A 72,089-nucleotide genomic window follows, 5' to 3' on the forward strand; every position below is an offset into this window, starting at 1 on the left:
GAAAAATTGTAGTATAGTAATTTTTTAAATGGTTTGCATTTCACAGGAGGTTCTTAATAATTAGAGTCAAAAGGACATTTGAGATAATATCAACGAGTAACATTTCCAGCTACCCTGGAGATTGCTTAGTAGAATCATGGACAAATTGATCATGGCAATAAAAAGGTTCAGGCTAAAACGGCTTAGATACATTGATATCCCATAGCAAAGTCTCACCTCTCCAATGATCCTACTGACTGATGTTCTTTGCAGGAACAATGCAACAACTAAGGCCTGATATCATGTGCTTCAAAAAGACCAATCACCCAGTGGCTCTTGAACTTTGTGGCATACGGTGGAGGAAATAATTTGCCCTTCATAGAAGAGTCATAGTCTGGATTTTGTTTTCCTTATTGGATGTGACTGGGAAATTGCATGTTTTGAAAACAATAATGACATCCCACATAACATCACAGTAGATCTAAAAGCACTCCATTCCACTAAAAAGAAATGCAAACAAACACATAAACAAATAAACAAATAAATAAATAAGGGCAATGTATTGATGCATGTTGGTGTGGGAAAAATCTTTCCTATAACAAGATTCAGAAACACCTGAATATTTTGAACAACAGAGTGGCTTTTTCTGTATTTGTTATGGTGTGGTTGTTCTATATCACCTCATGCTCTGAACCATAACTGATTCATGGTTCTGTTTTCTCTATGGTCAGAGTCACAGAAATAGGAACTCAGGGAAAGAAGTAGGAGTGACCCTTTTCCTACTATATACAATGATCTACTAGTGACATGTTTTTTATTCATACTCTGGAGTTGTACAGTTCAGAAGTTTTATTACCTGAAAGCAAAAACTATTACCTAGTGGATAATACAGGGCCCAATTCAGTTAATATGAAGCTAAATTACCACTTGCCACCTGGGGGTATTAGAGCCAATAGATTAATAGAACAAAGATTTTAAACCTGTTCTTGATGTACTTGATTCTGAATATCTAGGTGAGATAACATTGCTGCTCTATAATGCAGACAGAAAAGAATATAGATGTAACCTAAGGTTTATTCTATAATGTTTCAGAACAATCTTGTTAAGTGCTAAGAGTTAATAAAATTATATATCTTTATACATGTAAGGGCAACTAAAGATCTAATTCTTAATACAAAGGTTTGGATCACCTCGCCCTAATACACAGTGAACTGAGATTCCTGGTGAAAACAAATGAAATTTAAAAGTACTTGTTACTTTTAAGTACTTGAAGTGATAAGTCATAAATTTTAAATATGTGCTTAGAAGTACATCTGGACTACAGGTTCTAATCCGTAGTTTTATGAGGTGAGATATGTCTGTGTGTGTTGTATCATTTGATTCAAACTCAGTTCAATCACATAATCATTTTACTAGTTTATCTCATGAATCTACAACATTTCTTTACCTAGGAGTTTATACTGCATTCGAAACAACGCTGGAGTTTTACAGAAAATTGTGATATTACCGAATAGCTATCAGTGGGGCAAGCATCTAAGTTGTTATGTCAGTTGTCTCAAAACACTTGCATTTAGTTCTTAGCATTTATACACCTTATTCTTTTGTGACTGATAGCCTAAACATTAGAGTTGGGTAGATAGTCATAAGAATACACTCAGCAAAAGACCAGTACTTTAGAGAAACGAATGCAAGTTAGTGGTTTCAGAAGGAATATTCAATTCAAGGGAAATAAGTAATCACAGATAAGTATAGTAGTAGCAGCTTCTTATACTTGTGTATTGTTTTCTAGCTTATAAAGCTCTGATATGTGGATTACTTTGCCGTTTCTCTCAAGTAGTGGGCACATATGCACATGACTACATTTTTTCTGTAGATAAAGAAATAAGGCCAGAAAGGTTGCACTCCATCTCATAAAGATTGTAAATGGAGAAGGTTGAACAGAAACATAGTACAGAAAAAGCCACATGAATTTCCATGAACTACAGAACAGATGGAGTTACAGACATGTAGAAAACAAATGCAATTGATCCTTATAAATAAACTAACGCTTGACCACATAAAAGTAGGTCAAACTTCTTCTGGAGATTAGGCATTACAATATTTGTAATTTAAGAAATAATAATGATTGATCATAATCGAGAGTAATTTTCATACCTTGCTTTGTTCTCCTGGAAGAGATGACTATGAAGATCCAGAAAGGGCAAAGGTAAAGGCAGTCCTTTAGCTTCCTTTAGCTTCATTCCTTCATAATAGCACTACAAATTATTGATGGTTTCTCATTTAAAATAATGTTTAGGGCAATGTGTATATATCTAAATGACCTAGCAACTTATGTTGAAAGTGTTTGAAGGTGTCACTTATTGTCCCAGAATGGACTGACACTTCCTCCAAATAAATTTGAATGTTTACTAGGCACTTGTTTTAGTTCACATTCTGGGATCCAACTACCTCTTGCTGAACTTCCATTCGATTTTTTTTGTTTTGTTTTTGTAAGAATAATCAGAGAACAAAGAAACTCAAATTCCAAAGTATATATTTTATTAAACTGTATGATAAATGATAGACAGATGAATAATTTAAAAATTGTGAAATCAAGGGAAATTTATTATTTGTTCTCTAACATTATATAATTCTGAAAAATGAACAAGCTAAGAGCATACTAATAACACAAAGAAGAAACAAAATAAAAATTCATAAGTAGCAATGTTTTTTATTTCTTCGTAGGCACAGTTTTATTTCTATTTCAATTGACACAAATATAAAATGCTTTTCTTTAACTGAGTGTCCATATTGATTTTTCTTTATGATCCATGCATTCTCTCTGTGATTTCATCCCCCTCACTAAGACCACAAATAAGTCAAAAATCTATCTGTTCTTTCTAGTAGTTTCCATTTTCATGATGGATCCACACAATTTGAGCAGAATGCCAACACTAATTCTCTTCTTTGTCTTTTTTGACAAGTAATTGCATTAGCTCTATAAAAACAATTCTCATTAATCCACATTGTTCTTTTCAAAACTTGAGGCTTAAGATTTTGTTAGATGTTGACTGACCATGCATCTCAAATAACTTTTATTTTACTGAAAAGATTCAGAGGATGCTAACCATAAATGAACTCCATAACTCGTAAAACAACGTAGTTTAAAAAAGAATGGCATAGAATCCTGCATGAGACCTGAATTAACTAGGCATCTTGAGAGTGCTGAACGTTTACATTTTTAGCACATCTAATTAACCTTGTAGGTATTACATTTCAGTCGATGCAAGGAAACTCATAGACATGCAAGAAAAAAAACATTGCCAATGAAATGGTATTTCACACTTATACCCTTACAGTGTCCTTTTTCCAGGAATTAAAATATGCATCAAGCTCTATATCAGAGTCCACTTGAGACATTTCACAAAAGTAATGCATTTTTCATGTCTTTTCACATTTAACTCCTAGTGAGAATAGAACATGAATTTGGTGGAGCCATGAAAGAAAATCCCTACCATGGTGTCAACCACAGACACAAGGAAAACATTGCATTCAGGTTTCATGGGACTTGTTTTCATCAAAGTCACTCCTTTACAAATCCATTCCTCCATTTCCCCTCTAGAAAACAATGTCCAATTTTCACTTTCACAAGAAAAATTTTCACGGCAAAAGCTTTCTTCAGTACTTATCTTCCTATTAAGAGTACAGATGTGGGCCTGGGATTTAGCTCTGTTATGGCGCCACCTGCCTCGAATAGGCAAGGTCCTGAATTCAATCCCCGGTACCCCTCCCCCTCAAGAAAAAAACAAATAGAGTACAGATGAGGTCTTCAAAAGCCTACAGACATCCTTGTTTATAAACTGACACTTCTCAAATTAATGTCTCAAAAGTTAAATAATTATTTGAAAAATTCCTTTCATGGAGACTATGTACTTTTAAACTTATTATTACTTGTATCACTAATTTCAGGCCACTAAAATATTTCTTTTCTAAAATTATGTATAAAATTACTGAGTTCAACATTAAAACAATTCGAAATAAATCCTTTTCCAGCTTTTAAGATTCTTAATTTCTTTCAGTAAAAATAATGAATCAAAAGTCATACTTAATTATTTGGACATTGTTAAATGGACAAATAAGAATGTTTGCTTGACTTATTCTTTTAGTTATGTAAAATTTGCCTTTCAAATGGTCATGAAATTTAAATATAAAATACATCATTTCTGAGGAAAAAGTTACTATTTACACAGAATAAATGGAATAGGCAACAATGTTTTTCCTACAGAAAAGCCAAAATTCTGCACACAGTTATATCCTATCAGAGGAGAATACTCATCAGTACTGATTATTTTTTAATATTCGGGATTTTTATTGGTAAGGCTATTTGATTTTGCTTTTATTCTGGTAGAACTGTTTCATTTTACTCTCACGAGGAACTATTAACCTCTATGATTACCTACGTAATCCCAAAGATAACATTACCATATTTCACTTTTTTTCTTCAATATACACTTAAACATATCTAGGATTAAATATATGAGGAATACATTTCTCAAAAACAGTGAATCCTATAAATGCTTTCTAGCAGAAACAAGACACAGAAAAAAAGTAACAGCATCATGCAGCTCTGAAAGACTGAAAGGGAGAAAGAATTTCCTCCCAATTTTCCTCCAATATGGAAAAATTCTTTATCTCTTCAAATTTTAGACAAGGAGAAATTTTTTCTAAAAAGGAAAGTGCGTCTTCTTAATCTCTTTGGCAACTGTTTGCCTTTTCTCCTTCCTTAACTGTTTTGCCAAGATAGATCCAGTGTGCATATCACAGAAGTAAACAGTGCATTCTGGAAATACCATATTACACACAGCAATTTGTATGATAATGTTTTCTTGATTGAAATTTACTCTTTAAAAATGCAAATAGTATAATTACTGCCAAACAGTGTTCTCCCAGTGTAACAACTAAAAATGATGCTCAAAACTATCTTAAATTTTGCAGAATAATGGACTACAGATTTTAGAAAGGAGTCTATTCTATTAGATGAGTCCATTATGGAAGACAAATACACTAGTCCCCAAATTCTTGAACTAGAAATCTATAGATTGTTGCTGATTAGTTCTTTCAGTTCCATCCCAAATTCTTCCAAACCTGTCAAAGCAGATAGAATTCTACTTTCTTTTCTTCTTAAAAGTTACCCAAGTTATATCAATTAGGACAAAATTATTCAGAAAGACACAGTTACACTTTCAAATCTGCAACCAACAGAGCAGAGTAGTGAAAATTTTAGTAAAGTCCTGTCTGTGATCACAACCAGCTCTACAGATCATTGAAAATGTGGACTTCAGCAAGTACATAAATGTTCCACTAGACACAACCTCTTTACATTTTGAACAATTTTTATAAATTAAAAAATGTATAACAATTAATTTCCCTCATGCAGTGTGCTGTTATAGTACTTAAGTTAATGTAAGAGTTAAACTTGCCTGAATAATTGCAATGTGTCAAGATCTGTGCTCAAAGAGTTACAAAGCCTTATATTATTACAGTTCTCAAGTGGAAGGTATGAATAACATGCAGATTACAAATAAAACTTGTAACACAAAACAGGCGATGAAGAGATGTATCACAAAGCCAAGACTTAACCCTAATGTCTCTCATCCAGCAGGCTGCACATGCACTGCTATACCCACTCTCTCCCCTAGGGGTCTGCCATCTCTAGTTACCAGATGGCATGATTGGGCAGGGCACATAAACAACTGAATTAATTGGTGTTTGCCTCAGTCACTGTCATCTGACAAATGGAAAAGCTAATTCACTTGCTTACCTACTCACAGAAATGCTATGAAGCATTGTATCAATGAGCCTTGAAAATTGATGTTGTATGTAAATAAAAACAATAGAAAACTTATAGATAATAGGTTTTCTCATTTGCTTTATTTTTAACACATGAAGTTTAAAGATTAACTAGCATGTACAATGAAAAACACTGTCTTGGAGATCAAACGCAAAGCTAAAATAACAAAATTCTGAATCTATTATTTAATAGCTATAAGCACCACAGGAAGTGTCCTTAAAACTAGTGAAGTTTTTCTTCTCTTATAAAATGAGTAATACTCACTTTACAGGATTATTAGAAAAACAAAAGTAATACATGAAAAAATTTTGACATGTAGCAAACCCAAAGATTATTTACATTATTATTCTATGAGTCAAGTACATACATGAGCATTAAATCAGTAGATGAAATCTTGGATCCATTACTCTTTTCATGCAGCTCCTATACAGGAAATTATCTGCAAACTGGATTAAAAAGAAGTCTAAGTTTTATTAAGCAAGAAAGTGTATAAATGTAATCTTCTTTATCTCTCCTATTATCAAATATAATACCTGACTTAACCATATTAGAGAAAGCCATTCTGGCTATGGCAGATTTGTAACATACCATACTGAATTTATATTATCTATCTATTTATTAGTTAAAATGTGATTTACTTGATGTCAGCTTTATGTGAAGGGTCAAGCTAATCAGAGACACAATATGGTAAGTGTCGCTAAACCACTTGTGCTGGACTTACCAGGAAGTTGAAAAAAATAAAGAGTTCTTTGATGATTGATGACCGTCTCTTTAACCTTAAGGCTTACTCTCTCAAGCCAATTACATGTGATTAGAGAGTTCCAGAAAAGAGAAAAAGATTTTCAAAACATTTCTTTGGAGAGAGATCTACTGTAGCTACTACCTTTCTTTAGTACCAGAGTGGTGGGCAATATCATTCCCATCTCAAGTCTAAAAAGAACAGCTTTAAAGAAATGATGCAAATATCTTGGTAAATACTGTTTGGTGTTATGAGTACAACTGACTGATGTTTCCCATACACACGATTAAAATAAAGCCAACTGCTTTACTTTATGATATACACACCTATCATCAAAGGGTGCACTGTGCTTTTTATGGATCAGATGTAGGACATGTGTGGCAGAACCATCCAGGGTATGTCTTAGATTCTCTTTAAAAAGTCACTTTTTCAGCAAAGAAAAACTCACATGACAACGTAGCTATGTTCTAGCTGGTCTAGAGATGAAGCCAAAAAACAGACAGCTAGAGCCAAGAGAATGACCAAGGAGTGGAGCTCAGAAAGTGATAAACTGCTTCCAAAGCCTGCCTAAACTCTGATATATCATAAACATAAAACAATATTTTTTTTTTATTATTTAAGCATGGCTTGGTCTGGAATTTTGCTTCTTGTAGCCCAGAGCATCATAATAACAACATTATCTCACCTATAGTGTTGGAGGGATAATTAATGGAGATGTATAAAGTGCCATTAGAAAAATATCACCAAACGTAACTGTCAGACACTGGATAAATAGATATTAAAGTTATTGATAGAAAAGAGTGAGAGAAGAAATGAGCTGTGAATACATCAAAATATAGTAAGAAAGATAACAATATATGTAAATTTTAGAATAAACATTATAATATGTTAAATAGTATACAAAAGAATGAGTTTTCAGGGGAAGAGATTATTTCTGGCTTATGATGCATTTGAAGACATTATCTGAGAGATAAATTGCTCTCTGACTTCTCCCTAGTAAGTTTGCTTAAATGTCAATCAAAGCTCAGTCAATCAAGGTTCACTTCAACAAGCAGAACCCCACAGTTAACACAGAATAAGGAAATTGCTTTGGAGATTTGATCTTCCACAGTCGTGGGAGCTGGAGGAGAGTTCTATGCAGGGCTGTTGTCCCTATAACTGGTATTGAGCCTGGTGTTGCTCTGTATCAGCCAGGTGGGAATTTAGACAGGACAGGGAGACCTGAAGTGAGTAAGACAAAGAAAATCTGGCACCCTTGTTGTTGTTTAATTGTTGTCAATTAAAATAATTATCTGTCTTCCTCTCTCCCAACCTTGCTGACCCAGTTAACCTTCGGGGTTGCCAGTGTCTTTTAGCACAGACTAACATGTACTGGGCCATTCCACCGGGAGACTGCAGAAGAGCCAGGATGAGGCAGAGGAGCAAGAAGTCAGGTCACTGCGCCACACCAACAGTGCAAGCTTGCAAACCGAGTTAGCAAGCCAGACCAGCTGCAGGACTGGCTTTCACAGAGCAAAAATGGCTCCTCATTTCTAACTGAAATTCCACCAAAAATGTTCTCTCATCTTCATTCTTAACTCAGAGCCACATTGCATTTGGATGATTGCATTTGAAAGCATTTTGGATGATACAATTTGAATTTGGCTCAATTGACATGATACAAAATCACTGGATCCAAAATTTTTTAAATGAAATTACTTGATAGATTTTCAATATTAGTTAAGTTCATAGAGAAAATGACCAAATATTAAGGCTTTCCATAAAAGGAAACGATCGGCTCTGCTGTCATTTGCACATGGCAGCTGGTGACTGGCACTGCAGCCCCTTAAATGTGCCATTTTTCCATTTACCTCCATCCCCATCATTTGATAAGGACCATCACCCAAATCATGTCAAGAATACTTTAACATTGCTATGGATTAAACGTCTAAGTCCCTCCAAATGCCAGACCATGAAGTTTCAATCCCCAATGTCATGGCTTTTGGAAGTGTGGCTTGGGGAGGTAATCAGGTTAAGATGAGCTCAGGGGTGTAGAGCTCCCACTGAAGAACAACGGGAGAAATAAAGATAAGTAGAAAGGAGACAAGGAAACTCATTTTTTGTCTCCCTTGTTACCTTAAGAGTCTTGGTCAGATTCTGGCTCAGGTCAGCACATAGAAATGTTAATTATTTAACAAAATTCGGCAAAACAAGTTTTATTAGCTCCAAGTTTACTTAGTGTCTCTCAATGCTCTACAAGAGTGAGATCGCCAAGAGCAGTCTTCAGGATTTACAAGGACATATAATTACCAGTTCCAGACCCTCCCTGGAGCAATGCCTAGAAGTCTCCAAACCTGTAATCACCTCAGCTCCCAGGAAAAGCAGAGCCTCCCAGAACATCCCAAGATGATTCACCTTCTCAGACAGAAAACATCGTCTCGTAGGAAGAGAAGTGTCCTGCAATCCATCAGGATTCATCCAAAGCTATAAAAGCCCGGGGAAAATGCTCAAATGAACCCTGGCCACCTCAGCAAATCAAAAGCTGGCCCTGTGCTTTTCTGAGCAGCCCAGTGCGGATCTCTGCAGCAGAGTGTGCCCGTCCAGGTACTTTAGCTGTTGTTGTTTCTCTTCCCCTCTTGCTTTTTAACTTTCTCTAATAAACTATCTATACCTCACACTGAGGCTCCTGAAATTCTCTTTCCATGATATGAGTGAAAATGTGCTTAGAGGACCACGTAGAAGTACCTGAATCTTATTGGGGGGACCTCACTGCTCCCCATCTGGTGACACCATGATGAGATTGGGGCCCTTCCAAGGGTACAAAAATACCAGATCATCATCTCTCTCTATTTCTGTGTCTCTCATCCTCTCTCCCCCTACACATAAGTAACCTTTCTCTTTGTGCCATGTGAGGACAGAGCGAGAAGGCGGTCATCTATAAACCAGTAAGAAGGTTTTCACTGCACCCAAACCATGCCAGCATCTTTATTTCTCACAATTCTAGAGAATAAATTTATGTTCTTTAATCACCATTTGCAGCATTTGTAATTGCAGCCAAACCTGATAAGGGCAGTCATCAAGGCATTCTTTTGTCTTTCACTCATTAAGCCTGGATTTTGAAGTGTTTTGTGTTTGAGACTCCACCTTCCAAAGAAGACTTTAGATATAGTGCCTAAGGTGGATTTGTTATTGACAGGTAAAATAATAAGTATTTGAGGGAGATTATTAAGGCAGATATCTTTAAACTCATGACCAGTTTTAGGCTTGGTGAAGTTTAACAGAAAGAAGAATTTGGCCACATGTGGTAGTTTCAAAGTAGTTTGGGCCAACCGGATGTGGTGGTGCACACCTGTAATTACAGCACTCAGGAGGCTGAGGCAGGAGGATCACTGCAAGTTTGAGGCCAGCCTGGACTATACAGTGAGTTCAAGGCCAGCCTGAACTACATAGATAGATCCCGTCTGAAAAAAACAAAACAATAGCAACAACAAAAATTAGTTTGAGCTAGATTCCAAAGGGTCTCAAATGCTGGATTTATTGAAGCATTTCACAGAAGTGAGGGAAATGATGGGAGTCATGTATAGGGAAACCTGTCTAGAAGTTTTGCAATAGAAAATTGCAAGGAGCAGGTATACAACAATACCTGGTGTGATGCAGTAGTTTTTTTTTTACTTTCTTACCAGTGTATTCATGAATATCAATCTATTTTTGTGGTGGTTCAACTATTGTCCTTTTCTCACTTAAGCATATCACAAAATTTGAAGATTGATATGTATTTATCATTGCAGTCGATGGTTGGAACTCCAGGTTTCCCTTTAAGGGGCACATATTCAATCTGGTATTCATGTTGTATCCAAACTCCACAGATGCTTTGGATGCCAAGACTGTTCTGAAAATCATGCATCCAGTACTTTGTAGAGTTTTAGTACTGATGCTTCTTGCCTAGAAACCATGGAGGTAACATTATGTTCATTGTACTGAGGAAGAGGGTCTTAAAACATGGTACTTGAAAGCAGGCATACTATGGGCATAGTATCTAATTCTTATACACAGCAAGGTACCAGATGGACAAATAATGAACTGTAAGTTCCAGGACATCAAGGAAATGATATTACTATCACCAAAGAACTCTGTGGTCTCCGCTACATTCTCTGACTGATTAGAAAGAAAATGCATTTAAAATATTGTGATTAGCGCATTACCTTAGTGAGCAAATCTGTGTTTACTCTAAATAATGGGGTTGCTTTTTTTTTTATAAGAAATCCCCAAATTACAATGAGCTAAAGGGATATTACTGCATTGGTTATATTTCAAGTAGTAGAATGACAATGAGAAAACTAGATTGCAGAAATGAAACCATGGTGAATATCATTAAAATGTCAAATGAGTTTAGAATATGCAACCTCTCAAAATAGAGATTACAAGTAAATGAACAGTAACAAAACAATTGATTTATGTAAACTATTGCTGCTATCTTATGGTCTATTGTTTGGGAAATCTTGAGTGATGATTGAGCAAAATGGCGTATTTCTCATCTCCCCATTAGGATCATGATGTCATCCTTCTGCACCCAGATCTGATTTGATTCCATTTAGAAAGGTTTAGTGTTCTGTGAAAGACCTACAACTAAATGGTCAACTGTTAATGATTGCATCTAGAATACTTTGGGGCTGAATAAAGTTGACTGTGTTAGAATACACTGTCTGTCCAGAAATCTTCTGTATGCGGTCTCTATTGACTTGTTTGGCACATCCAAAACCCTGTCACATGTAAGGAAATAGTACTGCTAGAATTCGTCTCACCTTCCTAGCCAAAGGATGTGATTTCAAGACAAGACAAAGTCATTATCCTGTAGCCAATCACCAGTTTCTTTGTTTTCACATTTTTGTGAGCCAAGTTACCCAAATTGTAACATTCTAATCTGAAACTTCCTTATCTTAAATTATCTGGTTTTTTTCTATTTCCCTATCTTGTTTGAACTATAAATTCTGGCCAGGATTATAATTACAGTATATTGGTCAGTCTGGGTCACCACAACAAAATACCACAGTATGCATGGCTTTAGAAAAACAGAATTTATTTTCTCAAAGTTATGGATGCTTGAAAAATCCAAGATCAAGGTGTCACTGTTTCAGTTTATGATAAAGGTTCATTTTCAGGCTTATAGACAGCTGAATTTATGTTGTATCTTCACATGAGGTAGAAAAGAGAGTAAGCTCTGTTTTTTTTTCCTTTTGTTTTAGGTTTCTTTTGTATTGCTATATGTTTTAACACAGAATAATTACAAGATAAATGTAATTATTATGCATTGCAAACAACTAATCTCATTGGATTAAGGTCCCACACTTAAGACTCATTTAATCTTAATTACCTCCTTAATACCCTACCCCCCAATTCAGTTATATTGTGGGTTAGAGTTTCAACACTTAAATTTGGGAGAGACACATAATTCAGTCCATATTCTGTAAGAAAATACTTTAATTCTAATCCTTAGTATCTTAATTTTGAGAATCAGAATAATATCTTCCTCAAATAGTTTTTTTTCCAGAACAAATGAAATAACAAAAATATAATAGGTGTACAACAAAAGACTGAAAAGATGGAGAAATATTTAATTCTGACACTTGATCATCTTATCTGGCCCTCTTGCTTTCTATTTTTATCCTTTTTCCTCCTGCTTTTACCAGACCACTAGATTAACAGTTCTCTCCTGCAAGATAAACAAAAACGGTATTTATTAATTGTTGTGAAGATGCTTTGGAGCAATTTTTAAAATAATGCTTTATTTGTGAAGAAAAGAAGCGTAGCATAAAAGCATAAAACTATTTTATATTTCCAATAATTGCTCTACACTGTTCACTGTTGTTTCTTTCACCTTTCCTAATGAGACTCTTGTAATGCCTAATAGGGCAATTGCTTTCTGGTTTCTAAGCCATGCATGGTCTCACATAATCTTCACAATGATGCCCAACAGACACTGAAGTTTTCTCAAGGTCACCGAGCTAGAAAGAGGTAGAGCCAGAGTTTGAACTCTAGCCATCTGTTGTTAAAGGACACACTCAGCCATTGTGTAATATCACCATAAGTCATAGGGTAGTGGAACCACACAATCAGCATTCATCGGCTTCATCTCTGGGATGGCATGTCCCTGGTCACACGTTATATCAAGCCTGAAGAATGGTCACGCAACTATTTTATACTCCTGTTGGAAAGAACATTGCATCCACTAGAAAAGGATGATGAGAGCCTGGTCAGACTTCACTCAATGTATTAAATGTAACCCAAAGCAGCAGATTACAAAATCTCCCCAAATCTCATGTCTCCATGTTACTTTAAGATAAACTTTTTTTGAGGAAAAAAATCCTTTCAAGAAGCCTGCAAGTGAAAATTTTAAGCAAAGACTGAATGTCTGTGTTTGAACTTTAAATTTGCATGGTCTAAAATAAATGCATAATTAGCTTATTAGTTTTGCATTCACACAGGAAAACAAGATCCTGTCTTTTCACTTAGATTGTGGACAGGTTGGACATTAGAAAGATTTCAACCTCACCAGATATTGGGCTGTTCCGCTTGGGATTTGATCTCTGGCATGCTTAGAATGAAGGAAATATTCCTTTGTATAACTGTAGGAAGATCGGGGAAAAGAGAAAATGAGAGACAAGATGCAAACAGCATCTTGATTCAGCTTTCTCAAGGTCTGTCTTATTCACACACTATTCCTTGGAGATTTACTATTTGCCTTCTTCTGAAGCAATGCATGCAGCTGTAAGAAGAACAAACTGTCTTTAAATGTTACATAGGGAAAAAATACAGCACAGAGATCTGAAAGCAGCTGTTTAAGCATTTAGGTAACATTTTAAGCCGTTAGTCAAATATAAACAATCACCGCTATATAAATAGTAAAGAAAGCCAGTATAATATGAGAGTTTCTGGGTACTGGAATCTTAGAGGATTAGCAATCCTAAGTACCTCAAGTTAAGTTTTCTTATTTTTGAAGCAGGGATTCATTTCACAGGGTTCTTATGGGGAAAAAATGAAATATTCCTTGCAGTGCTCAAAGAGAGGAGTCACAGTGTAGGTGGAGAGGAGAAACTGGAGAGATGGACTATGCCCAAATCTCATCTCTTTCTTTAAGCTGGGAGACTTCAGGAAAGTTACTTTAGCACTCTGGCCTGATAGACTGAATCAATAGGAATAGTGCCGACCACATGAGCTTGGTGTGAAGATTTAATGAGTAACTAATGTAAAGTGCCTGGAACAGTGCCTACATCAGAGGACGGACTATGTACATTTTTGAAAAATACATAGTATACGTGCTAATAACAGTCTAGCATTCATTTTCTTAGTCTGAAAACAGCACCACATATTCACTTTCAAAAACATTACTTCTTGTCTTTGAATGCAAATTTAGTGATGTGGTCTCTTCAGATACAGCAGCTAATCCTGACAGAATGATGGGGATGTGACCAAAACTGGGCCAATCGCTCCCCCTCTGAAATTTAGCTCATAAACAGGTACACACAGACTGCACTGTAAGGTATTCATCCTGACGACTGCATTCTTTATTAATTTCTCATTCCAACATTTCCATGACTGCCTTGGTATCTGTCCATGTTGGGACACGTTTCTTATCTCATCCATCAATTCTACGAGTGCATGTATGTTCTTTACCTGAACTAGTCCCTATTTTCTTGTTTTCTTTGGTCTGTTTCTGTTACTTTCAATCAAATATTCACAAATTTATAATAGACACATAAATTTTTATCATTAGAATCTGAATATTCACTTTAAATTGTTCTTTTTAAATGAGATTTATTCATTCATTAGAATCATAAAAATTTACTAATATTGGAGTGATTCCCCAAATCAAGACGTGTTTTGCTCATTTAAGCTTGATGAAGTTATTTGATTCTATACCACCTCTATTCTGTGTTGTGTAAGAGGGGGGAGGGCATTTAAAATAATCTGGCAGGGCCGGGGATTTAGCTCAGTGGTTTCATTGCCTGCTGCACAAGCGCAAGGACCCGAGTTCAATCCCAGATACCAAAAAAAAAAAAACAAAAAAAAACAGTGGAATAATCTGGAAAGTTTTGGAAGTGCATATGAATGGGAAGGAATGTTTCACTGATAACTAATCCTAGTTTGGGATGAAAGAGGAAATCTAGCCAATCAAAGACCAGGTATGGCATTTCATTCGTGGGAAGTCTCAGATATATAGAATCTAATAATTCAGAGGTGGAAATAAAATGATGTCATACTTGATATGTTCCTGATTTGCTACTATGCCCCTTCTTTTACTGCTAAATGATGGAAGGAAATTCAGCAGAGAATAAAGAACAACATATTAAATAATTTGAGAATGACTAACTGGACTTTGAAAAATACATACAAATACAAATACGTACAAATACACACAAAATTCTAATAACTAACATTCCTGAACCTCATACAAGATACAGAACTTCATATTGAAAAGATAGAGATTAGGTGGTGAGCAATTTAGAGAGAAAAAGGGAGTCCTTCAGGACTCATTAAATTATGTAGCAACAATTATAAGCACATCTATAGAGACACAAAGTACATTAGTGATTGCCTAAGGCTGGGCGACAGTGGTGTGAGAAGTGATTTCTAATGGATACAAGATTGCTGTGGGGAGTGATGAAAACATTCTAAAAATTACAATGATGGTTTACCCAACTCTTTAAATATCCTGACAATCATTGAATTTAAATTTACAGCTGATGAAACTTGTAGTATGTAAATCATACAACCATAAGTTGTTTCGAAAATGATTGCCTAAAATTATTATATTTTGAGTGACCAAAAGTTATGAAAGAAGAGAGGCAAGCTTATATATAGGTGTCCAAATTAAGGTGAAAAATATGATGATTGATTAAATATATGCAAACAAAAATCCACATTTACATCCCTGAAATTAGAATAGATAATGGAAATCAGGACCTTGATTGCAAATGAGAAATAGAGCTGAGTTAGGAAGAAGTTAGACAGTTGCTCAATGCAACTTGTCCCTCTTAATGACTGAAGGTGATTGTTCAGGGAGCAATTCCCAAATAAAATATAAATTGTGCAAGTACTCTATCCACCTGTCCAGTATAAAGTCAAAGAGCTCTATGCCAAGGATTTTAAAGAAAGTCCTTCATATTTTCCTTCTTTCTCAATCCTAGTAGGTGTCGTCAGGTTGTCAGCATTTGTTGCATACCTGACTGTGACCACATGGATCACACACTTGGTTGCCTTATGGCTCTACAGTGCATCTGGTTATTTAGCTGCCCAATGGATGATTGATGACAATTGCTTCTCTCCTTTACATCACAGCTAACCACTCTCATTGTGAAGAACAAAGCTAATCATTTTCAAATTAGGTATTAGTCATATAGCGAAAAGAATTAATGATAAAATTAGAAAATTTAAAAATGGTATGCAAGTTGAAATTATATTATTCACTTTTCTTGCATGGTTTTATACACTGTGGTTCTGCTCATTAGATGTTTTTATCAGAGTTTAAGGAGGATTCAAACACCACTCACTCTAAAAGTTCTCAACTGGTTATTCCTATACTATACTTGTGCTGAACAGCATTTGACATAGACCAAGTCTATTATATGGTACTGTGGAGATAAGATACAGGGATAGCAATCCCTACCTCTTCTCCTTGGAGGAAAAATGTTGAATGCTGGAGAATGAGAGTAGTATTGAAAAAATACTCCAAACAAACATTTCAAAGTAGAACTCATTACCAACAATTATATCAGTTCAAATTAAATCAAAATGTCTCTCAGAACTGATTGCTACACATACACAGGGCACTAGAGCTCCTCAGAGGACCTCTAAAATGGTTCTGATCTGTGATGGCGAATCTTCATTGTCAAACTGATTAGCCTAAGAAACTGCTAGAGGATTTGTAAAGCACACTTCTGGTTAAGTCCTGGAGGTGTAAACTTTGGATCATATCTAGTTCCTGGTTCCTTCCTCTAGGTCTCTCTGCCTCTTTCTTTGCTTCCTGACTCCCATGAGGTGAACACATTTCTTTTACTGACCTTTTCTTGCATGCTGTTTCTGCTTTACAGCCTGATGACTAATAAAATGAACCAAAATAAACTTCTCCTTTAAGCTGCCCATGTTAGTTTTGTCCCAGCAAAGGAAAAGCTGACCATTACAACATTGTAGACTTAGAGAGCAGAGAAAGAAGATGCAGCTATGATTTAGCTTAAGCATTAACCAATCTAATTTAAAGCTGATTATTTCCAAGATGAAGGACTTTGTCTATTGCTTGTATCACACCCTTTTAGATCAGTACTTCTCCAAATGAATGTCCACATGAGATATTAATCAACCTCCCATTCTTGTCAAAATCCAGAATCCCACTTTGAGTTAAATGGTTCTACTTATATTTGAGAGCACCAGTATAATTTACAAAGCACTTTACATGGGGTAACATTTCATTGTTTTCACAACACCCATGAAAATGACACATATTAGAAGCATAGTTTGATATATGGGAGTGTTAGCAATATGCCTAATATTATACACCACATGATAAATCAGGAGTCAAACTAGGAAGCCATGACTCTCTGTCTTGTCCTTTTCCCTCACTTTTTTCTGGTAGAAACATACGGCCTATGAATGTTTTCTTCTGAAATCTAGGAGAAGGCTATAGTCATTACTTTACCAAATGTCCTCTTGTTTTCATTTTTTAAAATTTTCTGTCTCTGAGATGTTTTTTATTTCTAAATATGGCCCTATTATAATTTTTACTATTAATGTCTACCATAGTAAAGTAGTAGTTTCTTCTCTAAGTTATTTACATACAGCCACCCCACCCCACAATGTGGTTTCCAATCTTCTCTATAGTTGGTCATTTAAATACAACACATTAAACATTTTAAATTCCATTGTTTATTTTATAGATTAATTTACTGTTTGATCATATTCACTATCTCTCTAGACAATGTTGGAGCTTCTTAACCTCATCTGTGTATCAGAATAACTAAAAATAACACAAATTATAGGAATTCTAATCTTCACGTGTCTGAATCTAAATAGCAAAATATCTTGGGGTTTTTTTCAAATTTTTCTAAATGATGTCCAATTTGTTCCACAATATTTTTGTTATTTTAAATATGAGACAAATAAATAGTAATATAGGAAAGAAGAGAGGAAACCTATATGGAAGTATGATACACTGACATTAAAACTTGTGAAATCAATTACACATTATTTTAATAAATCTAATACCACATATTTATTAGCTCAGAATTTGATAAAACATTAAAAAAAATTACAATTAAGTTTTCCAAGTGCAGATATTAAAAATTCATAGTATCCCTATTAGTTAAGAGTTGATTTTACAATTATTTCTAATAAAATATTTAGCCATTCTATTAATGATAAAACCTGACTATCATGATGCACTCTCTCTCTTTTTGTTTTTTTTTTTTTTTTTGATCCCAGGGATCAAACTCAGGTCCTTGCACTTGTGCAGCAGGCTGCGAAACCACTGAGCTAAATCCCTGGCCCATCTCTAATATAACAGTGACAGCCACTGAGCAGAATTATAATTATTGAAGAAAACCCAGGTATTATAATACAATATTTAGATTTGAAAACCATGATTTTTTTCTGCTTAAGTTTTCTTAAATAATATGAAATGAAATCTACACCATCCATTGTAATCATGCCTGGCTAACAACTTAAAAACTCTGTCTTTTATTTCTCCTTTTATAGAAGAAGGAAGGACACATGAAGAAAGACAGGTGTCCAAGAGTGACTGTGCTTTCTGCATTTTCAACATTTTGCAACACAAAAGTACACCCTTTCAAGAAAGAAAGATTGAGGTCCTAGGTCTGATTCTCAGGCTAAGTTGCATATTAGGATGGATTAAGAGATTTGTCTTGTTTGTTTGTTTCTTTGTTTTAAATAACTTTATTATCAAACACACACACATGCAAAGATTAAAACCATTCAAAGAAGAGCAATGCAAGGGAAAAATTACAATAATATTCAAATACAGTAGAACTCAACCAAAACAGAACTGAAAAGCACTTAAACATTTTTGCATATAACTTAAAAAAGCATCTCAAGCACCAAGACATCAGAGGATCTGATTTGTTTCAGAAAGATCCCCAAAACCAACACTGAACAAATAGTGGTCTGGAAAAAACCTCCAGTTGGACTTCACATAAGCCAAACTTCTCCTTAATTTAAATTTCGATACAGTCATATGACACGCGATGGAAACACAATCTGAGAAATATGTTATTAGGCCATTTCATCCGTGTGTATCCTTAATTACACTCTCAGTTTCTAACACTAGAGAAACTATTCGGTATTTACACGTGTGTCCTATTTATTTCACTTAAGAGTATGGCCTCGATATGCATCCATTTAGCTATAAATGACTCTAGTTTTTCATTCTTTATGGCTGAGTAGTACTTCATTTTATTAAAAAAAAACCCCACACCTTCTTTATCCAATTTCCAGTTGATGGGCACTTGGCCTGTTTCCAACCTTTCGCTATGCCGAACTGTACCACTGTAAACATGGGTGCACATATATCGCTGTGGTATATCGTTGTTGGTTTTGTTTTTGAGACACTCTCACTATGTAATTCAGGCTGGCCTTCAACTCACTGAAACCCTCCTGCCTCAGCTTCCCAAGTGCTGGGATTACAGTGAGAGGAAGAAATTTTTAAAAGCTACAAATGTCCTGTTTCTATTTGTGACCTGTTACCTTAGATCGTCTAGGGATGGAGTCTTAATGCTGCAAATCTTCTCCACTGATTTCAACCTGTACCAATTTGGGAAGCCACTTTGGAAATAAACTAGGTATATAATTTAAAAATAAATTCAAGATATATTGGCCACAGAATTAGAATGATACATTTTTCAGCAAGCACTATTTTTGTTTCATTAAGAATTTTTCCAAGTAAATGTAAAAGACATTACAAATTAAATGACCATTTAGCAAATTACAACTGAAAAGGAAATGGATATATATTTCAGTAAAGAAGGGTAACAGAAATCAAATTTAAAATTCCAAGGGGAGGAAATCACCAGGACCAGTGAAAGTTTGTAGCTTGGGGAGATTATGTCACATATTTACATTATTATTTAACTGTATGTTAAACAGGATTTGTAAAATAGACTACAAATCCAAACACCCTCGTGGAGGCAGAGTGCTAACATTCTTCATCTTAGGTGGAGACGATTTGAGATTTGAAAGCCCACTTTTCCTCCTACCACGTCAAATTATGAACAGAAAAATAGAATGTCGATTTGAGTCTCTAATGAAAGGTAACTCCGCAGTGATTGGAAACACACTTCCACTGCATAATCAGATCTGGTTACAGCCCAGAGCCAGGTCTGCCTCTTCCTGCCTATAGGTTTGGAGGGTGAGAACCCTGTTCGCTTTCATCTGGTTCTCATTTGACAAATCCCATCTGTGCTGAGCCTGAACGAACTGTAAAAATACGAAAGTTACAAGCATTTAGGAAAGGTGAACAGAATTGCCTGGGTTTACTTTGCTTAAGTGATGTTTAAGGAAGATTTGGTGATGTAGGCTGTAAGACTGTTATAATATACCTGCTATAACTAATTGTGTGTCTGAGAAGAGACACAAAACAGAGATTCAATCCCAGAGAGGAGGGGAAAAAATACCCTGGCAGCATTTAGACTGAGTATGGACATTTTCAAAAGTGAATGTATTGCACTTAAACTAATTATGCAAATCTTGGGATAATAACATATTTATCTGCCATTTTATATTGTAATCCAAACACTAATTGCTATACACATATAAAATGGATATGGTGGAGTGAAAGAATGTTTCCATATTTCAAATGATCTAAAGTAAATACAATAAAAATAAACCAGAAAATTTTCCTTTCATATATACTCACAAAGGATCTGGTTAGCTATGAGAATACAATGTGTAGCTTAGTCTGACACCACCAAAGAATGTGTGTCTCTGAAGAAAGAGAAGATGAGGAAGAAACGGAAATGTCAGTGTGTTTGCTGTACATGTTTATAAGCTATCACTAGAGTGAATATTATAGAAGTAGAACTGAGAACTGGGTCAACATGACTTTTTGGCAAGTAGTACACAGTGATGTCCACCCTACACCTACCTCAGACATGCCATTCATAGTAATGGAATTAATTCAGATAACATATTTGGAAGGATTGTCTAGATATCTCTAAGGTGCTCATTCTAGTGTTCAAAGAAGGCAACAGGCATCAATGAATCTTTTGTCCAGTGGTTGGCTAGTCATTCGTAAGTGTTTTGATGAAGTTCAAATCAGCCCAAGGGACAGTCCATGTTTCGTAATTCTAACCCACCCATTTCAAATCCCCTATAAACTCTTTACATATGCATTGTGGCTTCCATATGCCTTTGCAAAAATACAAGCACAATTGAAAGCTCTAATAGAGACCAAACTCAAACTCTCACATTTGCCCAGTGGGCAGTGTAGAATCCACAGATATCACTCGCTTCCTTTCTCATTTCTTACTCGGTCATTGTTTCAGTGAGGAAGTATTCTATAAAGTTTAAAAAGTACAACCAGAACAATACCAAAAACCACTAAATTTGTAGAAATGCACAATGCAGAGTTATATCAGGGACTTCTGCTACCTAGGTCGCTCTCTCCTATTAAGATGTGTAAGGTGCACTTAACTTTTCAGAGATGAGCTGTTCACTGAAAGTAAATTCTGAGGCTCAATGTTCACAACCCAACAGCCTCCAGGTAAACTTCCCTGACCTCAGAATTCTGAGAGGTTTTTATATGCAGATTTTTCACATTAAGCTTTCATAGTGGCATGAGCATTTGAAATAAAACTTTTACTCCTTTATGATTACTTAATGGTGTGTTTTTCCCCTTGAACCCTGAGATCCTTGAGATCAGAGACAATATCTTATTTAATTGACCAAAAGCATGCATCAATAAATATTTTTTCTGAATATATAAGACTGTGAATAAATATTTAAATTGTGTTGAGTATGCATACGTGCCATTGAATATACTTCATTGCAAACTTTTGTGATCCTCAAATATATAATCAAATATTCAGAAGTTTTTTTCTTTCTATATTATCTTATATAAGTTATTTTTCATGGGAACTTAACCACACTATTTTTAGGAAATTTAGTTTCATATGAAAATGGAGTTGGAAAGTGCAGGGAATTTCCATATACCCTCTGCCTTACATGATTCCCTTACTATCAATCTACCCCCATCCAAGCGGAATGTTTGTTATAATCTGTGACATATCACAGTGACATATCATTGTTGCTCAAAGTCCACAGTTTACATTGGGATTCATTCTTCTTGTAGATGCTATGGCTCGGATCTTGGATGTCCCCTAAAGGCCCATATGTTAAAAGTTTGGTCCCCATCCTTGTGCTCTTGGGGAGTGGTGGAATTTTTAAGAGGTGAATTCTACTAGGAAGACTAGGTCATTGAGGATGTACCCTTAAAGGCTCTTGTAGGACTCTGGTATCTTCCTCTTCTTTCTTTTCCTCCTTGGCTTGTAAATGTCAGTGGTATGTGCTCTGCCGTGCTCCCACCATAATATGGGGCCTTACCATAGTCCTAAATGGGTGGGACTCACTGATCATGAACTGTAATCTCCAAAAGAGTGCACCACAACAAGCTTTCTGCCTTTGTAATTTGATTATTTCAGAATTTTTAGTGACAAAAATCTCACAAACACAGTACCTCTTATGAGTTTTGGAAAAGTATGCTGACATACATCCATTATTACAAAGCATGCAAAAGATTTTCTCTGCCCTAGCCATCCACTGGGTTCTGTGTATTCATCCTTCCTTTCCCCTAACTTCGGGTAACTGCTGATATTTTTTTTACTCTATCCATAGTTTTATTTTTTCCCAAATGCCCTACATATGAGTTCATACATTTATACATTTTCTAGCCTCCTCAGATTGCCTTCTTTCATTTAGTGACATGCATTTAACATTTTTCATATATTTTTCTTGGTTTGGTAGTTCTTTTCTTTTGAAAGCTAATTAATATTCCACTGTATGGATGCATTGCATTTTATTCATCCATTTCCCTACTATGGGATATTATGGTTGCTTCCTAGTTTTTACCACTATAAAATAAAGCTGATATAACATTTACTTAAGGTTTCAATTCTTTTAGATAAATATTGAGTATGCTTATTTTTGTAAGGATTCACTAAACTGCCTTTAGTTGCTAAGCAGTTATTTTGACTGTATCATTTTGTATTCCTACCAACAATGAATGAGAATTCCCATTGCTCCACATCCTCATCAGCATTTGGTGTTCTCAGAGATTTGGATGGTGGCCAGTGTAATAGATTTGCAATGCTTTCTCATTGATTATCTGTTTTTATTTGCAATTTTCTAATCATAAACTCTTAAACTTCCTAATGCTTATGTTTGTCATGTATTTATCTTCTTTGATGATATGTGTTAAGAGCTTTTGCCCATTTTTAAATCAGATTTTTCATTTTCTTATTGCCATGTTAATTTTTTTCTTATGAAAGATTTAACTTGAAACTATTTTTCAAATATCTACCAAATTTTTAATCGATAAACTGTTCCAACACAGTTCTCAGAGATACTGATCAATGGTTATGAAGTTTAATTCTCTCTTTAAAGGTTAATAATCTGTGCCTACTCTCTCATCTAAGCTCACATTTTGTGAGCAAGTATTGTTTAAAGAGCAGTCAACTTAAACAGGAACTCCAATTATGGTTATCCTTCCATCTGATGTTGTGGAGGAAGAAAAGATTTCAGAAAAACAAATAACAGCACAATGAAAAAAGTACTATAGATTATCCAATTTGATTTTCTAAAAGTTAAATGAATGGTCCTATGGATTCCACTGCAAAAGACAGCTTCCTCCCCAAAATATTCAATGAAATCAAGTGACATGGAAGCTTCATGTCCTAGCTTTATGTCCAGTATTATAATCTCCCAAGAACTATCCAGGAGGGAAAAAATATTTAGAAATATTCTGGGGGCTGGGGATTTAGCTCAGTGGTTTTGCCGCCTACTGTAACTCTATTTTATGACAATCTAAGACTTAGTTTTGGAAATTTATTTTTTAAAAAAACTCAATAAACATTGCTCACAAGTCTGTTTTAGTTCCTTAGATCAGTACCTTTTAGTTTCCCCAATACTATTCCTATAGGGTTAGGGAGGTATTCATACCATGACTCACTTTCTGGTATAATAGCTTGTTAAAAAATGAAAACGGAATTCTCAACTAGAAAAATATACATAATGTGCAAGTTATGTCCAGCTCTACAAATTGAAGGGATAGAAAATAGCAAATGCATTCCATTTACATAAAACAAACAGATTTTCCTCCATAGGAGGCATCTATTAAAGCACGACTCTGCCCAACCAATTTGAGCTTCATGCAAATTCAAATAAGCCAAATGTCAGAGATTTCTGGAAGCCAGTCTTAGTTTCTACAATATAGAATTTAATATTTTAAAGGAAGGAGGAAGAAAGCAAATTGTACCGTTAATATTGCTTGTTTATGCTACCTGAAGTCTAAGAAATTCTTTAATATTAAAACAAGTTTTATTAATTAGTATTGAGGATATTGACTGCTTATTTTTGGTCTTTCTTTTTGTGACACACTGTGATATTAATACTAGTTGTCCATCATGAGAAGGGGAAATGATTCTATCCTTTGGGCAAAACTGAACAGCTCTTGTCTTCAAATCTGACACTGCTCAGGCAAGATCTATGCTTTATGGACTCCCCAGTTGATTTGCTTTGTAATCGTTTTGGAAGCAGATGTCGACTTTGACTTCCAGTCAATGCTTATTTTTTTCAGTATTTAGTACAACTGGTGAAGTATGTGGTGCTTTTCCTCATGCAGCTCATAATATGTGATTGAACATCTTGATTAATTTATCAACTATCTCAATTAAGAACTCTGTTAGTTTGTGTGCCTATCCCTACTCCCAGCAGCTCTCCATCTCTTCAATATTCTTATGTGTTGGATGCTTTTATACTCATTTCACAAAGGAGAAAATAAGAGCTCAAGCCCACATACTTCTAAAGTTAAAAATGCTGGAATTTAAAACTAGAATTATTGGCTCCCAAAGCAGTATGAATAATTTCTCACTTTCTACTGATATTGGTTTTCTTTAAACTGCATCAAGATGCTTCCTTTTGTTGTCAACAACTTTTCTTTTATTGTCACTAAATAGAGCTTTCTTTGCATTTAAAGTTTTTACATTAAAAACAAAACATGATCGTATAGTTTTAGACCATAAAAACTTTAGGAGAAACCAGGAAAAATTGTGAAGGAATTATCAAATATTTTTAAATGCTCGATACATTGACAAAGTATTTTTGTTTGGTGAACATGTTGGGAACCTTCCAGTTTTATGAAGGAAATACACTCTAGAGTTAATAAATGCCCACATCAGCACCAAAAGCAGTAACAGAAGTCATTTACAGCCTCGTTCCTCTACAATATTTCCAATGAAGAACTAAATGTATTACCATCACTTTGTGCTTGGAGCATTAAAAATAACTGATTTATGGCATCATCAATATTATATTTTGGTTGAGTAGATTTAATCAAATCACAGGATTTATGAGGGAGAAGCTAAGTAAAACTGTGATATAGAAAGAAAGATACTAAGCAAGCATTTTATGTGGCAGAGATCACTGTTTGAACTTGGAAGATAGCCACCAGCCAGACACAACTCAGAAGGACTGTACACCTAATGTGCGTTCAGTGAATTGTTCTGTGCCAAAAAAGTCCTGGGAAAAGTGTATTGACTCAGTATTTTTCAACTTGATTTCCCTCCTCCTTAAGAGTTTACATTTTTATTTCCATTAAGATTATTGGTACATTTTAGATATACAATACAGTTACATTCACCATTGGGATCCAGTACCTGTACATGATGTATCTTGGTTCTTATTTTTTCCCCCTTCCCCTGCCCTCCCTTTACCCCCTCCACACTTCCCTATTTATTCCCATTTTTTTCCTTTTCTCATATTTTTTCTTTTCCCTTCTTTTCTTTCCCCTACCCATCCCACTTCCCCTACTCCTTTAGACCTTTTCTTCCTAAAATAATTAAAAGAATCATATGACAGTGATATATGCTCACCCATGTTTCTAGCGGCACAGTTTGTAATAGCTAAAACATGGAAACAGCCCAAATGCCCATCAACTGGAGATTGGATAAAGAAGATGTGGTTTTCTATAAAATGGAGTGCTACTCAGCCATAAAGAATGAGAAACTAGAGACATTTATAGCTAAATGGATGTATATTGAGTCCACACTCTTAAGTGAAATAAATAGGATGCAAGTGTAAATACCAAATAGCTTCTCTGGTGTGAAAAACTAAAAGTGTAAATAAGGATCAAAATGTATAATTGATATTAAGACTTTACTTTTAAAGTAAATAGCTACCTATTTGTTGGACATACTCAAATGGTTTGGTAAACACTTTTATTACATACACTTTGTACAATGATTCCTTGGGTCATGAATTTAATTTGTTCCATAACTCTAGGGAAGATGGCCTTAATTCTGTTTGTTATCTGATATGGAGTTTTCAGACAGAAGGAAAATTGTGCCAAATGCTTCCCTTTGTGAATCGAATTATTCAGGAACAGAAGTTGTTTTGAACCTAAGTATATATGTGCCAGCATAGTCCTAAATTCTTCATAAATATGAATTATCTACTCATTTAACAATTTCTGAGGGCCCTGTAGGCTTCTTAACAATAAACGTTGCTATTATCTAATTTAAAATGCAGAATTTGAGGTGCTGCAAGGCTAAACTGTCAGCCACCTCTGGTGGAGATACTGATGATCGAAAAAACATGCATATGTGAAGTAAGGAGTACATGGGAAATCACTATACTTTCCTCTCTATTCTGCTGGGGACCTGAAATTGCATTTAAAAAATCAAGTTTAAAAGAAGGAGGAAAACTTAGCCAAGAAAATGTAACACTTGGTCAAGATCAATCAGCAAGCATCAGAAATCTAACTCTAGAATTTGTGCTCTTAACTGTTATGCCGTGTGCTTCCCACTTTGCAAGGAAATTGTTCAGATTATTCAACCTAAAGAGCAGTGGCAGGAGATCCAATGCAAGAAAAGTAAATATTTCCTAGCTATATTTTTAATTCATGATAAAAGTAATATATTGGGCATACATAAAAGGTCAGACCTAGTTGGTCACACAAGTTAATGTGAGAAAATCTGCCCTTCTTAACAACAAAAACGTTAGTAGGGAAGTATGTTTGGGGAAAACAAATGAATTTGGAGGCTGCACTTATTTTTATTTTGAAACTGATACCTGGGCATTTTACAAAGCTCAATAGCTCTGTGCCATCTTTCTCAGCATAATATTTATCAGTGCAGATTTCAGAAGATAGATACCTTGCTACCATAAAGGGTGTGTAGAATTGTCTCAGTTCTCCATTTTTCTGAGAATAATGTAGGCTGGAAAGTGTAATGAAGGCTTTTAGAAGACATTCTAGTCAGTGCTGTGTGCCATTTCCTGACTGCCTTCATATTTAATGCAGAGGTACTGTTGGTGGAAATTGCTTTACAAATCAGAGGAGGGATCATGGTTTCCATATTAGACTAGCAGGTCACAGGAGCAGTATTACAAGTCAGATGGGCCTTGTGAAGAGTTTGGTCATGCTTGACTAAACCCCTATATTTATTTTGAGACTCTTGCATGTGAGAAATACATAATGTACTTGTGTTATCAAAGTAGCCAAAATTTTTATTATTTCCACAGTATCTTTCCATTTGAATCTGTCTATGTAGATCATGTAATTTACAGAGAAATCAAACTGATTATCATTAGACCACTCTTCTTTGAGATCCCCAAATCTGTTGTTAATTTCCTCAGCCATAAAGAGGAGTCAGTTTTCCAGAATGGCATCTTGTTTTATTTATACAAATGGGCATGTTCCTTATAAGAAGTTCCATAATGCTTACAATGGGAAATGACTAGTTTCTCACCCAATATTACTGTCAAAAATTATATTGTAAGGCTGGGTTTCTTGGACTGAGGTTTTAAATAATGTATAGCACATGTGCATACCATAAACAAAAATATATTTGAAGTATATGAATAAAATTTTATTTTTTTTATTTTTTTAAGAGAGAACAAGTAAAATAAGCCATGTTTCAATCTGAGATAATTAAATGTCTCTTATTTGCAGAAAATGAGTGATTTGTATAATCATGTTTAATCAAATGTATTTATGTGTGAGGGCTGGCATATTTTCACTATGGAAGGCAACAAACTGTATAAAAATGATGGTAATTGTGAAGACTGTTATGTGTACATACTGTGTGGTCATTTTATTGTCCACAGATTGCCAACTATAGAAGACAACAGGATTTCTTTGAAGTGCTCTTTTTCTACTAATTTTCAAACTTCTTTCTATTCTTCCCTCCCACTTTCCACTCATCACTTGATAGTGATAGAGGACAGACCAGATTTTTGACATGAATGTGGAGCAAAATGTGTTCTTAAATACAGTCTTTAAAGAAATTCCACCGGTAAGTGCAATCACATTGTGGTAAAACCTCCTTTCACAACAGTTTCTAATTTATTTAATAGCAATTGCCACGTTTGCTTTCTCTTTCCTTCCACCTCTCCACCTCGCCCCTGGAGTCCTGATTCTTTTCAAACCCGTATGCCACAGAGAGAGAGAGAGAGAGAGAGAGAGAGAGAGAGAGAGAGAGAGAGAGAGAGAGAGAGAGAGAGAGAGAGAGATACATACATTTTGGACTCAAGTAAAATTGACAAAGATGGTATAAAAGTGCTCAGCTGTGAATTCCTTATCTGTTATAATAAGAATCAGATGAGCAAGTGACATCACTATAGTTCAGGCGCTGCTTTGGCAAAAATCTGTTTTTCATTTTTTAGTGGCCTAGAAGCAAAAATAATACTTAAGCAAAATGGGTTATAAAATCAGCGTGTTAGCTGGTATCGTGTAAGTCCGCCATTTTATCACTTTAAATATCTGAAAACACTCATGTACATCCATGAAACATAGGGATTTAGATCAGGGAACCAGATACCAGAACATCAAAATAAATAGAGATGACTTAATGTCCCCATTACTTAGGTGTTTAGGTCATGACCACACATAACTTTCAACAGGTAGTTTATTGTATTCCCTCAACATAGGGGTACAGCAGTGAAAAATCTTATTTTTCTCTAACTACAATCTCCAAATGATCTACAGGAATCTTTCTTCCCTCATTTGTTTCTAAAAGTTATAAATTTCTTGGGCTAATCTCATAGTTTTCCTGCATTGCTGAGCTAATAATAATACAGTCGAATCCAAGTCAATATTTGTACCTCTAGTCTGGTTACTCGTGCCTAAGGGAAACATGGCCTTGCAGACTTAAAGCATGGAGTGGTTTTAAACAGGCTCTGGAATGAAGCTTTATATAAGAGAATTCTCTAGCCAGACTCAGCCTGTAGTTGTTGCTCTTCTGTATGATCAGCCACAGGCTTTTGGTGATGTAGATCCCTCACCAGACTGGCATGCAGCCTTGTAGGTAAGCTGGCAGCCGGGAAGAATGTTCTTTAATTCTCTGTCTCTTGTCCTATTTGTATTGCTATATGGGAACTCCAGATAGTGGGGAATTTATAAAGAGCAGACATTTAACTCTTATAATTCTGGACACTGGAAGGTTCAGGATCATAGCAAAAGCATTTTGTCGAGTGAGATGATTCTCGCTGTGTCCTCACATTACAGCAGCAGAAGGGTAAGCTAGGTAATGTTTTGTGAAGCTTCTTTTAAAAGGGCCTTGATCCTATTACTGCAGGAGCAGTCTCTGCAGCCTGATCACCTCTTACAGGACCCACTTATTAATAGTATCATGTTGGCTACCCTTGAATTTTGGCTAGGATGTATTAAAGCTGAAGCAATCTGCTCTAGGATACTCTGAACCCTAGAGGACACTCAATTACCTCTGCCAAACCAAAGGTGGCAGCATTGTGTGTTTCGCCATTGGACACTCTATCCTGGGGGAATCCTTCCACTTCTTTTGTACTGGATCAGGTTGAAGCAGAAGAAATAAACAAGGTTGCTACCTAAACTTACAGCTAATGAAGAAAGGAGACAGAAATCTTCCCTTCTTGCAAAAACTCTCTGGGTTCATAAATGATTCTATTGGTACCACTCTTACTAGATGTGAAGGGTAGTTGACACTCCTTCCAGTAAGGATCAGAGAGAAAGATTTATCTGTCCTTAGTTCAATGCCTGATCCATCTGAAGATTCTCCCTTCTCTGCTTCCCTTTATAAAGTCTGGGAGTGGAAAGATTGGACTGATATGTAAGCCACAGAGTCTTTTTCTACCAAGCCCCGAGGGGGATTCACATCCTTCAATTTGGACATCTCCTTCTTTATAATGTGTGTTACTTAATGTCCACTTATCCTGTCCTTGATGTTTAGTCATTAATCCAAGGGAATTGTGGAAGGCCTTTCTGAAAATGATGTTCTGCTAGCCTGACATCACCTGGAATTACTATTTGCAACATCTGAACCAACTCAAAATGCTCTGCATGTTTAGCTGTTTCATACATAGGAAGTGAACAAATGCAAAATTTTCTTACTCTGTCATTCCTATCACCTTTCTTGAGTTGCTTCCTGAGTAAGTATATTCCAAGACAAAGAGCAGAAGATTCAGTATGTTTTGGAGTTAAGGTACTTTTGTCTAGCCAAAATACACATGGAAGTTCAAACATGAAGAAAGGTGGCTTCATCAAGGGACCTCAGGAACTCTGGAAGCTCAGTGAGTGTTTTGTTATAAAAATGGTCAGAACATGGAAGAATTTGGGCTTTTCAATTCATTAACTTGAATTTGACCATGATGGCAATAATAAAAAGTGACACATGAGAACAAAAATTGTCATATTTTTTTCATCCAAACTGAAAAGCTTTATGACAGCTATTATTACATTGGCATTTCCTGTTTCCTATGGAATATTTTGTTGGAAACAACTACTGTTCATTTTCAAATTTTCTGGATTTCAAATTTGACAAATGATGCCCACAGTAGCTTATTCCTGTGCTTATAATCTCAGTGGTTAAGGGAGCCAAATCCAGGACTTTTGGAAATTTCAACTTAGGCAGCTAGTTTTGTGAGCTCAGCTTGAAGCTGAATATCTTGGTTTCCTTCTGCTCCTGCTTAAAATCAGATTCCTTTATCCTAGAGAGACTTGGCACATTCAAGAACCTCAAATTGCATGGAAATAATTGAGGGTAGCTTATTGTGGCTAGTCATTTCATACCCAAATCTTGTGAGGTTAGTTAGCTATGTGAAATAACATCACTATGTCCAAGCCACTGCAATTATTCATTTGAATGGTTAGTTAACTATGCCACTCTAGTCCTCAAAAAAGTAGAAGGCAACTTTCATGCCAGTCATATGCATTCAGAATTCTTCGGCACAACATAGTTACCGTGAAAGTCAAACCTATGTACGAATTCCACAAGCTGCCTGTTCACAAACAACCCTCAGGAATTCTTCCTTCACCTGTAGATGTAGATACTCCTGAGGACAGCATCTGGGGCTTTCTCTGTCTTGTTTATAAGAAGTGATACTGAAATGAACCACGTCTCAAAACACTGGACTAAGTTCTGACAGAACGCATATTTCTCTTCTGCCAGGATTATTTTGAGGATTTTTAAAACTTGGCTTCTGAAATGAGCAGCTAAATGTACAACATGTCGTGGAGTGTAACACTCCGGACAAGGGGGAAAAAGTCTGCGTCAGGCAAAGAACTCTGTACTACACAACTGTGTTTACACAGATGCATTCACGCATAACCTGATGAATGAGCATTATTTTTTCCCTTTTGTTTTAGTGATGGAATAGAATATGGCTATTACTATACTTCAAAAACAGTCTTTGTTTCAAAATTTTTCTTTTCAAAACACGAAAAGCGTACTACTTTCAGGTAAGGATAAATTGCTACCTTGTTTTTTCTGTATCTTATGATTTAAAATTACTTATATTCAATATCTCTCTTAGCAAACATCAGTAGGGCTTACATTTTTGCAGTTATCTCAGGCACCCCCTACGTAAAGCAACTGGCCACTCACTACCTGTGCATGATAACTGTGTCCACCCTTTGCTTAGTTCTGGGTCTCACGGTTTCATGTCCTGGGAAGAAGTCACTCTGTACCGGTGAAGCCTGCTCTCTGTCTCCTCATAGCTGTACAAATTGTCTTTCTCACTGGTGCTGATTTCTTCAACAATCTCTGCAACCTGTCAAGGACAAGGAGGGTCAGGAATAGCTTTCCCATTTTAAGCTGCGTGACAAAACAGCACAAAATGTCCCATTTCAGCAAGTCTGCATGAAGCTGATTCCTGTCATTGGTGCAATCACATCAAATCTGTTCGTCAGAAGTCAAATGTATTAGTTCCACGCTCTTTTATAATTCAGGAATGAGAGAGCCACCTACTGGTGAGATCTTTTCCTAAGTGGTTTTCCAGAACAGCTAGGAAACTATCTTAAATAATTGTATCATAGGCCAAATCTACAGGCTATCGATAAAATATTTATTTTTTCATTATATGTTGGAAAGAAAAACGTTTTTCTAAAGGAAAATGTTTTTCTTTTTCTTCTCTGAAACTAATGAATAAAATAGAAATATAACTTCCATTGGGCAAGTGAAAAATAAATATGCAATACAAGTAAAATGAAATTTAAAGCCCTATTAATTAACCAGTTAGTTATCCAGCATGCAGTTAAAGAAAAATCTGGTAAAAATATCTGGTAAATATTCAGTTTTCCTTATAGAATAATTATGACACATGCTAACTTCTGTCAGACAACTTATGGTTTAGTTAGAAATAAAAACCACAAAACAGTCGAGGAATGATAACATCATTTCAAAATCAAACAATGTATGCAAGACTTGGAGTTCCAGTGTAAATGTTGCATATTTGTTATTAACCTGATGATTTCAGACAGCTCAATTATCCTCAGCTTTTCTATCTGAAAATTAAAGAAGATAAAGTCTGCTTCACTGATTTATCAAAATAATATGCTATAAATTATAGATAGATAGATAGATTTATATTCAGGATTTAAACTGCTGAGATTATGGAGGCTAATGAGATGCATGCCTGAAATGCAAAAATCTATTCACTATGGGAGGAGTAATGAAGGCCAGGATACTTAGGGCTGGGGTTACATAGAAAATCTGAATGATGGATAATGTGTCTATGAGTAAAGGCAAGGTGGGTGGACAGTCTATAAATTATTTAAGTAAACTAAATGTAAGGACTCATGAATTTCAAAGGAAAAATACATTAACAAGCATGATTACCTTAAGGCTGATAGCATTTAGCTCATACCCAGTGCTCACCTGAAGGGAAAGAAGACGAACTAAACTAAAATTTCATGTCTCATGTCTGGCCAGCCAACTGTATGTTTTTAAAAATCAGTGAGAGACAGAATAAAAAATCAAGTATAAGGTAGAATAGAAAAGCAGGAGGCAGTTGAGGTCAAGAGCTCCAGAAAGCATTAAGCTGAGAAGGGAGTATCCAAAATATCTAAAGGAAAATTTTCAAAGATTCAAATTAACTTTGTAATCAGTAATCACAAACAACATTAGTGACTGAAATTTCTGAGATTTCTGGATGCTTTTATTAACATTAATGTTGAGAGTCGAAGCTGAGTGTAGTCAAGGCAGACATGTGGTAGCCCTCTGTGATTACTAAACAATGAAGTAGATTCCTGGGAGAACATTGCTTCCTTTGTTCAAAACACTGAACTAGAAATTTGCAACCCCCTTAGACCAAACTATCTGTGATTCCTGAGAAGCATCTTTGAAAAAGAATTCTAAAGCCCACTTGAAATTCAAGTAGAAAACAAAATATGAGTAGTTTTTCCAAGCGTGTCATCATTCAAGAAAAACTACCATAAAAATAAGAAAAGCTACCATGCTTCCTCAGAAGATAGAACACACACACACACACACACACACTCACACACACAGCCAAACATCATCATTTTCTTTCTAAATATTGCATAATAAAAATGTACAATATATAGCTACTGCTAATCTTTAGGCAAAAAAAGGTAAATTAATACTAGATAATGCATTTTTCCCAAAGGCTTTCATATTTTTATTACTAATTAAAATGTTTTCCCCTTCAGTTTTTATATTGTTTTGAAATCTCATTAAGCACAACTCCTATTTAATATTGATGAGCTAATGGAAAACTTAGGTTGTCTAATTCTTTCATTTCATTTTCTCTTTTATGGCAGATTGGTTGGTTGTTTTCCTTTGGTTATCCACAGCCTCTGTATTTGAAATACGGATTTTAACTATAAACCTCATTCCTTCTGAAGTATATGTGCCATCTCTAAAAGCCTGGCTTTCATGATACCCACATCCTCATGCAAGTTGATACCCAGGAGCGTAAAAGCCTGAAGGTGAAATCTGTCACAGTTCTCAGAGCACACTCCCTCCCCTTATTTATTGGATCATTGATTTCTACAATCAACAAAAATCATTTGAATCTCTCTGTCTTTTACCCTCTCTGATTCTGGTTCTTTCTCAATTGCAATGCAAAATGTATTTTTTGCACATGAAAATGTATGTCCTATCTCTAATAAAAATCACTTCTTTACCTTTTAGCCCTAGAATTTTTATGGACTCCTTACTTACAATATTTCTACTCCTTTCGAATTTTAATTATTTTTGTTATTGATAATTGATCATACAGTTGTTTTTAATCAAATAAGTGTCATTCTCTGGGAGAAGTCAATGTATATATGAATTATCCCTCCTTGCCCCCAACACAAATAAATGCAGATTTAAAACTCTTACACCATATTAGGGATTTAATAGCAACAAGTTCTATATATATAACTCTGTAAGAGTCTTGCTATGCTCACCAGACCTAATAGGCTAGGAATTTGGTAATTGTAGTTGACTATAGGATCTCACAGTATTTGTCAAAAATAATGAGGTATCAAAATAACTGAGGATCTATAAATTTTGTTTCAGTTAATTTAAAACAGTGTGTCTAGAAGTACTGAATTATACTTAAAGATTAAATTTTGTAAGTTTCAATTGTATGAGATCCTTAGTAATTATGTGCCAATTTGATTGAACTGATTTCTACCATACTAACTAGTGCAAGAAAACTTACTGGATTAATGACATCTCGAGATACATACATTTAAATTAGATGGAAGGTAAGTATGCCTTCTACTATTAAATTTACCAAATGAGAATTCTATAAAATATTTTGGTGCTCAAATACTACTTGATATATTGTTTGCTTTTCTTAGCATTATTTTGTATGTTTTTCAAGCAGAATATTGTACACTTTTCTAGAATTTATCTTTTTATGTCCCAAATTACTTAATATTCCAATCTCCCCAGTGTTTTTAGTACTTAAAAATTGATATTGCTTTTACAAATTAAACTGAACTGACTTAAAAATAAGTTTACAATCAAAAAATAGCAAATAATTATGGTATGATTTCTAAGAGGGAAAAACTGAATGTGAACCCACAATTCAAGCCATATAGTATAGTGTCAGAAACCTTTGAAAAGCCATTGCAAAAGTGTGTCATTTTTCACTCAGACAATTTGAATTCAAATCAAATCTTCTATTTACTTGTTTGGAATCATGCCCACATTTAATCTTTCTAAGGTTCTGGTTCCTTGATCTGTTGAATGGTAATAATCACACTCTGCATATTTGTTCTAAGGATTACATAATCCAAATAAGGTACCTCACGTCCAGCAAGTAAGTGTTAAATACCTCCCGACATCTTGTTATAGAATTAATATAATTCTATTAGAAATTTTATAATAGGGACTCATAGAATTTAGAGAAATCAAGCTTATTTCCTTAGTTTTATTCATCTTTGGGAAAGTGAATACATAATAAATGTACACTCTTAGGGTCAAAATTCACTGTAAGTTCTGAAGCTTATCCACTTACTTATTAGATTATGGCATCCTACAATACACTTGTAAGCACAAGTTCCTCCTTTACTTCCTTTCCTTTCTCAACAGAAAAAAAAAAATGTTTCATACACCGAGATACAAAATTGCTCTGAGAGACCTGGACATTTTTTCATTGATTAATGAAAATTATATAGATTTATGGTGCACAAAGTGATATTTTGATATTCTGCATGCATTGTAGGATAACTAAACCAATTAATACACCTATCACCTTATTTAGGATATGTAGAATTTTTATGAAAAAAAGTTACAATCTACTCCCTCAGCTATTTTGAAGTATAAATACAATAATGCCTATTAATTAATAGTTACTGTGTTGTAACATATTTCTCCAAAATTTATTCATCCTGTTTAACTGAAAGTTTGTACATTTTAAAGTTCTCTGCATTTCTCTCCTCTCACCCTAATCTCCAGTAACAACCATTCTATTCTCAGCTCTTATGGGTTTGACTTCATTAGATTCCACATATAAGTGGGTCATAGAATATGTACCTGGCTTATTTTACTTACTGTAAACTCCTCCAAGTTTATAGATTTTTTGTCAAAAATGATAGAATTTCTTCTTTTTTAAATGTTGAGTAGTGTTCAGTTGTATTTTATACCACATATTCTTTATTTATTTATCTGTTAAAGGATACTTAATTCCATATCTTGGCTATTGTGAATATTTTTACATTTAACTTAAGTGCATTTAATATTTCTGCTTTATTTTTTCTTGAAGATATGACAAACAATGAAATTGTTTGACCATGTAGTAGTCCTAGTTTTAATTTTTTGAGCAATCTCTGTAATGTTTTCCATGATAGCTAATTAATTTACCTTCTCACAAATGTTATATTCTGCCTTTTTGATAATAGTCATTCTAATAGATATTTCATTTTTAATTTACTTTTCCTTGATGACTAGTGATGTTGAGGAACTTTTCATATAACTGTTGGCTATTTTTATGTCTTCCTTACAAAATGTGTATGCAGATCCTCTTCCCATTTATTAATTGGGTTGTTTCTTTGTCAGTGATGCAAGTTTCTTATGTATTTTGAATATTAGGCCCTTAGCAGAGATATGGCTTTGCATATACTTTCTCCAATTGCCATAGATTTTATCTCTGGTCTCATTTCTTTTGTTGTATAGAAGGACTTCAATTTGATATAATTCCACATGTCTACTTTTCCTTCTGCTATGTGTATTTTGAGGTCATATTAACAAACTCTTTGCAAAGAATGATATCAATAAACTTTGCCGTATTTATTTTAATGATTTTATAGTTTTAGTTTTTATATTCAACTTTTAATACATTTTGAGTTGATTTTTTTTATATGATGTGATCTAAGGGTCTAATTTTTTTCTGGATATCCTTTTGGGTTTTTTTGGTTTTTTTGGTACCAGGGATCGAACTTGGGACCTTGTTCTTCCAAAGAAGGCAGCGGAACCACTGAGCTATATCCCTGGCCCTGGATATCTAATTTTTTCAACACTATTTATTGAAAATGCTATTCTTTCCCTATTTGTATTCCTGGCAACTTTTTCCAAGGTCAGTTGACCATAAATGAGTAGATTTCTTTCTGGGCTCCTTATTCTGTCTGATGGCTCCATATGTCTGGTTTTTGGGCCTATACAATGCTGTCTTGATTACTGAGGCTCTGTAGCAGATTTTCAGGTAATGATATGTATTCTTCTTTGTTCCTTTTCCCCAAGATTTCTTTGACTACTTGAGACATTTAATGTTTTATATGAATTTTGAGATCAATTTTTGATTCGGTCTTTTTTTAAAAAATCATTAGCGATTTGGTAGAGATAGCATTCAATGCACAGGTCACTGGATAATATGGACATGTTAGCAATATTTCTGATCCATGAACACAGATTATCTTTCCATTTGTGTCTTTTTTTATTTTCCCATGAATATCTATTAGTATTCAGTTTATATGTCATTCAGAGAGGACTAGAAGCTCCAAATGGAGCTTTGGGATTATGGGAAAGTTGCTTAATCTGCTTTCTTCTAATTCTACCTTTAAAACAACAACAAAAACCTATAGCAAAAATATCTGTACAGAATCAGATATTTTTCTGCACACACTGAGATACTACTATGAAACAAATCAATGAAAAATAAAACATTAAATAGACTATATGTGAGAATAATGACCCAGATGCTTACCTCTACCAATAGGCTGGTTTTAATCTCTAAATTCTTTATTATTATTGATTGAATAAATTGATATCTTAGTTATGAGAGCTACATTATTTACACCTCAGATCACACTTCATTTCTGGTGTGTTGTAGCTGCTACAGCACACTGTATGGTTTTATGTGTACATATTTATGCCTTTAAAAATGATCTCAGTATAAGCAGTTAATTATGAAATGATTAGTCAGTAGTCCACATGAGGTGCTAAGTACAGCCCAGCTGTATCACCTGACAAGTCCCTGCAATTAAGGATTTAATTTATAACACCTACTAGAACAAAGAAAAAACAGTAGAATGCACTATATTATATTGTATATCTTATGCATCCCAATTCCTCCAGAGGTGAAAGCTATTGAGCCAGCTAGACAAACTGAAAGAGTCTTACATTTTCATATATGGAGGACCCTCAAATCATCCTTTTACACACTATAATAAGAAGGTAAAAGTCCTATTCCTATAACCTTAGCGTTGCTTTAAACAGATGTTTATGTGTTTGCTATTGTCATGAAATTTTAACTACTTTTGCAATTTTTAGTATAAAATATAAAAGCAGTCCACAAGTAAGGTAAATTTTTCAGGGTTTGAGAATAAGCACTTTTGCAATGTGAATACTTGTACAAGTGAGGTTCAGTGGTCTGCCCAAGACATATGGCAAGATATAAGATAGAGAGATCCAGAAGTTGGCATTTTAATAATTGATGGCTTTGAAGGTGTTTGATTTGGTTGAATGAATTACTTTCCAAAATATAAAATGCTGGAAAAGGAGTGAGGAGTAGACAACTGGAATCATTCCCAGAGTCCACAGGTCTCACTCTGGGTAATATAGGAGAGTTTATTTCATGTCTTCAATGTGACAGGCATGAAAGAAATATAATAATCTGCTATAATAAAAATAATAGTAGCAATGCCAATCATGATGATACCACATCGAACATTTGATGATTGGTAACTATGTGCAAGCACTCTTCTGTTGTGGCATGTGTTTTATGTCATTAGAAAAACAAACAAGTCAACACTATCATTAAAATAATTAAAAAACACATTAATTTCCTCAGGGAACAAGGTCTATAGAAAATGAATTTTCTAACATTAGATTAAAGCATCTAAAATGAAGGGAGTCTGGCTTAACTTTTTTGCATCTCCACCAAATAAAGACTTGATACTCTGCAAGTACAAGACCCTCTCCCTTGTCTGCTCTGCCTCTCTCCTTCCAGTGTCTTTTCAGCTGCTATTGGAATCTAGTTTACAATACTTAGTTTTAGTGATAGTATTTGTAGGTGTGAGTGTCCCTTTGCAGAAACAGCTATCCCGTATGGAGACTTTCTAATTCTCTCTTGTATTTCTCCCAAGCTCCTCTTGGTCCTTCCTTCAGTGACCAGGTCAGATAAGTCCTTCCTTTGTGAACTATTCTTCAGAGCTGGGAGGAAAAGAAAGTGAGGGAGGTTAGACCTGTTGTAAGATCAGGGTCAGCTTATATCTTTGTTAAAACTATTTTACATTTCATTCTTCATGGATTTTTGCATTAATATTGATTTTCCTTAAATATTCCATTGAAGAAGTATTCATCTTACTTACTGAGTTGTTTTGGTGCCTTCTTACTTTTATGGCCAGGGGTGGCACCTTACCCCTATCACTCGCCAAGCATGGATTGGGATAGTCACCATGTGACAGTTAATTTTATAAATTGACATGATTAGGCCACAAAGTGTGCACATTGATAGATGTTTCTTGCTGGATCTGTGAGGATGTTTTCAGATGAGATGAACATTTAGACTGGTGGCTGCAATACCTCAGATTGTGCTCCCCGGGGAATGTCAGCCCATCTGTTGAGAGCCTGAATTAAACAGAAGGTAAAAGCAGGAGTATCTAACTGTATTTTTCACCCATCGTTTTTCATGTCTCTGCTTCAGCTGGGACATCTTATTTCGACTTTCCTGCCACAGACCAGTGTTTACACTAACTGCTCCCCTCACTGGCCACTGGCTTTCCCAGTTCTCCAGTCTATAGATGGCAGATTGTGGCATTTCTGTCTTTGTGATCATGTGAGCTATTCTCAGAGAAAGTCTGTTTATCTATCTTCCTTGCTCTCTCCTTTCTCTGTCTCTGTGTCTATCTTCTATATACCATCTATCTATCTTTCTTTCTATCTGTCTATCTGATAATAGATACATATGTACAGTTAGAGATAGATAAGTATAAACAGATATACATAATGATAGATTGCATATACTTAAATATATACTCTAAATTTTCTATATATATGAGTATGTATATGTTTATACAGCATTAGTTAATTTTTGTTGTTAGGAAAAAGTAATTGACATACACAGCTTTGAGGAGCAGGGTTTTATTTTGGCTCATGGTTTCACAGGTTTCAGTCTATGGTTAACTGGCTTTAGGTAGAATGGGATGATGGAAGGGCCTGTTAGAAGGAAGCTTCTCAACCCATGCAGCCAGTACACACAGAGAGAGGAAAGGCCAAAACAAGAGATATACTCTCCAAAGTCATGCCCCAAGTTATACACATTCTCCAACTGGATCTCACTTTGTAATAGTCCACCCAGCTTTAAATTCTTCAGTGCAATAATCCATTTATGATCTTAGTGCCCTTATGATCCAATCACCTTCCGAAAGCCCAACCTCTGAACACAAGAGACTTTAGGAAGACATTTTATATATAAATCACTAAATCATTACACACACGCACACCTGCTTATACTTCTCTAGAGAAACCTAACACACTTTTTATTTTGTATAAATTTATTGTATCACATAATATCATCACACAATATTTACATATATTTAAACATTATTTATACACATTTTAATTATCAAAAATTGTATAGCACATATACAAACTGTTTTGGGGAAGATAATATTCTTCCTTCCATTTCACAGATTTAAACACCAGGTCTTGGAGAGAATATACAATTATCCAATGCTACACTTTGGTAAGTGGCCAGTGAGGGAAGTGAAACCCAGATCACCCAACAGAGAATCCACTCCTTTTAGACAGAGGACTGTACTGAACACATTTTTAGTTTCTAATAGCCACTAAAGGAGGTACATAATCTACACTGGGTTTTTTTGTTTTGCTTGGGAAAGTTAAAGATAGAGCTTGTGGACACTCTTAGCCTGAAAAACATGAACCCATAAAGCCACCGCATTCAAATCGTATGAAACCAGTTCTTATACAGAAATTTAGCGGCCAGTTGTTCACAGGTAATTTTCTTGTATGAGGTTGTGCTCACCGTTTTGAGCTCTTACATTCCATACTCTGTGTAATTGCTACTTCTCCCAGGTATTCAAGAGACATTTAACAGAAATCAATGTGCAGCTTTAACTGTCACTGACAGAGGAAGGTAGGATCCTATTTCCCAGTATTTCCAAGTAACTTGTTCCTGCAAAATTGTTAGGTCTGTGTGACTTGTTGGTCAACGTGACTTCATATAAAGTTATTCAATAGATAATGAAAATCCTCCAAGCCCACAAGACAAGGAAAAACCTTAATTAAAATCAACGAAGAAAAAAATCTGTAAAAACAATTAAGCACTTAAGTTAACTCCTTTTAATTTCAGGTCTGAAGGTCTTCTTAAGAAATTACTGAATCATTGCAATGATTTAATTTGGCTGCTTAGAATTAAGTTTTGGTGAAATCAAAATGGTCTCTCAGATATTGTATAATATGTAATACTCAGAAGCAACAGTAATAACAAAAATGTGAGGATAAAGAAAACATTTATTTAAAAACCAGATGCAAGAGTCAGCTTTCCTCTGGAATATATTCCTTTTGTTTAAATATTTAATAGGCTAAATTTTATTTGGTTTTGTTTTCACTGGAAAAAAGCTCATTGTAGCCATTTTCTCTAAAAAATGAATGAACCTTTTAATACGAGTTTTATGCTAAGAAGCATCTATCCTTTGGTCTCGGACTTTTTTAGACTTCAGTGTTTATTGAAATAGAAACAATGATGAACAAAACAGAACCCTTATGGGCTGGAGATGTAGCTCAGTGTCACCGCACCTGCCTGGCAAGTGCAATGTCCTGAGTTAGATCCCTGGTTCCTCAAAACAAAAACAACAAAAAGAACCATTATATGATTTATTTTAAACTATCATATAAAGTAGGAAAAGTCATAAAAGATTTCAAAAATGATTAATTTGTTGCTCATTTTGATAGCCATCTGTTGTCTCTACTTTCTAACATTAGTTGACTTTTTTTTTTAAGGCAAACACCTCTAACTTTCTTATTCCATAGGGTTTTTGTCACACTAACTACAGTTACCAAAATATACATATGAGCTAAGTCATTCTATTTGTCAAGATGAGGCCTGGACATATGATTCAATTTAGTCCAAATTAAGCAAACAAAAATTAGGCCTTAAACTTCAAGTTCAAAAGAATAGAGTAAATTCTCTCTTTTTCCTTCTTTTACTCTCTTATTATTTCTCTCTCTCTCTCTCTCTCTCTCTCTCTGGAGTTGACCTTAGGAAAATTTGAACTTCTATCCACTAGGACCACCACGTAAAGATGGAAAAAAATAGATGAAAATGGAGAGATTCAAAGGCCTCCTGATGTATATGGTCTTTTTGGTCAAAATCATCCTGACATTTACACCTGAGCTTTTCAGGATTGTTACCCTTTCCACATCATACAGTTTAGATATGGCTTTATATCCTTCATAAACACTGAAGTAAATATTTGTGAACAACCTTATTTTTCTCAAAGCTTACTTTCAAACAGGTAATATCATTTCATGAACAGAGTGAATAGAGTTACTCAGGTTATTTTCTGTGGAAATAATTCTCTTTTTACAATAAATATTTCCTGATGACTAAGTTTTTAACACCTTGAAAAAGATAATTAATCTATTTGGAGAGCTTTCTCATTTACCTCAATTTTAATAGCTATAATCACTGAATAGATATAAAAACTTAGTTCTTAAATTTTAAGAGAACTTCTCTTCTTCATATGTGAAATTTTGGACTCTATGTCCTCTCAAAATTTATATTCAGGAGTTCTAACTCCCAATAATGTCATGATATTTGAAGATAAGGACTTTGGGAAGTAATTAGGTCATGACAGTGGATCCCTCATGAGATTAGTGTCCTTTTAAGAGGAAACATTACAAAGAGTTTGCTTCCCCTCTCTCCGCAAGAGAAAACTAAGGACAGGGCCCTCCCCAGGGTGGTGAAAAATCAAGCATCCTGAACTCAGACTTGTAGCCTCTAGACCTAAGAGAAACAATTGTTTGTTACTTAACATACTCAGTAAATCTCACCTTGTTACAACAGCCTCAAATGCCTAGCACATGACTTAATTTAATAAAACCCCATAAGACAGAACAATAACATGAAATTTCAAAATTTATTATATAGAACTGATCTTAAAATAGTCAATTAACAATTGTTATAGGCAGAAGAAGAGTGAATAGAGAAAGCTGCCATTTTAAAGTGAGTTCAAGTTTACAACCGTTGACCAATGGATGAAGAGTATTATCTGGAAAAAAGTCTTCTTAAATATTTAAGAGTAATATTTAATTAAATGTGATCTGGTTTCTACAACTTCTTAAATCTATGACCTACTGTTCAGTAAGTCACTATCGTACTAGTATCTAAAAGGTTTGAGTCTGCTAAATGAAAGTCTTTCCAAAATTTGTATTCAGAGATTAAAAAAAATAAAAGTGCTATCAAAGGTAATGATACTCAGTTATATGAATTCTTTTTTCCTTGGTTGATTTAGTTTGGAGTGAGCAGTTTTAAGAAAGCTGTGCTCTGACCTTCTTGTTAATGATGAGCTAGCTCTGCAATTGTTTAACTACCTTTGGTTTTTCTTGCCCATCTGTAATGGGTGACATATCCCCCACTGAGTCACTTTTGGCGTTAAATTATGAAATGATGCCAAAGTCCTTTGAAAAATAAAGTGTTCTATGTATGATTCATAATCAAAATAATGATTTTAACCTCTACAGAGTCTCCTAAAAATAATTCTGCTTCGTAGACTCCAAATAAGTACAGCTGGCTTGAGTTTCATGTTTAAATCCACATTAAGTTAGAAGTATTTGATCAAGTGAACTAAGTTTAAAAGCAACACACATGCTAGAAAAGGGACAGGGAATCTGGTTAAGAAAAATAATGAAGAAGAAAGAGTTCACACTTATAGCAATTTCTACATATAATCACAGATTAAATATAACAGGGAAATAATTCTTTATTAAGGAGCCTAAGGGGCTAGAGTTGTAGCTTAGTGATAGAACACTTGCCTAGTACACTTGAAGTCCTGGGATTGAAACCAGAACCAAAAAATATAAGAAAATAAATAAATAAATATAAAGGAAAAAAGAAATGATAGAATGAGATTGATTAAGCCAAAATGGGCTAAAATTCTCAGAAAGAACAATGACAATAATATCAAAAACTAGCCAAGTTGGTCAGCTATGTCCACATTTTTCTCTATTGTTTAATGTAACAACTTTTTTATTAAATTCCATATTTTACAGAAACCAAAATGAAAGTTTACAGAGACTAAGTAGCTTTCTGAGAATCATAAACTAGATAGTAACAAAACTTATGTTTACAACAAGTTTGACTAGTTACCAAAACACATACAATATGTATCAAGAAATACAGATTCTCCATTTTTGTGGTATGCAACTGAAAATAACAGTTTTTCTCACTCTTGACATGAGCGAAAACTTTATTGTTGAAACAATACATATAAACATACATAGATTTTTCTTAATTTTTCACTTCTTTCTTGACTATTTCTTCCTTTTTTTACTTCTTCTTTTCCCACTAACCAATGTAGACAATGATAAAGAGTGATGACAATCAGGACAGAGATTTTTCTCAAAAAGACTTCAAATTATACCAAAACTTGCTTGAAGATTGTAATATGGTTACAAGAAAGTAAAAAATATGCTCAGAAGGTACTGACTGGATGACTTCTGGCAAGGATTAATTCTCAATATAATTAGCATAAGTAATGGAAAAGATTGGGCCAATTTATTGGATGATATGTCCAAGAGTAGACAGATTATGAAACTCACTAGAACCAAGGACTGAAATAATGAATTGAGTACCCTCTTCACTTTCTCCTAACCACACACAGCCTCTGTCTGTCAGAGTGGCTTCCCTGTATGTAGATCTTATTCTTTTTATGGGAAGAGGGTTACCAACAGCTTCAAAACCAGAACTTTAACTTATTGGGTGCACTACTATGAAACTTTTATTTCTTTCCAATAGTTCTGTACCAATTTCTGGGGAAAATAATGACTGACTTTTTGATCAAAATCTCATGGTTATGCATGCTTATAATCCCAGCACTTTGAGAGCCTGAAGGAATTGGATTGGAAGTTCAAGTCCTGCCTGGACAACTTAGTGAAACCTGCCTCAGAATAAAAGATACAACGAGTTGGGGATGTTGTTCAACGTAAAGGCTTTGGGTTCACTTCCCCCTACAATACTGAAAACAAGCAAACAAAAAACAAAACCCTCAATCTTTGTGACAGTGAATGTCACCATGTGGTAGTAACTGGGGATGTACAGGCCCATAAATATCTGTTCCACATCCTAACCTTAATGGGTGCTAAAAGATAGACAGTGACGGCAGATATTTTTTTACAAAAATTGCTGTTTTCTTATGCAATATATGTGATACATTATTTGGCCCTCACAAAGCATCCAATACACTGGTACAGGATTATTATAGATGTTTTAGAAAAAATTGATTCAGAAACCTTAAGTATTTGAGTTCATCATGACATACTTGATGCTATCTTTGGCACATGGACATGCTCACCATGCAATAATGTCTCTGAGAAAAACAGGTGTCATTTGCCTTTCAAAGGAGCAGAATAATTCTCTCTGTCTACATCAAATCTGTAAAGGTCCAATAAAAGATAACCAGACATTGTGAAAATTCTCTATTTTCTTTAAATTGGACTTAGAATTTTCCAAAATGTCAGCATATGCAGACAAATCTGTAAGGGATGACATCTAGTTCTATCTTAGGCTTCTTAAACTGTAATGGAAAAATTTCTGCTACTTTGCAATCACACAAGAAAAGTTTATGAAGCACAGCATTATGATTGCTATTTGCCTTACCATTCTCATTGATGTATTATATATCCAAAGTTTCAAAACAGAAGTTCATTTATAGAAAGGCAGAGATAATATTCAGGAATCTAGTAGAGATTTCAAAAATTTCCAACTTTTCTTGGACTTAGAGATACAGATTTTACTCAGATACAGATTTGCAAGTACACAGTACTCTAAAGTATAAATTGTTAGATTTAATGGAATGAGCCCCTGGATAGGAATGATTCTCCAATTATTTATCTTAAAAAAGCAGAAATGAAAAGGAACAAGACACAGTCTCTTCAGAAGATCCTACTTGAATAACTTCAGGCTATTAAATCCAGAGCAAAATTAGACTGAATTTTTATTAATGCTTACTTCTGGACATGGAAAACAGTAGTAATGTAGGTCAGTTTCTAAATCCCCTAATGCTTTTCTTTTTCAATAATCTCATTTCAATGTTTTCATTTTATCCCAAGTTGTCTTTAAAAAATTTCCTTTATACTGTAATACTTGCCTTGTTTGGTCAATGTGCAAAGACTGGGCATACAATAGTCCTCACTTAAACACAACTTTTCTTTCTTCAGTTTCAGTTCCCTGAAGACAATTGCAGTCAGAAAACAATAAATATGAATTGCCAGAAATGAACAATTCATGAGTTTTGAATTGTTCGCCATTCTGAATAGCATGATGAATAATCATTTTTAGACTCTTTCCTCCTCCATTTTATCTAGGAAATAAATCATTGTTTGGTCTGGTTTATTCATGTTGAATGTACTCACTTAATAGCTGTCTCAGTAATCAGATTGACTCTTGAGGTATCACAGTGCTTGTGTTCAGAAAATTCTTACTTTACTTAGTAATGGTCACAAAGTACAAGAGTAAAAATGCTGGGAAATCAGATATGCCAAAAAGAAGTCATAAATTGTTTTCTTCAAATGAAAGATGGAAGTACAATAAGGGTGTATAAGTATAAAAGATATTGTTACAATCTCTCTATTAGTATTGCTATTAGTCTCTTACTATGCCTGGAAAATTCTGCTTTATCATAACTGTGTATGTGTGATGGTTTTGGTGGAGTGTCAATTTGATTGGATTTGTAATAGCCTTAGAGTTTGGTTGAGCACAATTTTGGGTATATCTATGTAGGTTATGGAGGTCTGATCTTGGGGTCTACATCTAAACCCTTACCCCTTCCTTTATGGTACATCCCCCTACTCTTCTTACTAGCCACCATGAAAGAGAAACTTTGATCTGCCACACAATTCTTCCATTTGTGTTTCTGCCTTATTAACAACACACCATGGACTGAATCCCATGAAAACATGAAATAAATTAAATTTCTCATCCTTTCAATTGTGGTTGCTCTGTATTATATTCCAGAAACTTGAAAGCTAACTCATACAGAAAATTGGTACCAGAAGTAGGATGCTTATTGTGATTGTACCTAGCCACATCATTTACAGATATTTGGAGTCAGTTTTCAGAAAGAATTTGGAAAAGTTTGGCAATAAAAGCTAAAGAATCCCTGAAATTTTATAAAAGAATGTAACAGGTGATTCCGATCAGACCTGCAAATATTAGAATGTTGGTAGGAATATGAAAAGTAAGGGCCAACTTCAGGAGGTATCACGTGGCAGCGGGGACTCCTGTGGCACAAAATGTATCTACATTATTCTCTTATCCTGACACTTTGCAGGAGACTGAGATTACAGATAGTGGGTTCATTGATCTGGTATAAGAAATTTCAAGACAGATTAACATTCAGGTTGTGACATGGGTATTGCTGGCTGCTTTAAACCAGATTTGTAATGAGAATTCACAGAAAATGGCAGAGTAGAAAAATTTGAAAAACATAAATTTTGGCCTAGAAGGAACCATATGTAAAGCTGGAGCCAAAGGAGGTATGGTTGTTAAGGAGATAAGCACCATTAAAAGAAACTAAGCATTTTGTATAGGGATAAGAAGAAATTGTTTGAGGGCATTTCAGGAATCAGCAAATGCTTACCCATTACAGGCTCAAGGGTACAAAAGTATGAACCTTTCATTTTAGAAGATAGTTCCTGGAACCCCTTCTCAACAAAGATCTCTCAGGAAATCTGTCCCTCAGGATTCATTTCACTGTATTTAGCCATTCAGTCACTCAAAGTATGCTGCAGGCATGAGTCAAGAAGACCTCACTACCACTCCTGCTAATGAGATGCCATGGGTTCTTTCACACAATTCTACTTTTACAGCATGCAGAATGAAGAATTGTAAGGCCAGGAAAGCTTCCACTCATATTTCAAAAGAAAGCCTGGGAGGCCTGACATGAAGTCTCTGAAAGGGTTGTGAGTGAAGCTCTGTGAAATGAAGTCAAAATGTAGTGATGACTCCAAAAAGTATGAGATGCCAAGAATTTGGAATATCTGAAGAAGAAAGTAGTAGGCTATGAATGGAGTCATTTCAAGAGAGAGTCTGTAGGGGCTGAAATTGGCAAGAACAAAGGATGGAGTTACCCAAGCCTTTAGAACTAACATTTTTACCATGATGTGACCTGGGTACTATATATGGAGATACTGGTCTTAATGTTTGTCCTAATGATTTCAATATTGCTTTGATTTAATTTTTTTCTTCCTTTTTGGAATCAGAATGTTTACCCTGTGCCATTGTATCTTGGGATTATACAACTTGGTTTTGATTTTTACACAGGTTTACAACTAAGTGTTTGCTTTGATTCTCAGAAGAGATTTTTTTACTTCAATTTTGAAAAATAGCCAAACTGCTGTGACTTTGGGGAAAGAATTGTTGCATTTTCAGTTGAATTATGCTAGAAAGAGTTAGGAACTTGCTATTTGTAGATTTAAGTATGATTTAAGGAGATCCATTTGGATATGAAGTTGACAAGGGGTAGGAAGTGGAGGTTAGGGTTGACTGCCTTGGGGTTCCCTCCTAGGATATTGTTGCAGCACGTTTCTGTGTGTGTCTGGATGGCTCATGGACGCATGACCAAGAGCCAGTGTCTGCTCTCTTGCCCCTTTCCTCTCTGGCTCTTTCCCTCCTTTGTGTCCTGGCTGGATTGTACTAAAGAGCTTTGCTCCAGAATGTGTTAAGGAGCTTTGCTCTGCCATGCCCTTCCCTCATGTCATGACATTTCTGCTTTGGAGACAGCTATCAGTGGATTTAATCCCCCCAAATCATGAGGTGAATTAAGCTTCTCTCACTTTAAATTGGGTATTGTATCCCAGGAATGGAAGTACTGACTAATACAGAAAGTATGAAAAAATAAAAACATCATATATAGGACATAGTACTATCTATATTTTCAGGTATCTACTTAGGATCTTGGAACATATGCTGCATAGGAAAGGGGAATTATTTTAATTAACAAAAAGTATTATAGATGAGTACTGTTTAGTTGCACTATTTCCCAAGAAAAGTTTATGCATTTTTTATTCACATAATCAAGAGAAAATAGTGTAGTAAGTAAATATCATTTTGATGATTCGCCATAGTGTTTAATTTCTAAAATTGTTTTATATCAAGAATTTAGATTTCTCCCAATTAACATTTTTGAAGTACTGACTAAATATTGAAGAATATTTTTTTAAAAATATGAAGACCACTATTGAAAGATACAAGGATTGTCTAACTACTAAGCATACCATCATAAATTCCATGCTGACTATGGCATGTAGAGAGGTGAAGAATAGTTACATTCTTCTCTGTTAACTAAGAAATATCCAAGGGCTTTGTATAGTGGAATTCCATCCCAGAACACTTAGTACACACAACCTTAATTTTTAAGTGTACTGTTTCCCAGAAGCATTCAGAGTACAGAAATCTTAGGAGGAGTCTTGAAAGGACAGGGCAAATATCCACCTGTCTCAATCTAGAGTACTGTGGCAGGTAGTGAAATCCTAAGTATCCCAGTAAATAACTATTTCACTTTCCCTTTTTGCATTTGGTTTCCAACATCTCTGAGCTCTATGGACTCTCAAATTATTGTACCTGTTAGTACTCCTTTAGATGAGCGCAAAAGACCATTAGCTGGGCAGAAAAAAAGAAATCCTTTTTATTGGTCCTCAAATGCTAGATATTAATTATAAGAAGGTATCTTATTCTTTATCCCCTTCATAGTTAATCTCAGTGTTAAGAAGATTTTGTAAATAAAAAGATTAAATTGTCTACATGAGGATTACACAAGGATTAGATGAGTACTAATTTTCCCAGCTAGTCTTCACATCAAAATCTCAGTAAGATCTATTCATCCTTCAAGGATTTCTTACACTAAAATAAATTATTGAACTTTGACAAGCACAATGGCCTAACCAATAAGTTGACATACAGTAACTGTAACTCAAAAATTAAGGTTTCATTTTTAGTAGCAAGTAAAAATAAGGAGATAATATTTGTTTAAGGGTTCAATATCACATTCCTTTTGGAGCCAGTGACTTAGAGAACAGAAAATATACTTAAATATAGTTTTTTTATCATGCTTTTAATATATTATTTTTTCTTGAGCATGCTAACTTTAATTTTTATTAGTACACACCTGCAGTACTTAATGATTGCATTCAGTGTAGGGAATTGTACATGCACATTGCATATCTTCATTCTTTCTACATTCTTCCCCCTCCCTCCATCTCTTGATCTCCTTTCCATGTCGAAAAGATCTATCTCCCTGTTTCCTATTATCTTTTATTTTTGAGCATTAATTTTTTTTGGGGGGGTACTGGGGCTCAAACTCGGGACCCTGTGGTTGCAAGGCAGGCAGTGGAATCACTGAACTAAATCCTGGCCCTTGAGGATTAATTTTAATAAGCAGATTTAATCTAGTCACATTCATCATGACTTCTGTATGTTTGGACTTCTTCTTACCATCTTGCATTATTTTCTATTTCCCAATGTTTATTCTTCCCTCCTAATCTTTTGCAGTTTTTTTCTTTTAGTTAAAAATAAATCACACAATGAAATATAAAGATCTCTACTGGTGCAGTTTAATATATTTTGAGAAATTCTGCTTTTAAAATAATTGAGGTTCCCATTTCCATTTCTTCTCTGTTGGTTTAGGAGACATCCATGCTGTATTATTTAGGATTAGGCTTGGTGATATATATGAACACAAAGCCCAGGTAGCCTCTTCCAATGTGTTGGCAGATATGATTTCTCAATTTTGGTTTTTTTTTGGTACCAGGGATCGAACTTGGGACCTTGCATTTGCGAGGCAGGTGGCAGAACCACTGAGCTAAATCCCCAACCCATGATCTCTCAGTTTTAAAGCTTGTATTTATTACTCGACAATTCTCCCACCAGAGAGCAAACCTGTGAGATAGTCCTATATACAATTATATGTTTTTGAGATTTTGAAACTTAAAACAGAAATCACACTGTACCTGTTTACAATTTGCTTTTTCCTCTTAATGGGTCAGTTATTTTTTTTTTTTTCGGTACCAGGGATTGAACTCAGGATCCTGTGCTTCTGAGGCAGGTGCTGTGTCACTGAGCTAACTCCCCAGCCCAGTTATTTCTATTTAATGTAGTTCAATCTCATTGATTGATTGCTTGATTGCAAAACTGGGTATTGAACTCAAGGCTTTGTGTGTGCCAGGCAACTGCTCTACCCTAGCCCTTAAAAAATTTTTTTTTTAACTTGTGATACTCCTGCCTCAGCCTCCTGGATACCTAGAATTATAGATGTGGACAATTACACCTGGCTTCTACCTCATTTATTATCAATGTTATTATTTGTGGTAAAATACACATAGAATTTCCATCTTACCCATTTTAAAGCATACAGTTCAGCAACTTCAAGCACATGTTACTGTACAATCAGTTCTGCAGAATTCTTATCATCTTGTAAAACTGAAATCCATGTCCTTATACACTTCCAAGTGTCCCCCTTCCAGCCTCTGGCTACCATATTTCTACTTTGTTAATACTGTACATTTAATTACTCTAGATGCCTTTCTTTCTTTCTTTCTTTCTTTCTTTCTTTCTTTCCTTCTTTTTTTCTTTCTTTCTTTCAAGACTGGGTCTCTCTTTGTAGTCCACGTTAGCCTTGGACTCATTATGTAGCCCAGGCTGACCTCAAACTCATGGTGATCCTCGTGCCTGATTACAGGCAAGTGTCACTCTACCTGGACTCTAGATGTCTCTTGTAAGTAAAGCCATACATTAATATCTGTGAGTTTGAGGCTAGACTGGGCTACAAAGTGCGTTCAAGACCAGCCTACACTATATAGTCGGACCCTGTCTCAAACAAACAAAGTTTCATTAATTTTTTTCCAGTACCAGGTTAAACTCAGGGCCTTGGGCTTGCAAGAAAGACATGGCACCACTAAGCTAAATCCCTAGCCCTCATTAATTTTTAATTGATTACAAGTTGAAAATAAATTGGATTAAGATATATTGATTTCTCCTGTTTCTCTTTACTTTTTAAACTGTTGTTACTAGAAAGAAAATTTTGTTTTGTTTTGTTTTTAAGAAAAGGTCTTGCTATGTAGTTTAGGTTTTGAACTCACTATGTAGCCCAGGCTGGTCTTGAACTCATAGTGATCCTCCTTCCTCAGTTTGAAAATTTTAAATTAAATGTGGTTCTCTGAGATAGTGCTGTGCTAAGACCCTTGTATGAACTAGAAAAACTAAGAAGAATAAAGAAAGCATAGTCTCTGGCATCAAAGACCTCATAACCTAGTTGGAGAAGATAAGAAATTAGGACAATAGTTACAATATAATGGCATTAAACCCATTGATAAAGATATATATTGAGGTATACAGACTGAGGAGGGCCATTGTGGACTCAGATAGAAAGGAGAGGTGAAGACAGCTATTAGGTTAGTCTACTCACAAATATATTTTCAAGTTCTTGCTTTTGCTAGGTATGGTGGCATATGGGTCTCACCTCTCGGGAGGCTGAGGCAAGGGGGGTCCTGAACTCGAGGCCAGCCTGGGCTACCTACCTAGCAAGTTCTAGGGTGGTATGGCCTATGTAGTGAGATCTTGTCTCAAAGAACAAAAAAATTAAAATGAAAAAAATTTAAAACTTCTGCCTTTAATTATTTTGGATACCCAGAAGTATAACTGCTAGAGCATATAATAATCTCATTTTTGAGGAACTGGCATACTGTTTTGTATAGTGTAGTAGTTGTACCATTTTACACTCCTAACGATGCACAAGGGTTCAAAGTTGTACAAATCCTTGTCATCTTTTTTACTGCAGCCATCCTAAGGGGTGCGAGATAGTATCTCATTCTGATCTTTCTGCCCCCACTCCATCCCTCCCCTCCTCTTTCTTGAGACAGAGGCTTACTATGTAGCCCAGGCTGACCTCAAATTCTTGATCATCCTGCCTCAGCTTCCTTTAGCCTCCAGAAGAGGGTTGGTCATTCTGGTTTGCATTTTCCTAATAATTAGCATCTATTCATCTGCCTTGTGGCCATTTGAATATTTTCTTTGTCTGTTTAAGTCCTTTTCAGCCCTTTCTAAATGTACTTCATTCTTTTTAAATGCTTACAACATGCCATAGTTAAGTCACTTTTGATGGACATTTAAAGGTTGTTTTTAATTTTTCTTTATTATAAATAGTTGTGCAATAAACATTTTCATATGATACTTCTTGTAATGTGAATATTTCTTTACACATATATATCATATTGTCTATACAAAGATATTTTAAAGTAAATCACCTATATGATATAGAATTGGGGACAGGTTAGCAGGAATTTTTAATTTAATGGGTCCTGTCAAACAGCAGTCTAAAATGGTTATGCCTGCTTGCACTTGTTATCAACATAAGTACCTACAGAGAATAGAAGGAAAAAAATGGAAACAAAGCTTGTGTAAATGGGGAGGGGAAGAAGGATTGAAGGGAGGGGAGAGGAATGAGAAAAGAATTAAGATATATTATGTACAGGAACAAATTCCCTACGATATATGTGATCAATATGTATGACAAATAGGTATTAATGAAAAATAAAGTTAAAAATTTTTTTTAAATGAGTAACCATTTCTCCATACCTCTGAATGCTGGAAAATCTTTTGATTAGTTGCTTCTCACTTAAAGGAGCAAAGTGACTTGCACAGAAATCTATAATTTTAATACATTCAAACTTATCAATCTTTTTATAGTATTTAGATTCTGCCTGTTATTTTAGAATTCTCAGGATCAAGTCCAAATCCTTTGAAATGCCAGATAAGGCCCTCTCTCAGATGAGGGTATATGCCATATCTCCCCATGAATTTTCCTATGTTTTACTCATAAAAATGTCCTGAAAGTCCTCTGAACAGGTCAAATACAGTCACACCATGTGACCATATGTCTCCAGGCAAACAAAAACCCTGGAGTACTCACACCCCCCTTTTCTGCAGTAAGAGACCATCCATGTTTCCAGCTGGATCCTTGGACTGGATACTCTATCCCAGCCTCTCCTGTAGCTAGAACTTGTAGCCAATGGCATAAGAGTGAAAATGATTCACACATCCGTCTGGGGTTTTCCTATTAAGGGGAAGCCATATTCCCTTTGTTTTCATTTTGTTTTTTTGAGACAGGGTCTCACTATGTAATCCAGGCTGTCCTTGAACTCACTCTGTAGCCCAGTCTGGCCTACATCTTGTGGTGATCATCCCAAGTGCTAGCATTACAGGGGCGTACCACCACACCCGATTTATTTTATGGTATTTATTCATTTATATGTTTTTCTCTTCTATATAAGTGTCTTGAGGACAGGAGAATGCCTCAATAAGTACCTAGCATAAACTTAATAAATATTTGTTGAGTAAATCAAACCCTGTGCACAACCATTGGAGCACCTGATTTATAAAAAGATGCAAAAAATTTTAAAGTAGTCAAATTACCATTTTCAAAAAGCATCAAAAAGTGATGTTGGCTGATAATAGAGCAAATAGGTGAATAATAATTCTCATTATAGCATGTTCAATGAACTAAAAACAGGAAGTTGGTCAGAGGCTGGCAAAGGAACGTTTGTCCTGTAAGAATTAGAACCAAGGGGCTCCATCATCATATGGCATCTGCTCGATGTGATGTTGTATCTGTGGTTAGAAATGTACATGATAGGAACTCCAGGGATCTTCCAAATTCTCCACTTAAGGTCCTGGTCAACCGTGGCCACAATATAACCCTTGTGCTGAGTTACTCTCTGCACTAAGCAGTCATCTGCATAGGTCTCTTTATGTGTGCAAGGTAATCTTTCAAATCATGGATCCTTGGCAATCCTTAGAGGCACTCGATACTTCTGTCCCAATTTCTCAGTTTCAGCCATTACACAATCAGTTATACCAGGGGTACACTTGGTGTACAGATAGTCCTTCATTGATTGTACTAAGTCCAATTTGGCTTTGATGGAAAAGTTGATAAATTTGGTATCAACAGGATATGATAAGGTGGGCCCAGCTGTGTATTACATTGGAAGAATAAGCAGGAAGGATGTTGGGGGACTTCTCTTTCCTTTAGAGCACTGGGATCTTTCTTTTTTTTCTTTTTAGGTTTGAATCTATCCTTTTCTTTGAGTTCCTCATCTCTGAGACTAAGCATCCTCTTCATGTTTGCATACTTCCTTGCTTTCTTTTGTTTCCCCTTGTTGATGCCAAACTCCAGTTTCTTCCAGATTAATATATTATTTTTGAATGACATCTTTTCATTTGATTATTCCTCATTTCTTAAAGTCCGTTAAATGAAAGTATGATTAATACATTGCACAAAATGGAGTATGAGTTTATCTTCAGTGAAAGAAATAATGAAGGTATTTCAAAAATTCGAGTATTTATTGTAAGTATATGCTGAGTTAACTTGCAATGATGTTTAAAAACCCAGAATGATTATCTACCCATCCATCTCTTATGTGACCCAGATACTTGGGGACATATAAGTTTACTTCAGTTCATTTGTCAATTTGGAGTATTGTTGACTTTTTTCTGAAAAAGTAATACAGATACTTAGAAAAGTAACATGGGAAATACAGTGGAAATTGCCTAAGGCAGTGTTAGCAACATAAAACCTCCCTTAAAAATTTTGCCTTGAGACAGCTGTGGTCCAAAGCACCCAGGCTTCAGGAATTACATAATAGTTGTCACAGAAGTTTAGCTCACCTCAACTGAAACAATTCAACCTCTAAAGCCCTACCATGGAAAAGAAATGGAGAGAAGTCAGACATTTTCCCCCCACTGGATAACAAAGAAATCCACAATGATCTAACCAAGGTTTGCAAAATTGCATCTGGCTTGATAAACATTTGAGCAAACATTTCACACAAAATAATAGATCAACTAGAAAAGAATACAACCTGAAAATTGGTAGTTTGGAAGCAAAAAGTCTGTTTTTAAAAAACAAATCATAAAGGTTCCATTCCAAATCTCTCTGGGGAAATAGAAAGATGTTGAGATGAGAAATGTTAAGCAGGGATTCACAGAGCACAAAGAGAGATGAAAAGAAAAATAACTATTGGGAGCTGTAGTAATATTGGGATGAAATTTCAGTCAGTTGTTTAATAAGTTAATGTTAGTCAACATTATTAGTATTTGTTGGTAGGCCACGACTTTGTATTTGTTTAACAAATGCTCCCATGTACTGAGGTAACATTTATTCTTTTTAAAAACAAATGTTCATTTTCTCCTCTTGTATCTTAGTGCTCAATCTATATGGAGCTTCATCTTTCGCTTGGTGTTAGAGTTACGATTTTCAACATAAATATAATTTTTACCTACATGTGTTAGACAATGCATTCCGTCCTCCATGAATTTTTTATTCTCCCTCTTTTATTTATACAATTCTCATGACATGAAGCTGCTTTCCAGCTCACTATTCTGTTCCACTGTTTAATACTCTTTTCTTGCTTAAACATCACATTGTCTTAATTAACAGTATATTATTACAAGGTTTTTCTTTTTAAAAAACTACCTTGAATCTTCTTTCAGATTCATTAAGTCTCTACGATTTTTCTAAAACATTATTTTACTGAAAATATAACATCCAGTAAGGTATTTAACATATAAATGTGCAGCTGCCTATGATATTATAATATAATCACAAATAAATAGGAAGAAGCTTTCTCCTGAGAAGCTCCCCAAATACCTCCATTCAGTCTCCTTTTCCCCGAAGGTAGGCATCAATCTGCTGCTTTTCTTCATAATCATTTCCTTGTTGTTGTTCCTTTCTAAGCATCCTCTAGTAATGTTTTTTCTTTATTTGTTTGTTTTTTGTTTTTGTCCTGGGGATCAAACTCAGGTCCTTGCGCTTGCAGGGCAGGCAGCGGAACCACTGAGCTAAATCCTCAGCCTAGCATGCTCTAGTAATGTAGTACAGTTTTGACTGCTTTTGATATTTTATTCTTGGAAAATAAAGTACTATTTTGTGTCTGGCTTCTTTTGAATAACAAGTTGGAAGGATTCATCCTTGTTTTGCCATATAAGTGTAGTTTCTTCATTTTTATTTCTAGCTAATGTTGCATTGTGGTATGAATATATACCACTTTGAATTTATCTGATAGAAATCTGAACTGGTTCCACTTTAGAGCTGTTAGGAGGGACATCCACATGAATTGTTGCACATGTCTTCTTGGATATATCCACACATATTTCTCTAGAGTGATGCTGAGAATGAAATTTAGGATCATAAGTTATGTCTAAAATATAACTTAGTAGATAAATGATGAACTGTATGGGTAAATTTGTACACTCAGCAGAATATATAAATGTTGTTAATATTCAATATTTTCACCCACATCTACTAGTCTAGTTTTTTTGTTTTGATTTCATTAAACAATGTTTTTAGTTTTTCCAGAGAATAAATGTGTTATTAAAGAATCTGTATTTTTTAAAATTATTACTAATACCTGGTCTCTTTATCCCATTTTTCTATTTGTGGTTTCTTTTGCTTACTGAGTTATAAGGTTGTTTTTTGTAGTCATTGTAAATTTTTGTTTTGCATATTTGTACTGTGTAGCCTTTCTTCCTACATGGTTTGCTTTATCACTCGCTTAGCTGTAATAACTCCCAAATTGTAACTATAAATGTAATCAAATTTATTGATTGTTTCTATTGTGACTTGTGTTTATTTAATAAAAAATGGTTACTTACCCTAATTATGAAGAGCTATTTCTAATGGTTGTAAAAGTTGTACATAGCTTTTTAAACATATGAGATATGATTTATGATCTTTGTGGTATTATTCCTTTTATATATGGTATCTCCCTTGCACTCTAGATATCAAATTGTTGCTAAATATTTACTAAAATTTCTTTCTGCCATTACCCTGAAATTCTACCTTTGTCTAAAATTAAGTGTCACTGTAGGGTTAGCTTTCTCTTTCTCTTATGTCATCCATTTGTGTATTTGTGTAAGAGAGAGTCCGTAGTTGCTTCAATACTCTACAAATTTCATGTCTCGTTACAATTTTTTCATTCTCTGAAGCATCATAGATCTTTCAATTTTTATATAGTATTTTGAATTATCTTGTTAACTTACACATATACATACATGTATGTGTGACTAATGAGTTTTGGTTAAAACAGCGTAAAAACTATGAACAGTCTGAGAAAACTGTATCTCTACATTTTTAAATCATCTTATGTATAAAATTTTGTGTATTTTCTTTATCAATATTTGTTTCACTAATATGATAGCTGTCTTTCCTCAAAATGCTGCCCCCCAAGTTCTTCCCAAAGTTTCTCTATGTTACTAGTCATTGCAAAAATCCAGCATTTATGACTGAATTCATTTTTCTTTTTTAGTTGATTTTTGCTTTCATCTTTACTTTCTCCTTTTGTGATCTGGTTATGCTGTTGTTCTTTATCTTTTCAACTGGGTGATTAACTCATTTATTTTTTACCTGTCCTATTTTTAATTTAAACATTTAGGATAGATATTGCCCTGAAGTTACTAGTTTTGCTGTACCCTTCATATTTATATATGTAATTTTTCCTTATCAATCATAACTGAATATGTTTTTTAAAAAGCCACTTTTTTCTCTTCAAACCCACAAATTGCCTATCAAAGTTCTTTCCAAATTCCAAATGTATGTGAATTTCTAAGATACGTTTAAAATGGATTTTGTTGAGGTTACAGAAAAACTGTCTAGATGATGCTAACCCTTTAATTGTTGTTGAGAATTGCTTTTTATCCTATCATCACACATAATGCTTTGTCAATGTAAGTAAATGTTCAGTGTGCTTGTATCAGTTACCTTTTGCTGTAGTAACAAATAGTTCTAATTTCTCACAGCTTTCAAGAACAACAAAATCTTTCTTTCTTAATTCATAGTACATAATGTCTAAATATCAGTCTTACTTTATGTACAATTCTAACGGGCTCAGCTGGCTACCACATATCTTTTCATTCCAGACCCTGTGATACAGGGCAGCACTTACCGGGACTGTCATCTGCATGGCAACGAATACCTGAGACTGAACAAAATCTCATAAGCAAAGTACCATTACTTCTTAATTCCTTTGGGCTTATATTCTCTGGATAAATCAAGTCATTGATCAACCTGACATTGAGGAGGGGCATATATTGAATCTATTTGGAGGCAGGACATAATTGGAAATACTATTCTTATAGGTAAAGAATCATATAACTCAGTATAGTAAAACATACCACAGTGTTTCAGAAGAATGTTAATCATATTTTCTACTTTGTAACATTGGGATGTGTTCATTAGATGATGATTATTAATTTTATTGTTAAAATATCTTTTTATTGATCTGTCTGCTTGATATAACAACTGAGAAAAGTTCATCACGAAGATAAAGTGTACATACTTGGTGAAGTAGTTTCATTTGTATGAAACAAAATTACTAGAAGTATTGAATAATTAAATAACTTCATTATTATAATGGAACGTTTCAAAATATGTCCTGTCACTGGCTAAATATTAAGCAAAACTTTGTCTTGTTTTTACTTAAGGTTAAGTTTTGTACTTTTTATAGATTTTTAAACATATTTTTGTCTTAAAATAACATGAAGAATGAAGAGAATAGTTAATGTTTGAACCTACTTCTGTAAAATTTATTTAACTGGACTATTTTCAATCATGTGGTTTGAACTAGGAAAGGCAAATAATTTTTATTTTTGGAAAGGATTAATGAGTATTAACTTGATGCCAACACAGATTTTATTTTAAATGGTTATTTTGCCACAGCATACTTAAGTGCAAAGATGCAGATTCTTTCCCAAAGGCCAAAACTCCAAGTATGCTCATAAGTCAAGTGCAAATTGAGAAATTTGGAGAAACATAGCCTTTGCCTACAATGGAGCCTAGAATTGTAAAGTTCAGGTTACATGAATGGTAAATGTGGGTACAAATTAAAAGATGAAAGTAGCTTAAAACAGTAGTTGATTGAATGAATTAGTATTTCCTCTACAGTTTGTTTTAGTAGATAGTTTTTAGTTGAAAGAATTGCTAGCAGCAATTGAAATTTATAGAACAAGGCAAGATTAACAAAAGATAAAAAAATAAGAATTCTGCAGGTGTGTGTATGCATGGGGACTCATATGAATAATTGTGCTTTTCAAATTGAGATTTACTATCTAGTTGTCTTTTATAGTTTTGTCATTAATATACAATAGAATTTTCTCAGCTAGATGCTCCAAGACTTCTAATTTCAGGAGCATTTTTTTCAATGTCCAATTCCCATGTTTGGCAAAGGGCAAAAATGAAATTTTTCCTGTCCTCAAAGCATTTTATAGTTTGTGTGTTGATGCAGTTCATCTTAGATTGAAAAAGAAGTCATTTCTCTGGGTACTTAACAAAACTATTAGCCTAACACCTTCAGTGTGTAGAAAAATTTAAGTGTCAGTTTACAGAAAGAATCTCCAACCATATATGGAGTCCTCAGGCATTAATACAGCAGCTTCCCTGTATCAGTCTGCATTCTTCACACTTAGTATATCCTGAACTATACAACAAGAAAAATGACTCCAAACAAATTCACTGCACTGGTCATTAATTCATTTCAACTATTTCCTAGATGCTCTCTTCCCTCAAATTATCTATTGACAGTAAAACTATTCTCACCCTCTCAATTAATTCTAGCAAATCAAAATCATGTTCATTCATTCATTTATTCAAAACATTGTACTGTGAATACAATTTTGCATGCTAGAAGTACCTACCACCTGTACAAGACTGTCCTCATCCCTGTTCTCCTAGTCTTTTGAGTCTGTTTTAGTACCTCTGAGAATTTCAGGGGAAAAGTTAATTCCATCCATGAGTTTTATAGTCATCTCTTAAATACCTGATATTTTCATTTTCAATGGTTCTGAATATGATATAGGCATAGGTAAAAGGTTTAATAGCAAATGCCACTCCCATTGTTAAGCACAATTTATAGCTAGTAGAGTCCAACTGTACTCATCTAAAATTTCATAGGGTCAGTTCTTACTTTACAAGCACATGAAGATGTCCAAGTTAGTAAGGCACTTAGTAAGTTTCTCATCAAATAACTGGAATTCTTAGCCTTCTCTTCCCACCAACCTTAGCAGGCAAAAATATGAGATCAGCTCTTTTGCATAGGCTTATGATCCTGACATTGTAAAAGATATGTCATCAAGGTTGTGCTGTGTCATGACAGGGATGAACAAAGCCACATTGGAAAGATTCGGCAACTTCCTGGAGAATCAGTTTTGTTGAGGATTAAAAAATATAAACTTTTATGCTTTGTTTTTTTTTCCATTAACTTTATTGGTACATTTTAGGTATCTAATACAGTTATATTCATCATTGGGATCTTATACCTTTACATTATGTATCTTGGTTCTTATTTTTCCCCATTTCCCTGCCGTCCCTTCACAAAGATCTTGTTTCCATTTTTTCCTTTTCTCATATTTTTTTTCTTTTCCCTTATTTCCTTTCCCCTACCCTTCCCACTTTCCCTATTCCTTTAGACCTTTTTTTCATATTTCACATTACCAACTATACATTTTGATCCTTATTTACACTTTTAGTTTTTCACACCAGAGAAACTTTTTGATATTTACACATGTGTGTCCTATTTATTTCACTTAAGAGTGTGGCCTCAATGTGCATCAATATAGATATAAATATCTTTAGTTTCTCATTCTTTATGTCTGAGTAGTACTCCATTTTATAGAAAAAACACATCTTCTTTATCTAGTCTCCAGTTGATGTCACTTTAGCTTCCAAATTTTGGCTATTACAAACTGTGACATTGGCATAGGAAAAGACTTTATGAACAAAACCTCAGTAGCATGAGAACTAGCACAAAGCATCAACAACCGGGATCTCATTTTATTAAAAAGCTTCTGCACTGCAAGAGAAACCATCAACAGAGCTAAGAGACAACCTATAATGTGTGAAAAACATTCTATCATCTGTTCCTCAGACAAAGGATTACTACCTGGAATATATAAGGAACTTAAAAATATCAGAACCCCCAAATATAAAGATCCAATTCAAAAATGGGCATCTGAAATGAACAGACATTTCTTGGACAAAGAAATAAAAGCAGCAAATAAACATAAAACAATGTTCAACATCACTGGTCATTTGAGAGATGCAGATGAAAACAACACTAAGATTCCTCCTCACTTCAGAAAGAATGGGTGCTATCAAGAAATTACCCAATAACAAATGCTGGCAGAGCTGTGGAGAGAAAGGAGCCCTTCGCTATTATTGGTGGGAGTATAGACTGGTGCAACCACTGTGGAAATCAATATGGAGATACCTCAAAAAACTAGGATTAGAGGTCCCATTTGACCCGGCTATTCCTCTGCTGGGGATCTTCCCAAAAGAATTAAAAGAATCATACCACAGTGATATATGTACCACCTTTATGCTTATATCAAAGCAAATAGGGTTATTAAATCAAGAAAAATTTTACATCAATTTTGAGATAATAATTGTAAATACAGAATATGTTCTACGTGGCAAGCACGATGCTACCTACCTTGCATGTATGTCACATGAATTTTCATAATAATGAGACAGGGACATTTTACAAATTAGGAAACAGGAAAATGTCAAGTAATTCAGGCAATCTGAACTCAGAACCCACACACTTAACAACTGTGCTATATAATGAAATACAAAACTTTTAAGGAAATGTCTGATGGTTGAAGATCAAAATTGCTATTTGCTTTCCTCTATCAAAAAAGGATGTTTTGTGGAAGAGATACCAAGACAGTGATCAAACATTAGGTTATGTGATCTTACTCTCACTCCTCTCACTTTATTCTCAATCCAGAACTCAGTATCTCTTCCAAGAGTCAATTGTCACTTTCCTATTCTGAATCCATCTTTCACTGGCTTCTAATACAAACCTCTAGGACATGCTCCCAGGGCATCATTCCTCATCTAAAGACCTAACCATTTCTACCTCTCTCATTTTTGTTCAGCTTAAACACAAGACTGTTCTACCTGGCCTTTCTCTATCTCTTCTAGTCAGACAATTTGTCACACAGGGATGTCCCCACTTGATCTAGGCAGGCAAAACACTCTTCGCACTTTTGCATCAACCCATGAACATCTGACTTCTTGTGAGCTCATTCCAATTCCAACAAATCAACTTTTTTGTTTACCTTGACTGAATGAATTCAAGATAATGTGTAGTACAAAATCTCATTTTATGCCCTCAGGAAATTATGTCTCTTTTTCAGGACTAAGCTTACATTCAAATCCAAACTATTTTCTATGCAGGAAAATCTCATTTTCATAGTAAGTTTGAATGAGTTTAGCACATCTCAGTTCTAAATTGTGATTTATCTTGGGAGTTTGGTATGAATGTGAGACCTTAGTGAAAAAGTGAAAGTTTCATAAGCACTGGATCAATAGAAAATGCATTTAAGGAGTCTTACATTTGTTTTCAGGAGCTGAGAAAGGGGAAAACCCTGATTTATGAGTTAGGGATTAAGGATAAGTTATGGCCAAAAGAAAAGAGAATGTTGGGCTTTATCTTTTTCTTTTTGTGAAAATGAGTCATCTCTAAAACCAAAGCAAATAGATCCCTTTTACCAAGATCATTCTGATCTTGGTACTTGAGCTGAGAAGTTGACATTATCACCAAACTTTTCTAATTGCATTATACAATATTTTGACTTTTAATGTGAGATTAGAGCCATGGACAATGTGAATTGCAGTGGTCCAGTGAAAGATAAATTACTAACTAAATTAAAGTTAATTTCATGAAAATTGAAGAGAAACTACTGTATGACATGAGAACAAATAGAGATATCATTACCAAAACCTTAAGAAAATCAATTAAGGCAAAAAGTTGTTGTTCAATAAGTGGGTAATATTTAATAATTTAAATTCTGTTTTTGAGCATTTAAAAATTCTCAACATGTATTGATAGGTCCAGTATTGTACCAAAAATATTTCTAATAAGTCAATTAAATTTTTCTGCCTTTTTGATATGTGCTTGCTGTAAAAATACTAAGGACATATACTTGCCAAAATCAACTGTAGCTCATCAAATAGCTTTCTAATCCAAAATGGAGAAGAAGTTGTTATTTGGTACTCAGGATTTTAGGGTCTGATTATGCCCTGTTAGATAGAAGATAGGATTAAGCCCTGATGAATTATGTTTTACAACAAAAATTTTATTGGATTTATTGAAGGTAAAGGGGACTTCTTATTTGATTGTAGAGTAGCAAATAAAACCCATTCCAAAGTCTCTTTTCATAGTCTACAGGAAACTTCTGAAACTCTATCCACCTAATCAGTAGAAGTACGTGTATACTGTATAATCAATATTTATGCAAAGTGAAACAAGGTCATACAGTTTTGGGAAACAACCATCCATCAGGCTTTTGTCTAGTTCCTTAAAAAAAAAATCTATCAGCTGTTTCTCCAGTTACTGCCTCCCCTCCTCTGACCTTTATAATACAACATCACAATTTAATGTGAACTTGACAATAAAGATGTTATAGTGTTTATCTACTGCTCTGCATGTCATGTAATATTCATAGAAGATAGACAGTGTTTTCCTCAGATTACAGGTGGAGTATGTAAATGTACTCTGTCTCTTCTGGGTGATTAATAATTTTTCTTATGGTTTCTACTAGGAGCAACATAGTTTTCTACATTGTCCACATTGTGATTAAATGTGATTCATCTAAGAGGAGAAAGGAAAGGGTGGAACATCCCATGGCTAGCCATCCTTTCTGTATAAAATGCAAAAAGAGTGAAGCATTTGGAGTGCTTATCTATGACTTATACTGGCACATAACTTACATTCAGACAGCTACTACTTATACCTTAGTGTTCTTATCTTTATCATGAGGAAAATGAGAATCATCACCCTTTTAATTCTTGAGAATTCATGAATTATAGAAGGACATAATCTGTAGATATGTCTTGTATATTTTGAAGGTATATTTTTATTTCTGGGAGTATCACATAGTAGAAATATTTTCCCATGGCTCTTGTTGTTCCCCTAAATTGCTCCAAGTGAACACTGAATGGAATCATGAAGGCTGTCTCTTTTTTCCCAAAGCCCTGGTCACTCTACTTGTCTCACTCTTCTTTCTCCCTGGATTCTATTTCTGATTGGATTGGATTGTTATAGAACATAGTATGGTGATTTAAACATTTAAAAACTTATAGAGTGCATTGGCCTCACATAGAATTACCTTTATTCAAAACTCAGAGCCATTATTTCCTCTTTCTGATCTTTGAAAACTGAAGTCTTGGAATTCTAGGAACCGAATTCCTGACTGGTGTTCTGCTGTTGATTCCTAACATCTATGCAATGTTGCTCCAACCCTGTGCTCTGTAGGAGTTAAGTGACATCTTCTTAGTGTTGTGTTCATTCCATTTTGGTTGAGGTAACTATCTTCCTTGATTACATTTAAGGAAATGAATAATGAGACAGAAATAAGCTATAAGCAATCAATTTTAATGCACTATCTACACTAATTGTATATATGCAATATCAGATTATTTGGATTATAGGATGTTTGAATAATAGACCTGATCAAAATCTTGAGTAGTCCACAGACTAACTCTTTTGCTTATCTAAATTATCAAATTTCCATTTAAAAATATTAAGTCTCTTCAATGCTTATTTGTTTTTAAAACTTGAACTTGTTTTCAGTAAATAACTGAAATACCATTGATGGGGTCTGTAAATCCACAGAATCCTTCCAAGAATCCCCTGGAGGATCCAAGGTCAATACTGATGTGTCAAAATGCAGAAAATAAGTAAGATGTTAGGCTCCTGGGACAATCACAGTGTTGGATTTTAACTATAATGTATGTACAACCTTTGAACAACATCAGATAAACTAAACAGAAAGCCCAATTTGACAACTGAATAAATATGCCAAGTGTTATATTACACTGAATACTGAGAATTACTTTTGTAATTCACTATTTATTTCAAGGCTTGTTTTTTTTTAAGTGATTATTTTAGATTGCAATTATGTAAGCAGACACATCACTCTTACTGGCTTCTCAGCCAGCCTCTGGATGGTGTTAATCAGTTTTTAAAAATCATTTTTGAAATCTACACATCCATAAATCCCATTTAATCCAAGTGTAACAATTAGTGCTGAGCCAAATGGCCAGATATTGTATGATCCTATATATGTAACCAGAAAATTTGGGCAGCCAATTCAAAAGAAATGAAAAACTTCTACACTTAAAAATATTTTTTCTTAAAATTTATTATGCAGCCAAGGAGCAGAGCCACTCCTAGCACTGAGGAGGAGGCTTCCGGGCCTCCATACCACTACTTCCAGCACCTAGGAGGTGAGTTGCGCAGGCACCAGTAGCAATACATCCCCACTCCCTGTTGAAATGAGAAGACACGTAAACAAATCTCAAAACCAGACTTCCAGATCACCTAAAGCAATCCCAAAGGGAAATGAGATGAAACAATCTGATACTCAACCACCTGGACTCTCTGAACTGGCAACAAAAGAGGATCTGAAAAAAATGAAATCAGAAATTATTTCTCAGATAACAGAAGAGATTGTGCCCATAGTGCAAGAAATGATTAATAAATCTAGAGAAGACACAGATAAAAAAATAGAGGACCTGAGAAACATGATGAAATCCCAACATAGGAAACAAATGGAATCAATAAAACAGATGCAAACAGATTTCCAGGAGATTAAAAACTCCATTGAAAATTTATGCAGCAGAATGAGCCAATGCGAGGACAGAATTTCAGATATAGAAGATAGGATTCCAATTAGTGACATGAAAAGAAAATTTTCTTTAAAATAGTAAGGGACCATGAGAAATCAATCCAGCAGCTGCTAGACAATGCAAAGAAGAATAACGTAAGACTGATTGGAGTCAAAGAAGAAACAGGAGAGAGTGCAGGTGACAGAAAAAACTGTTCACAGAAGTGATGGAAGAAAACTTCCCAAGCAGGGAAAAGAATTTGACATGCAGATAAGTGAGGCATATAGGACTCCAATTAGGCTTGTTTAAAAAAAAAAATTTACACCAGAAACCCAACAGAAGAACAAAGTTCTACAAGCAGTTAAAGAAACAAATCTCACGCAAAGGAAGGTCTATCAGAGTAATAGCAGACTTCTCACCACAAACCCTCAAGGCAAGAAGAGCTTGGAATGATGTATATCAATCCCTAAAGGAAAATAGTCTCCAACCCATATTGATGTACCCTGCAAAACTATCTTTCAAAATTGATGGAGAAATAAGATACTTTTATGACAAAGAGCACCTTAGGAGCTTCATGAATACCAAACCAGCACTCCAAAAAATTTTAGACAATATCCTAGGAAAAGACAACTAGGATCACAACCCTAGGAAACCCACCAGAATGAATCCATTGGGAACAACAAGAAATTAAAGCAAAGGGGGAGAATCCAAAAAAAGAAAAAGTCATGTCAAAGATAAGTCAATACATATCAGTTTTAACCATCAATGTTAATGGTCTCAATTCACCAATCAAAAGAAATAGACTGGCAGAATGGGTCTAGAAGCAAGATCCAACAGTATGCTGCATACAAGAAACACATTTAATTCAAAAAGAAACTCATAGACTGAAAGTTAAAGGGTAGAAAACAATACTCCATGTGACAGGAACTCAAAGAAAAGCAGGAGTAGCTATCATCTTTGCATATCACATCAAGTGGATTTCAAACCAATCCTGATTAAGAGAGACAACGAAGGACACTACATCCTTGTAAAGGGAACAATTCAAGAGGAAGACATGACAATCATAAATATACATGCTACAAACACTAGTGTGCCCAACTATATAAAACAAATACTCATGGACATGAAAAATCAAATAAGGACTAATACAAAAGTAGTGGGGAACCTCAATACCCCACTGTCACAAATAGATTGATCAACTAGACAAAGGCTAAGCAATAAAATACTAGAACTCAATCAAACTCTTCAACAAATGAATTTAACAGATATTTACAGAGTGTTCCATGCCACAAAATCAGAATACACGTTCTTTTCAGCTGCACATGGGTTATTCTCCAAAATAGACCACATACTCTCTCACAGAACATATTTAAGTGAAAAGGAATTGAAGTTATCCCCTGTATATTATCAGACCATAGTGAGATGAAATTGGAGATCCACAGCAAAAGAAACTGGAAAAATTTCATAAACAATGGAAATTGAACAACAAACTTTGAATAACCAATGGGTCACAGAGGACATTAAAGAAGAAATCAGACAGTTCCTACAATTAAATGACAATGACAATACAACATATCAGAATCTATGGGACACAAAGAAAACAATCTTACGAGCAAAATTCATAGCAGTGAATACTCATATTAGGAAAACAGAGCGAACCCAATTAAACAACCTGATGCTGAACCTCAAGCTTCTAGAAAAAGAAGAGCAGGACAAACCCAAACCTCATACAAGGGAGGAAATTATAAACTTCAGAGTAGAAATCAATGCAATGGAGACTAAGAGCACGATACAAAAAATCAATGAAAGAAAGAGTTGGTTCTTTGAAAGAATAAACAAAATTGACAAACCCTTAGCCAACCTTATCCAAAAAAGGAAAGACAAGGGCCAAATCCATTCAATTAGGAATGAAAAGGATGAAATTACAATGGACCCAGCAGACATCCAGAGGATCATCAATGCCTACTTCAAGAATCTATACACCAATAAGATGGAAAACACAGAAGAATTGGAGAGATTCCTAGATACAAATGAATTACCAAAGTTGAACAAAGAAGACCTATAAATTCTAAACAACCTAATATCAATCAATGAAATTGAAAACATAATTAAAAACTTACCATCTAAGAAAAGCCCTGGTTCTGTTGGCTTCACTCCTGTATTCTACAAGGCATTTAGAAGAACTATGGCCACTATTGTTTAAAATCTTCAATGAAATTGAAAAGGAAGCAATACTCCAAAATTCATTCTGAGAAGCAAGCATCACCTTGATCCCAAAAGCAGAGAAAGTCTCAACTGAAAAAGAGAACTATAGGCCAATCTCACTAATAAACCTAGGTGCAAAAATCCTTAATAAGATACTGGCAAACAGAATATAGAAGATCATCAGGAAGATCATCCAACCTGACCAAGTGGAATTCAACCCAGGAATGCAGAGATGCTTCAACATATGCAAATCAATCAATATAATACACTATATCAATAGAGCCAAGAACAAAAACCATATGATTATCTCCATAGATGCAGAAAAAGCATTTGACAAAATCCAACACTCATTTATTATAAAAATCCTACAAAAAATTGGAACAGATGGTCTCTACCTCAATCTGATAAAAGTCATCTATGAAAAACGAACAGCCAATGTCATACTAAATGGTCAAAAACTGAAATCTGGGGCTGGGGATTTAGCTCAGTGGTTTTGCCCCCTGATGCACAAGCACAAGGCCTGAGTTTGATCCCTGGTACCAACAAAAAAACCAAAAAAACAAACAAACAAACAAAAACCTGAAATCCCTCACACTAAAATCAGGAATAAGACAGGGATGTTCACTATCACTGCTCCTGTTCAACATAGGCTTGGAAATTTTAGCCACAGCAATTAGTCAAGAGAAAGCAATAAAACCAATAAAGATAGGAAATGAAGAAGTCAAATTGTCATTATTTGCAGATGACATGATTCTCTATATAGAAAACGCCAAGAACTCCACCAAAAGTCTTCTAGACTTAGTAATCAAATTCGGTTTAAGTAGCTGGATACAAGGTCAACACACAAAAATCAATAGCTTTCCTCTACAGGAACAACAGATTCACTGAGAGAGAAATAGGGCAAATAATTTCTTTCACAATAGCATCCAAAAAACTGAAATACCTAGGAATCAACCTAACAAAAGAAATAAAAGACCTCTTCTCTGAAAAGCATAGCACTCTGAAAAGAGAGATTGAAGATGATATCCGAAAATGGAAAGATATCACTTCCTCCTGGGTAGGAAGAATCAACATATTGAAAATGGCCATACTTCCAAAACTACTTTATAGATTCAGTGCAATCCCAGTTGAAATCCCAGGAACATACTTCACGGACCATGGGAAAATAATCCAAAACTTTGTTTGAAAGAAGAACAGACGTACAATAGCAAAAATAATTCTAGGTAACAGAGACGTGGCAGGGGGTATCACAATCCTCAACTTGAAACTATTCCAAAGCTACTGTAATAAAAACAGCATGGCACTGGCAAAGAAACAGACCTGAAGACCAGTGGAACAGGTTAGAAGATGCAAAAACAACTCCAGACACATTCAGCCACCTCATCTTTTACAAAGGAGCCAAACACCCTCACTGGAAGAAAGATAGCCTCTTTAATAAATGGTGCTGGAAAAATTGGGATTCAACTTGCCAAAGATTAAAACTAGACCTAAATCTCTTACCATGCACTAAACTAAAATCAAAATGGATTAAAGATGTAAATATTAAAACATAAATGCTGAATCAGCTTGAACAGAGGTTAGGTAGAACTCTTGAAGGCACTGATGTAGGAAAAGATTTTATGAACAAAATCTCAGTTGCCCATGAACTAGCACAAACAATCAACAAGTGGGATCTCTTCCTATTAAAAACTTCTGTACGTCAAGAGAGACCTCCAAGAGTGTGAAGAGACAACTCAAATGCGGAAAAAATTTTCACCTGCTATTCCTCAGACAAAGCTCTATTATCTAGAATCTATAAAAACCTTAAAAAATCAGACATCTCCCAAATTTAAAGACCCAATCCAAAAATGGGCATCTGAAATGAACCAGCATTTCTCACACAAAGAAGTAGAAATAGTAAAAAAATATAAGAAAAAATGTTAAACATCACTGGTCATTCAAGAGATGAAAATGACAACAATGCTGAGATTCCACCTCACCCCAGAAAGAATGGCTGCTATCATGAAATCATCCAATAACAAATGTTGGTAGGGCTTTGGGGAAAGAGGAACACTGCTCCACTGCTGGTGGGAGTGTAGACTGGTGCAACCACTTTGGAAATCAATATGGAGATACCTCAAAGTACTAGGACTGGAAGTCCCATTTGACCCAGCTATTCCTCTGCAGGTAACTTCCCCAAAGAATTAAAAGAATCATACCACAGTGATATATGTGCAGCATGTTAATAGCAACACCATTTGTAATAGCTAAAACTTAGAAGCAGCCCAATTGCCCATCAACTGGAGACTGGATAAAGAAAATGTGTTTTTTCTTCTAAAATGGAGTATTACTCAGCCATAAAAAATGAGAAATTAGAGACATTTATAGCTAATTGGATGCCCATTGAGGACATACGTTTAAGTGAAATAAATAGGACACACATATGTAAACGCTGAATAGTTTCTCTCATGTGAGAAAGTGAAAGTGTAAATAAGGACTAAAAGATATAATAGATAATGTGAAATAGGAAGAAAAGGGCCAAAGGGGAAAGGGAAGTTGGAAGGGTAGGGGAAAGGAAATAAGGGAATGGAATTAATATGAGAAAATGAAATATTGGAAAAAATGTATTTGTAAATAGGAAGGGATGGAGGGGTTGAAGGGAGGGCAGGGGAATGGGGAAAAATAAGAATTAACAGAGATTATGTAAGGTGCAAATTTCCAATGTTGAATGTATATTGTATACCTAAAATTCTAATATTGTATACCTAAAATGTATCAATAAAATTCATTAAAAATTTATTATGCATTATTAATTTTAAATAGAAGCATAATGTTTCTTTTTACATAATATTTTATATCTACAGTGGTATCTAGATTCACAAACTTAATTCTTTCCACGATTCTGGTCTCAAACTGAAATGGTTGAGAACTGAATCCACTGGTTAGATTCATTGTTTACCTCATAGGAAAATCTGATTCAGTTCTTGTCCAATTAG

General features: G+C 34.8%; 1 long non-coding RNA gene and 1 pseudogene across 1 annotated transcript; one reads left to right on the plus strand and one right to left on the minus strand.

The window, feature by feature from the left end:
* The first annotated feature begins 8,776 nt into the window (after positions 1 to 8,776).
* LOC147822794 (uncharacterized) lies at positions 8,777 to 36,151 on the plus strand. The gene is made up of 4 exons (XR_015445083.1): positions 8,777 to 9,131; positions 28,016 to 28,096; positions 31,423 to 31,515; positions 33,838 to 36,151. It is a non-coding gene; the product is annotated as an uncharacterized LOC147822794 (long non-coding RNA).
* Positions 36,152 to 54,800: 18,649 nt separating this feature from the next.
* Positions 54,801 to 55,401, minus strand: LOC101713390 (rRNA-processing protein FCF1 homolog pseudogene; annotated as a pseudogene).
* Between the last annotated feature and the right edge of the window lie 16,688 nt (positions 55,402 to 72,089).

This window comes from Heterocephalus glaber, unplaced genomic scaffold (assembly GCF_053883595.1).
Source record: "Heterocephalus glaber isolate CG9 unplaced genomic scaffold, H.glaber_assembly_v1.0 deba00001608, whole genome shotgun sequence".
Lineage (NCBI taxonomy): Eukaryota > Metazoa > Chordata > Mammalia > Rodentia > Bathyergidae > Heterocephalus > Heterocephalus glaber.